This window comes from Melopsittacus undulatus, chromosome 7, assembly GCF_012275295.1.
Source record: "Melopsittacus undulatus isolate bMelUnd1 chromosome 7, bMelUnd1.mat.Z, whole genome shotgun sequence".
NCBI lineage: Eukaryota > Metazoa > Chordata > Aves > Psittaciformes > Psittaculidae > Melopsittacus > Melopsittacus undulatus.
Window position 1 is genome coordinate 49,876,477 of NC_047533.1, and position 72,089 is coordinate 49,948,565.

General features: G+C 41.3%; 2 protein-coding genes across 2 annotated transcripts in view; one reads left to right on the forward strand and one right to left on the reverse strand.

The window, feature by feature from the left end:
- The first annotated feature begins 8,323 nt into the window (after positions 1 to 8,323).
- On the forward strand, positions 8,324 to 37,974 carry BMPR1B (bone morphogenetic protein receptor type 1B). The gene is made up of 10 exons (XM_005148661.4): positions 8,324 to 8,478; positions 17,726 to 17,828; positions 19,076 to 19,178; positions 25,172 to 25,268; positions 26,064 to 26,202; positions 31,291 to 31,483; positions 31,906 to 32,203; positions 34,456 to 34,631; positions 35,998 to 36,128; positions 37,637 to 37,974. The coding sequence occupies exons 1-10, from the start codon at positions 8,336 to 8,338 to the stop codon at positions 37,760 to 37,762; spliced, it is 1,509 nt and encodes a 502-aa protein (XP_005148718.2). The 5' UTR covers positions 8,324 to 8,335; the 3' UTR covers positions 37,763 to 37,974.
- Positions 37,975 to 49,509: 11,535 nt separating this feature from the next.
- Positions 49,510 to 72,089, reverse strand: part of UNC5C (unc-5 netrin receptor C) — a 247,391-nt gene continuing 224,811 nt past the window's right edge. The window contains exons 11-17 of the mRNA XM_031048503.2: positions 70,117 to 70,204; positions 60,987 to 61,155; positions 59,089 to 59,322; positions 54,088 to 54,237; positions 53,688 to 53,852; positions 50,664 to 50,842; positions 49,510 to 50,311 (exon numbers count right to left, since the gene is read on the reverse strand). Coding sequence (XP_030904363.2) covers positions 50,146 to 50,311; positions 50,664 to 50,842; positions 53,688 to 53,852; positions 54,088 to 54,237; positions 59,089 to 59,322; positions 60,987 to 61,155; positions 70,117 to 70,204 — 1,151 coding nt within the window. The 3' untranslated portion in view covers positions 49,510 to 50,145. The remainder of the gene's footprint in view (positions 50,312 to 50,663; positions 50,843 to 53,687; positions 53,853 to 54,087; positions 54,238 to 59,088; positions 59,323 to 60,986; positions 61,156 to 70,116; positions 70,205 to 72,089) is intronic.

Consider the following 72,089-nt stretch of genomic DNA (forward strand, 5'->3'; position numbering starts at 1 on the left):
AGACAAATTTTGTTGCCAGGTCTGCATTTTGAGAATGAATTATGGGGCTAGGACTGCTTTTAGTCTTTCTCTCAAACTTTAAAGGTACTTTGGCAATATATAGTGCATGTATATGCCAGTAATGCTTATTAAAATGTTGCATCTGTTCTATACCTTTTAAATACTAGTTAATTGGAAAAATAGCTGAATAATAAAATCAAATATAGTTTGTCTCCTAAAACTTTTCAGCACAGTTCATATATGGCTGGGTTCTGAAAAAAAAAAAAAAAACAATAAAACCCAACAGTTTTCCATTTGACCAGAGTTGTTCCTTGTTTCATATTCTGTAGAGAAGGTCTAAGGAGACAAAGGTTGTCACCAGCTCTTGAAAACTTCTGGCCCAGAAAAGCATGTGTGATTGATAGAAGTTTTAAGGGTGGTTGCCGTTCACTTTTCTTTCTCAGACTTTGAGGTGCTTTATGGAGTTTAGTGATGATGATGTGTCCATGACACTGGAAAAAAATGAAGCAAGCAAACCCAGTGGGGCTGATGGACAGTTCCTCCTCTTTCAGAGACCCAGCTGGGTGGATGAGCAAGGCAGCCTGCCAGCAAGGACTGGTTGATGGTTTGGCAGCACTGTCATTGGGTGTGGGTGGTACTCACCTCCTTGCCTCCAGACACGAGCTCAGCAGATGTTCTGAAGCATTCAGACAGGGAAATGCTTTTAGGCTACTTGAACACTCCAGGAAAACCATAGCGCTTATGTCTGCGGTCAGAATTGATTATTGTTGTTCCACGCATGCAATTAATTTTGGTTTGCAATAGAGATGCTTTCCTCCCCCTTTAAATGGATTTATTTGTTTTCTGTCAAAGTGAGTCAGTCAATGACACTTTCTGTTGCATTTAGCCATGTTTGCAGAAGATAAGATTTGTGCCTCAGCCCTCCTTTGCGAACAAAGATCTTCTTCATTGCTTATGATTTCCACACATGTGGTTCAAATCCCTACTCAGCCTGTGTGGTGAAGCCAACAGTAGCAGCAGTCAGTTCAATTCAGTCCCTGCCTTGGCAGCTGAACAGGCAAGAATTTATACTATCACTTGCTCAATTACTTAAAACACTGCTTGGCCTGGTGACCTGGCAAGGTAGCATTTACTTCCAGGAAGAAAAATTCTTACAGATCCTTGAGCGCTTCATTCAGCAACAGTTGGTTGCTGAGTGTGTCATAAACAGGTGGGATTTAGGGATGCTGATGGCATCCACCCATGAAGAATTATCCACACATACTACCGATTTTTTTCCAGACACTAAATAATCTGTCCTTCTGAGAGATAGATGGACACTTGAAGAAGAGTGCGGAGGGGAGATGGTAGAAAACATCACCATCCCCATCACTTGGGAAGCATTTGTGATAAACTAATCAATAATCCAAGTATGAAGTTATATATGTATGGCCATAAAATTCTTTGAAAGTCATTGAAAGCATAGCATGCTTACACCATAAGATAGCGGTATGACAGTTTTGGTTTTGTGAATGTCTACATTTTTTGTGTATTACATTGTGTGATTTATTCTCTTAAGAATTGTGAGGGAATGACTCCAACATAATAGAATTGAGAAAGGAGTTAGTGATTTATGAAGTAGGTTGCTCTTTAGGCTGAGCTGGGTATATGTCACATCTACAGGCAGAATCAGTTAGAAGGACACTGGCACCTCTGAATAATGTTGGCACTGTCTTCTGCAAGCATGGCATGCGCACATGCTAATTATATTTTAATATGCAGGTGCAGTCTTTGATGTTGGGGTGAGAATGGCTAGCTGATATTTTTATCTTTCAGGCACTATTTTTGTCTTGACTACTGGCATGGTGCCCCTGAGTTTCTTTTCTCTGGAAAAGGGTACGGGAGTGACACTGATTTATTAAACGTATCTGAGAGCCACAGGGTCAAAGCAGTTTATCACTGTTTCTTTTAAATGCTGTTGTCTGAGTGCCTCAATCAGAATATCATCTGAAATGATAATAATTAAAAACCTACAACTTGCCTGTTGCAATCTTTGATGCTTTCATAAAGATCAGATAGCAAAGTATAGCTTAGTAGTAATGGTATCACATTGCACTGCTTCTGTGCTTTTCTTTTTTGTACGCTACCTCTAGTCTTCATGAGAGTTTTCAAGATCACTTGTAGTGATGTTTGCATCATCTCCTGATGGTGGAATTCAGTGTAATTCAGTGTTTGCTGCTTGGAATTACAAGTGTATGTGGGGATTTGCAGCTTAAAAGCAGACATAACTAGCTTTGGATGTTAACAGCAATGTTTCTATCTTTTCTTTACATAAACATTTTCTAAATGAAGAGTGTGGCACAGAGTCTGCTGCTTCTAGCTTAATAACCAGACTTTTTGTTTCACATCTTTGTACCTGAGCTATCATCCCCCATTTTGATCAGGTGATGCTAAAAGCTGGAAGATGGGGGTTTGTGGCTGGCATAGTTTTGTGAATTTTGATTACATTTAGTTAGACATTTTCCCAAGATGGTGTTGAAGAAGAGATGAAAAAGCTCAGATACATAAAAGTGATGAGAGGGAAAAAACAACCTTTTTCAAAGAAACTGCTTCAGCAATTTTACTGAAATAGCTGATGCAGTTTTCTGTGGTAAGGAATATTGTAAGTCTGATGAAGTCATGAGACTATCCTTTAATATGCCTTTGGACACTGTACCTATTCAGTAGCTTATTTTCTCTCTGGAGCTGCCCTGTAAAGTAAATGTAGGTATTCAGTATGAACTGAATTGATAAATGAAGGGAGATACAAAGTAATGCCACCAGGGAAAACTTCGATTTCTGCATGTTGTCTTTCAAAGCTTGGCTGGTGTGCCTTTGAAATAGATACCTTTCTAGTTATTTTTTGGTACTTTAAATACTAATATCTTGTGGAGATCAGAAGAGGTCTAATCTAGCTGTACCTGCATTTCGTCTACTCTGATGACCTAAAATCCTTCTGGGGATGAAGTCAAAAGAGGCAGTCATTGTCAGATCAGGCCTTGGATCTCACCTTAGTATTCCCTAAATACTTGCATCTTGCTGTTCCAGTTTTATTACCTGTTACCCTCATGCATGCATCAAACAGTAGTACTTTTGCACAAGTATATGCAAAATGTTTGTTCATTTTGAATTGTACAAGAACACACAATTCAGAAAAGAGTAGTAGTAGCTCCAGCACATTTTACCTTTGCTGAGTAAAATGGGGCTCTTGAGAAGTTATTAGAAATATGGAAAATACATGGATATCTTAATGAGAATTATGTGAAATACCTTTTTATTAATCTTTACAAATATTAAAAAAAATTATTTTAAAAGCTTTTCTTTGTCATGGAACATTTATAGATGGAACAAAACAACTGTAGAAGATAGAAATAAATAAGAGATTCAGCAGAGTTGGGAAATTCTTTATTAATGGGGAATTAATTACAGTGGGTAGGGATAGACTTTACTGAGTCCAACCTGGCAGGCTAAACCGCTTTGCATGTAGTTTCCTCTGGAAATTTTAAAGAAGTCTTGTGCCTTTTTTCCTGTTCTGTTGGTACACTCGCTCATGCTGTGAAAAATGCACCATTTCTCATTGTCTGCCAAATTAAAAATAAGTCAACGATTAACTGTGGATAGCAGAAATGAGAGGAAACCAGGAGAAAGTAACACTCAAACTGTGATGTAATGGTGGACAGCAAGTTACATGTGCGTTTTTCATGGGCCATGACATCGAAGAAGCCTTTGCTGTTTTAAGTTGCAAGTAGTATGGTATGAGTATTAATTTGAAGGGTCTTGTCTCAGTGGCTTTGTCATAGCTTGTTACATTCCACGCTGAACTTGACTAATTTAGCTAATAATATCATATTTTTAAGATGGTTTAAACAGACTTTTTGGAGAAGGGTGCTTATCATTTTCAAACCAAATGCAAAAGAAATTTCTAGAAATTAAATACATTATTTAAAGTAGTGCCGTGTATGTCTATCTATACTGGCACTCTGTGGCAATTCTATGAATATAGACAGAAACAGTTTTTAAGAAGACCACTTGGATAGATTGTCTAAGATTGCATCAGACTGTAAACCTCATTCCTTTGGATCATGAATAGAAGCAAAACCACCCCAGATTTTTAAGTATACAGATAAGAAGGAGCAATGAGTAGCTTCTACTTATATGGTATACAAGAAATCTAGCACAGGTGGGAAATGAACCAAATCATACATGATAAACCTAACAATGCTACTTTGATGGGTTTTTTTTTACTACGCTGATTTATTACAGTGGATGTGCATCAGAATACAGCTCTTTTCAAACACCATTTCCTATCAACCTCAGTTAGGGCTCACTAGAGCAATGTAGTCACACACTGAAAAGGAAAGCACGTTGTTTTCTGGGGTTTTGTGGTGTTTTTATGTGAGATTTTGTTTACTGTGGTTTTAGATCAGAAATGTGCGTGTCTCAGCATCTGACCTTTCCTTGAGTTTTATGGTAGCCTTGAATATCCAGCAAAGAGAAACTGTCATGGTGTATTTTTCCTTCCCTGTTACATGATTGTCAGCAATAAAAAGTGTTTTACTGTTACCTCTTGACTATTTTACACAGTAGATCAGGCTGAGTTAAGAGGTGTAATTTATTTCAACTTACTTAACTGTGCTGTATTTTCATTGCTGACTATTTGCCAGAAAATATCCCATGGGAATTCTTCTATCTGATGACGTGGTGAGTTAGCAGTTAGTTATTTCCCTTTCTCTTAAAACAATCATGTTGATGGCCTAACCCTGTCCTGATGAGAAGTCATCAGGCTGTAGTTCGTAATATAGCATAGGAAACTCCAGCAAGCTGTTGCATGATACAGTTTCATATTTTAATAACAATCTGATTTAGGGAGAAGCACAGTAACTGTATAGGCTAGTGGAGGGTATAGGTAAAGTAACCTTCTGGTTTAAAATTTCCATCCATCAGTTTTATCAAGTAGACTGATTGTCTTTTAAGGTTTAGGTGGATTGTAGTTTTTGGTTTGCTTTTAATTACTGTTCAAACTCTGTCATATGAATGTGACTAGTTTCAGGTCCAAAGCAGCAGCTGAAACAGATGTTCCATGAAGTGGAAAAGTTTTTGTGTTTGGGGTTTTTCTGTTTGGTTTTTAGCAGACTTGTTTGTGGCCCTTAGACTTGCTTCTTCCCAAAACAGATGCTGACTTTTATTCCTACAAACCCATGGAAGGTCATGGGAGATCAGCTTTCTCACTGTATAGGCAACACATAAATCACACAGCAGTGGCACAGAAATAAATCTGTTAAGATAACTACTGCTAATTACTCATCCTCTGGAAACAGGATGGTTCAAGATTTGGACTACAGAATACAGAGCTTTTCACCGCCTACATTACCAGACTTGTTGAATCAGACCAGTGCCCAAAAGTCATTACCATCTGATGGCTGTGGGCCAGTGTGAAATGAGTTACTGGGCTTTATCCAGAATCTAATGGAGAAATCCTGTCCAAATCGTATAACTATGGCTACAGTTGGCAGGGACCGGAATACTTATTGGCAGCCATGGCAGAAAGCTTGAGGACTGAATGTACACTAAAAGATATGGGATCTTTAGATCATTTTTTTTTTTTCATCTATATCAGGAGTCAATGCAAAGCTTAAATAGGTGATTTTACTTTTGGGTGTGAGGTACGACTGTCCATAGATCTGTCAAACCACCTTTAAACAGCATCAGTTAAAGCCAAGATGCAATTAATCCCGATAGTTACTTCATTGTGATTGTGGGGTGAGGATCTGTGATCACTTCTCTATCATTTAAAAAAATGTTAGCCAGACAAACCAGAAAACAATGAAGGGCTTGCCACATGAGAAAGTATTTCAAAGCAAAAGCTTAGTGCTCATGAATTATCATGAAGTCTAGGATGATGTGAAGCAAAATGGAAGAATTTATCTAAGAAGGATTATTTGTTGGCATGTTAGTAGGGGTTTACAGTAGACATTAGTCATTCTCATGGTCATCCAGGATAATGCTGACCTTTTACAGCACTTCATTTTCCCCGTTTTCCTTCTCCTGGCTTCATGATCTCTGTAGGTGTGCCTTTCTGTAGAGAAGCTCACACAAAGCATGGAGAGAGACACTCACTAACCCATTTGAAAAAAAAACAACAGTAGCATGCTGCTTCTAAGCACACATTTCCCATTCTCAGGTAAAGACTTGTAATGGAGGCTATCACATGACAATTGTGAGTGGTCCCAGTCCTACAGAGCAGAATATCTCTCAGGATCAGTACTCCAAAGAGACATGAAAACTGCGGTGGCCGCCTGCCTGCTCTTGTGGTGGAAGGTGCTTTGTACATGCTGGTATATTTTAGTGGAAACAAGAGAGAAGCTGAGAAAAATCAACTAAATTTGATGAAGGTATACCAGTCTGGTGGTGACCTTCAGATATTCAACTTTGATTAATTCCCTGATGCAGCCAGGAAGTTTCTCAGCAGACTATAATAACCTTATTTCTGATACTACTGTTTTTCTTCAGTTGTCCCAAGCTGTGCTGAGCTCATCAGAGACAGGAAGCTAGCCATAAGCAGACTGACAGCATAGGCTAGTGTGGAGAAGCAGCCAGATCTAAATAGCCTGAAATACCTTGCTTTCATGGCACTTGGACATAGCTCCTTAGAAGACCTTTCAGAATGAAGAGGGCTTCTAATCCCTAGATAGAGCCAGGGCTGCATGAGCAACATGAGCTTGTTACAGCACAGTGTCAAATGCAAAAGGAGTTGGCTGTTCACCATCCCATACTGTGCATTTCACACCTGAAATCAGAAGGCACTTGTTGCCAAATTGGCAAGCTCTTACGGGTTTCTACCTACATGTTACATTCTGGGGAAGGGACTGCAGAAAAAATCTTTCTGCTCTGAAGTCAAGCAACCTTGTTGAAACTCAACTCTGAGTGGGAGAAGTGTTCTTGCATGTTCCATGGTCATCTGCTGGGTGAGAAATCAAAATTTCAGAGGCAGAAGATCTGCCCATCTTTTTAGCTAGCAGCCAGGAATTTAAGTCATGAAGGGATCCGGAGAATGGAATGAAAAGAGGTTTTCTTTTTAGAAGGTGGGAAAGGATCTGATTGAAAATGTTATTCCTATGTCTTTTAATTTTATTTGATTGTTTTCAGTGCTAAATTGCAATGATTTTACACTAGTTTTCGCCCTGGGCATTAGCTGAAAGCAAAATCATATGCTACATGACTGCTTCAAACTCTTGAAAAGTGTAAATTTGAATGCCAACCTATTTGTGTCCTAAGTTTTCTGCCAGCTCCACAATATATTAGTCCTGATGATGGAGCTTTGAGGAAGATTTTAATTAAGGTCAAAGCAGCAGTTCAGGAGCCAATCAAAATAATAATGCCAACTGTTTCTAAAGACCTAACAGTAAATCAAGAATTTCAAGCCTGCTCTTCAACTCCTCTGTTGGAGACAGCTGTTTGTAAATGACCCTTTAGTAAGATTTCTTACAGAGAAGCAAAAGGAAAGTGAGAAACTGCCAGTTGAGGCTTTTCATGCTGATCACATTTTTGTCTTTGAGGCTTAAAATATTCACAAGCACTGAAAGCTGATATTTATGAGTAGAGCTGGGGGGAGGGGACTTAACTCCCAGCTCATCACCAACATGTCTAGCTGTAATCCACCAGCTCCATGGAGATTCAGTGCTCTGATATTTTTAGAAGTAATCACCTCCATATATTTCAGCATTGTTCACGCTAGACCACATTCTTGCCTTTTACTATTAAAAAGAAATAAATCTATGAATAACTAACTGGTTTTCCTCATTGTCCAAGTAGTGTTTATGCAATTCAGTGAGAGAAAGTGCTGTTGAACTTGTAAGAGCATAACTTTCTTTTAAATCTTCATTGAATTGTATGTCCATGTTCTGCTCTGCCTGGAGTACCGTAAATCTCACTGATTTTTATGGGGTTCAGTGACTGTAGATATGTGCCAAGTAGAGAGACAAAGAAAATGTAAAGGTGTAACCAAGGATTTGACCTGCGTAATACAAAAGGCAAAAAGCTGCATTTTGCAATCTGGAAAACACAGTATATCTCTTTGGCAGAAGCAGAACTTGAACATCAATTTGCTCTAATGCCACTGAGGCCCAATAAGCCTCAAATCCACTGACCATTTCAGAGGCTTCCGGAGAAAACCACTGCAGTTAACATCAAGCTCAAATAACTTTCTCAGATTTTGATGGGTAGAAATACTTTAATGCCTTCATTCAAGTCTTGCAACCCAGCCTATAACTATGCCTTTTTTGTTCTTCCACCCCATATAGCAAATTTTCTAGATAACATGCCCCTACGAAGTTCTGGCAAGTTGAGCATGGAGACCAGAAAAGAAGATGGTGAGAGCACGGCACCTGCCCCTCTGCCAAAGAAGCTGTCTTGCCAGTGCCACCACCACTGTCCTGAGGACTCAGTCAACAGCACCTGCAGGTTTGTGGCATATATATTTGGTGGTGAAACATGAGTAAAACCTATTTGTGGTAGCTCAGCAGTCCTAGGTTGGGTGTTGGAGTTTTTGTTTAAGCAGTAATTAGATTGTTTATACATTGTGCCTAAAAAATCATAAGTAATTTTTACCTGGAGGTCAGCTACATACTTAGATTTTTATGTTAGGGTGTTTGTATCTTTACAGTTTTGGATAATGCTTGTGTTAGTTCACTGTATATGAAATATTCTGAAGGTAGAAGTTTGTTTTTAAAGGTGCATGCAGTTAGTGAGAGGAGACTTAATGGAAATGTATACTGAAATGTCAGTAAATGCTTGTAAATTTATAATTACTGTCTATGGAACACCATTTATAAGAATCCTGCTATCAGTCTGTGTCTTTGCAATAGCTGAGCTATCTTTTGTAGGTCCTTAAGGCTTGTTTTTCTTGTTTCTACACTAAAAGGATAGTGATCTTTTTCTTGAGGTGAAGTGTTGAGCATTTTCCTACGCTAGTTACAGTCTTCTGTTTGATTTTGTGTTTAGAGTACTACAGACCTCTCGTTTGGGTTGGATTCTGCTTCTTCACATCCTTCTGTTAACTCAGGGAGGGGCATGTCCAGCTCTGCACAGTCCTCTTGAAGGCACAGCTGTGGTCTGTGTTGACCTGACACTGCCTGAAGCAGCAGGGGTGACTGAGGGTACCAGTTTGCCCACCCATAAGCAGCTCTTGCTGGACACATACTATGGCTGTTGAATGAGGGTAGTGGTTAAACATTGCTGTTGTAGCTTGAGGTGCATGTTCAGTTTGCTTCAGCAGCAGCGAAGCATGTCTGAGCCCCTCATATTTCACATGAGAAAATTAAACTTTTCTGCATACTTAGAGCAGGTAAGATAACTGGAGATATTCACCATCAGCTATAGCCTAGTGGATTTGGGGGAATGTGAGAAACAAAGCAGGGAACAGATGTGAACCCAACCAGACATGCCAGGTGGGTATGCAGTACTGTTTGAGGTGAGACTCTACCATTGTGCCGGCTTTTCAAGGCAGCACATTAAAAAGATAAATGTGAAAAGCCTAAGGTTGCTGAAGATATTGTTGTGCTGGATTTGAGTGTTGTTTTGTAGCCAGAGTTAATTCTGTTCAGCCTCCAGTTTCACACTGAAGTTTATCAAAGCTTTGATGACAGCTGTAAGTACCATTTCCCATTTCTATCCTCTTGCTACAAACTCATCCTCTAGCAATGAGTTAAGTCTAACTGTTCTCACATGGCAGTCAATTTAAAAAGCTGTAAAACCCCACTCTGATATCAATTTGCAGATCCCCTGCAGTGTGAATCAGCTGTTTCCTGTTCCTGCCCAGCAAGAGTCACTGCTTTCACATGTGCTGTCTCACACACACAGTAACAGGGAAGTTGCAGATGACACTCAAATCCATGAACTAGGAAGCACAAAGGGACCCATGTTAAGGAACCCACTGAACAAGGTTTATACCCCAGCTGGGTAGCCCTGCTGTTGCACTTTGGTTTGTAGGCATTATTGACATTAACCATTTTTCATGTTACCAGGAGGTATGAGTAAATGTCCCATTAAAATGGATTTATGGATTTTCACCTCTCTGCCATACTTAAACTTTCTTCATAAATCCCCTTACAGTGTCAAATACCAAAGTTACTTTTAGGTGTTAATACACAAAGATAGGTAGTTAAGTGGTAGTGAACTACGAAATTATAACTCCTTTTGTCTTAATAATCTTTGCACATTTCAGGCTTGAATGTTCTACTTGAGTGACAAAATGTTTTTTTTTCCAATTTAGACATCAAAATAATAATTGAAACTGAAATTTACCCATCAAATATTAATCACTTTTCTGTCCAGGAAAATGGAAATAGACTTGTATTAGAGCTACTCCTCTTTCTTATCCTGTGCTGTTACCTGAGCAGTACCCACCTTGCCACTTGCCCAGTGAGCAAAACAAGTGAAAAGTTGCTCAAGAGTCTGGAATAACACAAAGCAACAAAAAATAAGTTGGCTTGAATCAAATACCCTTCCTTCATGGCTTGTCAGCATTGATCATTTTCAGGATGATCACTGTTATGGCTCTAGCCCTATCTTGGTGTGAGGTACAAAGGATACAACACTCCTTGTTCCTTTTCCCTATATCCACTGCACTGTTAGTCTGTAATAATTTCCTTCTTGAATTCCTTACCACACAGCTGGAATTCTGGACAAAAGATGAAATGGGCAATAACACAGATGAGATTCCTAAGCCTTCTATTAGGAAAGAGTAGTTATTAGGTCTCCAGTTAGCTGGCTGGGTTGACACCAGGTTTCAAAAGATTTGGCCAAGATCAACCATGTTAGCAGAGATTATTCGATTTCTCTCTATTTTGGGATCTTCCTACTAGTCGGGCAGTAACTTCATACTTAATCTAGCCCAAACAAGTGCTGGCACAGTTTGAAAGCACTCAGGAATTCTCATTGAACTTTGCTGTAAAGGCAATCTCCCCATATTGAAATTTAAGCAGTATTGATCACACTGTGTTTGTCTGAATAATAAATGAACTGCTTTAGATTAAAAGTTACTGCATTAATTATTGCTTCCCTCATATGTAGCCACTAAAAGCCTTTTACATTTTATGTTTAAAAGAACATCAAACCTCTAGTTAGCTCTATCAGCCTGTTAAGCTTTGGGCTCTGCTTGGACTTGTAGTTTATATCTGCCAGCCCTGCAGGAGAAGCCAGCATATGCTGGGCTACCCAAAGGCCTGGTAAACCCAGACACCTGGGAAATCACTGATAACATATATAGCTAGGGTGGGCTCTAGAGAGCATCAGGCACTATCCCCCCCTTCCTCTCACCCAAGCAGGGAAGGCTTTTGCGTGCCTAGGAGCGAGGGCTCTGAAAGTTCAATGGTAAAACACTTCCAGCTGTGTTTAAATTAAAACTCTCAGAATAAAATAGCTAGTCCTATTGCAATCATTAAAAATTCTCATAAGAAGTAATCTGCCATCCCACCTGAAGATTCTGGTCTGCTACCATAGTTACTTATCTATTGAAGTATATATATGCATATGTATGCCTGTAGTACCAGTAGTCTGAATGTTTCTATAAAAATGAGGACATCTGGTGGCCATTTCCAGTCCTTGTCCATGATTGTATTTTTAGAAGTTCAAAAGTCAACGTTCTTTAACCACATCTATATCAAATCCTTTTAACAGCCTGCTGTGTTCCTATACAGAGTTTCCCTTTCTTTCTACTTCCACAGCTTAAGTCCAATAATACTTTAGAGAGCTAAGGATAACACTCTAGCTTAGAATGCAGATTGGTTTTTATATCAACAGAAAAAACATAGCTCTAGGTAATGTGCTTTAAAAAAATGGGGTAATCTACATGCACAAGTTTTGGAAAACCCATTACAGGCTCATCTCATCAAGTGAGGGTTAGTGTTAGAGAGCATGAAGCAGCCTGGCCAGAAGCTGAAGGGCCAGCCATATCCTCACCTACCAGGACCCAATTTCCACAGGGTACCTGGACACAACAGGCAGACAGCTCCCCTGAAGTCCTTTCACATGACTAGTAGTGATTTGGATCCAGGCAGGAAACAAGGCTGGAGACAAGCACTCCCGCACTATCACTCATAGAGGTATTTGAGCCTCAGACCTGAGCTTAAGTAGAAGCCCTGGCTAGGGGATGTGAGTGGGTGGGTGGATAGGGATGTCCCAGGTGCCATGCTGGGCAATTGAAGCTCATTAGTGTGCTCTTAATGAAGCTCTGGTGTGCTCACCAGGTACCCTGACAACAAAGATCTTTGCAGAAGGTTTGCAATTGTCTGCTTGTAAAGGGTGTGTTAACCTGCAGGGTGTTGAAACTATTCTTTCCTAACATCTGTGTGATTCATAAAAGGCTTTCAGTGAAGAAGCGTAAAGCTGCTTTGAACACAACCAGGACCTTGTTTTATCCTTCCATTTCAAGTTTTGTGTGTACAAAGTGAATGTGCAGACAGTTTGTGTCTAATCATAATTAATTGCATATTTTAAAGAATAGTGTTAGATTTAATTGGTTTTGACTGCAGTGGGATTACAGTAAAGGCAGAGACTGATTAGGTGCCTTGTTGTACTCTAATTCCCATTCACAGATAAATGCTGATGCTTTTTAAGATCAAGCTGTTAGAGTTTAATTTCTTGTGTATTGCCTACTGGTCTTGATTGTGTTTCTGGCCAACTGTGTCTTGAGGTAGCTTTGGTTATCTAAAGCAATAAAACAATTCGGTTGCTTTTCCAGTGTTACCAGAGGTGATAATTACTTGAGCTATGTTATTTCCATTCTCCAGATGATAGGATCGAATTTTCGTTGTGATTTGGTATGTAGAAGGAAGATTTCCACAGTGGGCCAAGGCGCTGAGTTCAGACAACTTTTCTTTTAAGCACCTTTAATTTTTAGGGTAAAGTTGAACATCTTCTGATAAAGGAGTTGTGGTGAGGTCTTACAAGTTAACTCTTTCAGTTTTTTTTATTGTTTATTTTCATTTTTTTATGGAATCCTTTATACTGTATCAGAGGCAGTTGAGTCCCCTTTGATGATTAAGACAAAAAAACAAAGGTCAACAGAGACAGATTCTTGCAAGCACCAGTCTTTCCTTGCCCCCTCCGTATGTTTCAAGTGTGGCTACACAAATGACTTCGCCACAAGAGTTTAAACAGAAACACAAAACCCCCCTCCCACACTTTTCAACTGTGTCCCAGAAATTCCTTGTTCTTAGTTTTGCTTAGGTCTTGCCCATTAGGTATTTAGTATAAACCTTAAGCTAAATAGTAATGCAATCCCTCTATTGAGACCTGTTGCATTAATTACTCTCAGTGTGAGAGTACTTTGGTGTTACAGTGCAGAAAGTGATGAAATACCTAACACTTCTCTTGCATATTAAATTTACTTACATTAAAAAAAGTGTAACAGCAAATCTCCATATTAAGTCTGTCCTAGCATTAAAGAAGGAGCTACATCATACAAATTCAACTGCAGTGTAATCTTAAGATCAAGTAAAAGAAAACATATAATCTGTGTTTAAATTTTGGAGACAAAAGAAAGGAATAAAAAAAGTTGAAAAGAGGAAGATGAGTAGCTTTATTTTGACTGCTTCTTCATAGTTCTCACATGTACTGAAATGGATTTTGCACAGAAGTGAAAGGTGCTAGAGAGCCCTTGTGAAAATGCAGAGGTACCCTGCCAAATCTCACGCTCAATGTGAAGCCTGCAGTTTCTAGGGCCGTCCCTCATAGATTGGCATAGTGGCATGTTTTCTGCATTGTGACTCCATGTGTCAGGGAGAACTGTTTGATTTGATTTGTGATCTAGTAGAACAATGCAAGGCATATCTGGTGGGCTGGGTCATGCCTCAGTCCTGGGAGAATACTTAAGACAGGTAGAATAGAGAAAATATTGATTGATAGACTCATATATCATCTATGAAAAGATGCTCTGCTAGTATGCATTGGGTATCCTCCTTTCTGTGTGGAGGATCATCACTGAGCACCCAGAGAGCCAAAAGATGCCATGCACAGGACGGCATGTGTGGTAGGACCAACATCACCATCCTGGGGACTCGTGGCAAGAAACTGTAGCCCCATGTAAGCCAGCTTCTTTGCTTTGTTACACCTGTATATCTTTCCTTGCCTTCAGAGTAGCTGTGCAAACATCTGAAGGTGCATCTGGCTCAGCAACTGTGTAATGCTCTTCTCGCTTGGTTTCATGTTACTTCCCTGATGCACAGCTGCTAACTATATTATTTTTCTTAAAATATGTTGAGCACATTTACCATGACTGTTTGTTTAAAGATGGTGCCCAAAGTCAGCGTTTCCTAAATATGGCCTTCATCATCTTCCTCAAATGAAGGATGCAACAAAATGTGTGAATTAGATGCAAACTGGAAGTCAGCCAATTTTTTAATTAGATTATTTCAGCCAGTCTTTACAGGAGAATATGAACTTCCTACTTTCTGTATATAATATAATTTAACATTTTTACATTTTTGATAATTTTTAAGAAGTGTAGAAACTTGTCATGTTGCCTTGGATGGAAATGAAAAGAGCTTTAGCTCTTTCTGATGTCGAAACCAGGAGTATAAAGAGGAGGAGTGGACAAAAATTGTAACACTCATATGGACTCAATTGCAAATAAGACTAAAGATAAGAAATCTTTTCATCAGGGTATTTAACCAATCTGTTTGTGATAGGCGCTGAACAAAGGGAAGATGTTGCTTTTCCAAGTTATATATTGCCATCCCTGGCTGCATCACACATGCAGAGAGCAGGACAGGAAATCTTCAGCAGTCAAGTTTTGGTAGCTGAAGTATGGCATCTTCTGTGAGAAATGGCTGTTGGCCAGTGAGGATGTCTGTGTGAACAGCTGCAAAGCTGTTGGCCTCTGTTCCTCTCTTCTGACATTTAGTAAAGGTCTCCATTAAGATCGCCTTTTTCTTTTGGGTAACCTGTAATTATAGCATCACCTTCTACATCAGTGTCTGTCAGTGTTTCCTCTCTTAACTCAACTCCCTCTATTTTGCTCGCATTTGACTTGGCAAATACATGGCATACCAAATATGTTCTTACTAGTGATCACATCCAATATGTATTTAATTGCTCTCCTCCACCATACTCGAATAAAATGTTGCTTTAGTGTATTTGAGGCTAGTGGATGTGTACCTGGATGTATTCAGTAACATCAGGTTGAGTTACTTTTTTATGCACCATTTGTAGAAACAAATTACACAGTATTCAGATTACACAGTTTTAAGAAATAATTCTATACTATTAATCTTTGCTAGGAAGTGGAGAATAGATTTTTCATCTTGCTTTGCATATATCAGCAATGTACATATGTTTTTATTTATACAGCCAACAAAATAAGCATAGAATTGGAGACAATGCAGACTAATCTGAGTTGGTTTTGAGTTGTTATAATAGTAAGAACAGTTTCATTTCTACCATAGACAGGTATGAGGTAATCAATAAAACAGCAGGGGTATGCCCTGCTCTTTACTTGCAGCATGTGGTCCATCTGACATCCTGTGAACCAGGAGAACAGGTCAGGGGCAGAAGGGAGGAAGTAGATACTTCTTTCTTTTAAGAAGAGTCACTTCTTGCCCAAACACCTGAGATATTTTCAGTATTATAGTGAGTTCTTACATTGCATTAAAGCTTTCTGGTTTATTTTTTTCTTAAGAGGTGCAAACAAGTGGTGTACCAGTGTTTATTCTGCTCAGCATTGCTATTTTTGTCTTATACTTTTCCTTCATGACTCTTCCATTGTCTGTGAAGAACATGATTTATTCTTATTGTTGAAGCTTTGCAACTTTTCCGTTTTGCTCTATCCAGTCTAATTTTGTTTGTCTTTTTAAAATTGGGGTAAAATTGTCAGAGGGACTGAAATGCTTGAGGAGCCTGAATTTAACTTTCAGAAATGAGCTAAGAATCAGTATTCTATGGAAGACAGAAAAAAAAAAGAAGAAATAAAGCTGCATACTTTCCTGCTTCTTCTCCCCCCTGCCCACCCCCCCTTTTGCAAACAATCTGTCTTTTCCTTCCCTTGCTTTCCCCTGGTGAACTGTTTTGGTTTTGCTGGGGACAGTTAGCTGTGGAGTTCATTTTTGTGTTTCACTTGATTGCAATTTATTGTTTTGTTACTGTGTCCCCTGGGTTAAACTTACTCATTACTTTGAATCAAAGGCACCATGCAAACAAATAAAATGTAATCTAATATAATATTCTGCTCTAATGGATTCCTTACAGTCTCTTTTCTTGGCAATCCTATTGTTCCTATCTTTTAAGCTTAAGCAATGAAATCAAGGTGGTTTTTTTCCAGAAGGGTTGCTGTCTCCTTTGCATTACTCATATGCACAATGTCAAAGAAGGGTAGAAGTCATCTCTTGCTTCTCTGAAAAAGTCATTTGCAATGTGCAGCTGGTTGCTTTTCAAATCCCGAAGTCAATAACTCGTGATAGATTATTATTTGAAGTAATAAGCTTACTATGGCTAGACCCTGCACCACTAATATAAAAATATGCCACTGCAAATATTTGACATGATCCTATCCAGCATCAGCCTGTCATGTAGTTAATACTTACAAATTGTGTTTATCTCTTACATGTGTAACTGTGCCTCTCGTTTCCTAATCTTCATTGCCTTTGCTGTTATAGCTCTGTTAGATTCTCCTTTCATTCAAGTAAGGAACAAATAATCTGAAATTTTGCTGTCTTTCAGTTTTCTAATCCTTTTTTCTTTTTATTTCCTTGTTTTAACCAAGTTTATTTCTTCTCTTCTGAAAGATACTCATTGCACATAATAACAGTGTTATTTTCCTGGGGAAATAACAGAATATTTTATTTTTATATTACTTAAATGTCTTATATTAAATTTTTTTCTTTATTTTTGGTCCCTCTTCCTGCAAATCAGTCAAGTTGTGTTTCTTGCATATGGTGTGTATCTCCCTCAGAGTGCAGAGAAATCAATGTACAGCAGTCTCAGTAAAATGCAGACACCCTTTTTGTGCCTTTCTCCCTCTCTTTCCATAGCATTCAGGCATTTGACCTTCATTGAGGAAGGACATTTATCACTAGCACCATCTAGCCATCTGTTAGTATACTTGTCCTCCTGGTGCACGTTCTTGTAAACAGAAGCGTTATGGATCACTTCAGCCTTATAACCCAAGTAAACAGTTATGAAGGGTGTTGATAATAACTCAAGGACTCATACACAAGAGTGTTGCAGTTTGTAATATGGTTAAAACAAGAATCACAAATCACTCTTAATAATATTTTGTGTTTAGTACCTCAAAAATATTTCCTTCTTCGGGTCTTCACCATGGTACAAATATACATGCCTTGTTCCCCACACACAAGGTACCTGCAGTAGCATTGATGCCCACATTTATATAGGTCTCCCAAGTCATAACACACTAATGACCATAGGCAGAGAATTGAGATATTAGTGGTATTTATAGGTGTTAAATGTTGGAAAGGTAAGTGTGAATTCCTAAGGCAGAGCTTCCTGTGTGTGTGCAAGAGCTGGTCCACAGGGCTGTAGGACTACACTGAAAGAGGTAGGTTGCCTTGGGTTCCTGAATCGTCCAGCCTGCCTTAGTACCTCAATTTGTTAATGGCAGATTTGCCTTGCAAGGAGCAAAGTTTAAGACTATATTCAGCAGCATATATTTCACTTCAAAGCCTTTTCCTGATTCATTCTTTCCAATCCTCAGTACTGATGGCTACTGCTTTACCATAATAGAAGAAGATGAGTCCGGTGGACATTTAGTCACTAAGGGATGTCTTGGATTAGAGGGCTCTGACTTCCAGTGTCGGGTAAGAAAGCATTTGCTGCCAGTGTCGCTTGGCTTTTTGACAGCTTTCAAATGAAGTGCAATCAACAGATATTTCTATGTCCATATTTTTCACTTCCGTTTATTTGGTAGATAGGTAGTAATAGGACAAGCGATAATGGCTATAAAGTGAAAGAGGAGAAATTTAGAGTAGATGTAGGGAAGTTGTTCTTTACTGTGAGGGTGATGAAACATTGGAACAGGTTGCCCAGAGAATTTGTGGATGCCTCATCCCTGTCAGTGTTCAAGGCCAGGTTGAATGGGGCTTTGAACAACCTGGTCTGGTGGAAGGTGTCCCTACCCATGGCAGGTGGGGATGGAACTACATGAACTTTAAGTTCCTTTCCAAACCAAACCACTATATGGTTACATAATAGTTGCTCTACACTGATAGCTGAGAAGAGTGAATTTAAATCCCTGAATGGTGATATTATAGCTGCTTGTAACAATAACGTAAGTTTTGAGGTTTGGCACTACCATTACTAGTGACAGTCCAGCTCAGAGGAAGTTCGAATTTAGAGAAATGCAGTCTAATTCCTGAAGTGTCCATGGTAGCTAAAGTTAGTTAGGATGTTATTTGATGTATCACAGCAATCTTCATGTCTTACATGAAGTTGCGCTTTAGTTTTTGGATTTCTGGTGCCAGAAATTCCCTTCAGGTGCAGTGACCACCTGATGACTACTGCAGCAGTGGAATGGCTATGGGCAGTGGAGCAAGGTTGCTGTAAAGTGTTTGTCTTTTCTAGCATTAACCTTAAATGAGCCTACATGAGTACAGGAACAGCCTAACCATCAAGGTCCATGAAAGGTATTTTACCCTATTTCCCATGAGAGTAGAAGTGACAGCTAAATTAGTCCACAGAAATTTCAATATTATTCTGGCTAAACTGTTTTGAATACTCATGTTAACTTATTTTTTAATTACAAATCTAACTGATGGATTCATGTCACTTTCACAGTTCTAATAATTGCACCATTAGAAACAGTCGGTCCCTTTTGCAGCACTAAGGCACTAACAGAAATCTGTTAGGGATGAATGGATCTGTTAATCATCTGGATGAAATGTTGCTGGATAGGTTCAGTGGCAAATATCCTTACTCTGCACATCCTAGAAATCTGTAAGAGACTGCAGTCCAGCTAACAAGTGCATCTTTCTCCAAGTGCCAGAATGATGATGTATATGTACAACATAGATAATTACTTTACTTTCTATCAAATTGTTTGTTGCAGGACACTCCTATTCCACACCAAAGAAGATCTATTGAATGTTGCACAGGCCAAGATTTCTGTAACAAACACCTTCACCCTACGCTGCCACCACTGAAAACTCGAGGTAAGGGGAGGTAAATCCAGCCCCAAACTGACCTTTTCCTTCTGTTTCTCTTTATGAGGAAGAAATGAAACCCAAACCCAAAGTACCCTCCTCCAGCTGCACATGATTAGAAAGATAAATTACATTGAACAGTGTTGCCGAATTCCTGTAGGTGATGCAGGGAGCAGTGCCTTGACCCATGGTTGCTGATACTTGGTATTATTTCTATTGCATGTATGCAGTGAGCACCAGATACATCAGTTGCACGGTTCTGTCCTGGCACAAGCCTGCTGGCTATCACTGATACCCCAAAGACTTTTGTTTGTCATGGCAGAGGATGCCTCTTGCTATATACGTTGTTAACATGATAATAAAATTGAATCTTATTTCTAGTCCCTGCAACATGCATTACTGTTCACAACTACACACACATCTAGGTCCAGATCTTCAGTCCAGGTTGACTGAAGACCATTAAGCTTTTCTTACATAAAAGGCCTGATAATCTAGCACTAGGACACTAATTAGTCACTGAAATGGATTTTCTGCATGAAAAATGCAGCTGAAAATAGAATATAGAGGAAGAGCCGGTGCAAATGTATGTGTACTAACTTAGTAGATTCTCGAGCAAGATTATAGCTTTTTCATTTGCTTGTTTAAACAGCACTCCCTGAAAGTTGGTAAAACTAGTTTGGCTGGATGTTGCAGATGAATTTTATAGAAATGTGTTCCTAAGTAACTGTAAGCTCATCCATGATAAACTCTTGGCATTAGCAGCAATGGCCAAGATTTGCAGTGGTCAGCATGGAGTTTAGTCTGCAAGAGTCACTTCAGGTTGCAGGACAGTTTGTAGTCACGATGTTCTGAATTAAAAATCTGCAAACAGCAGATACACAAATGCATGCTCAGAGAAAGCTTTCACTCTGTAAGCTGTTCCCTTCATGCCTATGAAATTCTGCGCAGATGGGCTGCAAAATCAGGCCTATGGAGAGTAGTATGTAAATATTTCACTGTTTACTAGCAAGCCATTAAGTCAGCGAAACCTCATAAAGTTCTTGACTTCCAACATCAGAGTTATGTACTACTTTGTTGGTTTTTTCATTTCAAAAAGTTCTTTGCACTGAGAGAGAAGCTCTAAAAAGAAGTCAATATTTGTTCATACTTAGTATATCAATAAATATAATTTTAGTTAGGAAAACACTGCCGTGATTTCTTCCTGCTGCTGAATTTATTCTACATTGAAACTACTTAAAAATACTGAACCAATGCCTAACACTAGACATCTGCCTTATTAAGATTTTAGTTATTTGGCAATACTCTCTGCTACTTATACAGAAAGCAATAAAACAAGCTTTTGGTAGTGGCAGAAGTTGTTTGGATCAATGTTGATTTTGCTGTGTGTGTTTAGGCACCATGGTGGCAGACCCATAAAACAGCAGAGAGAATATTTGTTGAAAGAAAAATTTCATAGATTTGGAACAGCATTCTACTGGCTCTGTGTTGCAGTTGTCTATTTGGCAGGACAAACAAAAGGTGTTGTATTTACTCAACATATTCTGAAGACTTCTATTTGAAATATGCTTTCCACTGCTGGTATCCTCCTAGTATATCATGAAAATACATTTCAGGAACTGCTTCATTAATGTGGCTGGACAGGGCTAAAGTCAGCACCTCTATTAAGGCCTTAAGCAAATGCATTGTTCTTGGTGCCAGGCCTGTTTTAATTTGTCATTGCTGTGCCCTAATCTGAAAGCTCAGAGAAAATCCATAGTTTTCACTGCAACCAGGTACAAATATAGTTTTCAAATACATGCTACTGCCAGTACCAAGTGCTATGGCTGTGAGCATTGTTTCTATTGGAAACATTTAGATCAGGCTGTGATTGAGTACTGTTAGAATTGTCTATCAAATTTAACGTAAACTGTAAGTACAAAGACAGAGCAGATGAACTAAAAAACAAGCTTCTAGGAGCAACCTTCTGACCTCCAGGATTCCATGAAAAATATGTATGCTCCTCAGCATTTAAAAGCAAACAGAAATTTGGCTTCTGATGAACTTGTGTCCAGGGTCATATCACATGGGAAACAGTCTAGGGAGAGCATGCAGCTGCAGGTCAGAGGTTGCTGAACTGCAAATTAACCTGTGCACTAAGGTAACATCACAAAGGCAAGTCACGTATGTTCCCAAAGTTCTTTTGCAGACCTGGCATGTACTGGAAAGTGGGTTTTACCCTCATCCCCCTACTCACTCCGCCACCATGAGAAGAAAGCAGGACCACATACATGAGTCTGGGACCTATAAAAATTAATGCTGGTCAAAGCAAGGCTTGTTAAGCAGGATGGAAGAAACAACAGCTAAGCTTTAATTTTGAGTTCATCTTGGTACAGAACTAACAGGATAAAATACCCCCAGAAAAACCATTAAGTCCTCATCCCAGCTGTACATCTGTCTTAATAAGGAAATGAAAGTCTTAATTGGGTCTGATACAACACCTTTGCTTTAAACAATAAAAGATATTCCTAGAAATCCCAGTGAAAGTGCAGGCTGAGACCAGTCAAAAGGAGAAATATGTCTTTACTGATTTAAAACCTATATATGCAGAAGTAGTGGTGCCACTGTGTCTGGCTCCCTGCCTGTAGAGCTTGTGATGAATGGTCAAGGGAATGATTGGAGGAATGATGGGGTTTGATGTGTGCACACAGTCTCCACGCCTCGGATTTCATTGCAGTTTTTACTTGGATAACTGTAACATTGTGAAATGGGGAGGGAAGAGAACCTCCTCTCCCTTTGATATGCTGACTTCTCCCTTGAACCTTCTGGGTGGCATTTTCAGTGCAGTCCTCAGCATGGTCTTGTGTATGGGAGAGTGAGGGGATCAAGTGATGGAGGAGGGGGAAATCACAGGAAAATAACTGAGAGACAGCTTGGTATAACCAAAGACTTCCCTTTTGTGGCCCTCTCTCCCTTTCTGTGCTGCTCACCATTGACACCAGCACACACCACCATTTCTGTACAACATAAAACTGCTAATGTGCCATTTGCTGGGTTTTGCTGTTATTGGCCAGCTGAGGTATGTGAAGAAGCTTCCCAAAGCTACTGCATGTTTGTTTTGCACACCCCCCACTGCAATTGCTCACTGCTGCCTCCGTGGAAGCTACTGCTTATTCTCATAACCCTGCTGCTTGGCACATTGCAGTTGCCAAGTAACATAATACTAGAAAGCAAAGTGCTGCTGTTCTTAAAGGACAGAGTCTATCACACAAACTGACACTGACTGGTACACACTACTACCTTTGCCACAGAGCCCGTAAGCCAGTGATTAAGTGGACTCAAAGCTGAGCTTCCCCGTCCCTCTACATGGTCAAGGAGGTGCCAGGAAAGGGAGGTTTGTCCTATGCTCTGTGGAGAACAGCTTGGGCTGTAGGAGGAGAAAGGAGCTGGTCTCCTGCAGCACCAGCCTGGCTCAGTTCAGCAGAACAAACAGATGTTGCTGGTGTAAGAATGGGGGCATGCTTTTAATGTTGTGTTGTCCATGTGCCAACGGGTTTATGAAGTCCTCAGGTGAGCAAGCAAATGACATTCTGCCAAATGCTTTGAAAAGGCAGTAAGTATTTAAAAGGTGAGACAATAGCTCACTTATCATCCCTATTGCCTCTCATCATACATAGCCAAATAAATATAAAGACATATGGAAGTTATTCTCCTCTCCTGTGAGAGCCAGTTGCATACCCATTCTGTGCACAGTGAACCACTAGTAGTGGTCCTTTGTTAGCTATAGGGGACATCACCTGCTTCAAGAATGTAAGCATCGCTGCTACTGGAATCTGCATTAGCTGCTTGCAGCACGGAGATCAAACCATGTTCCTTTATGTCTTGCATGCTTCCTTGTACTTGCTTCATTATAATTGCATTCAGATATCAAAAAATCTGGCAGTGCTGGAGTCTGAAGCTGGAGAGCTACAGAGCACTCTGGGAAAAACAGACTGCTTTTGTTGACTTTCCTGAATAGGAGAAGCCCATTAGAAACATTGAGCACAGAGTGTGGATCATTTAAACCCTAAATATGGCTGGAATTTGATTCAAGATTTCAGCATCATTATAATCCCTCTCCTGAGTGTACATACTCAGGCACACACAGGCAACATGAACTGCTTTACAAGTTCTGGTAGTGCAACACTTCATGTCTGTGTAAATGCACAGACTTCTGTGGCTAAAATGTCTAGCATACACAAGTATGAGCAAGATCTGAATTGCTCCCTCTGCGTCTGACATCAGCTTTCATTACTGCTAAGCACAAAAGCCCATCTTCCATCATGGCTTATTCTGTGAAATGGTAAAAGCCTTGCTGTGGACATATATCCAGGTTCTTCTCAAGTACAAAGTCCCAGTGTATGGTGTATGTGCTCTGTTTATCCTCTCCTCAGCTGATGGGCTGCGACATCTTAAACTGTTACAAACCACACATTTTAGAAGGAAATGGCTGGCCAGCCCATGCTGCTTACAAAGCATGAACTAGAGCCCTTAGCCCTGCTGTGCAGCTTTTGTGGGAGAGGTCTGGATTCCCCAGTGGGCTCTCAGTTTCAGCTCACAGCCCACTTGAAGTGGCAGGCCAGGTAGAAAACTGCTGTGGCAGGGAGAATGATGGGCTCCAGTGTTTTCCTGATAGACATCGTGTCAGTGTCCCCTTTCAAAGGCATCAGCTGTGTCTTTAATGTTTACATTTTTAATGCTCTGGGAGCAGGGAATGGCAGGTTACAACATGACCATTGTGATCAAAAGGTGCGTTGGTAGGTAATCTCTGTTTGTAGTGGAAAGGGGAAGGAAAGAAATAGTTTGGGTGCAAAAACAGAAGTAGAAACTGGATCTTTAAAATAAAAGAGCCTGACAGTGAACCAGGAGTCCCCTAGGAATCTCTTCTCATTACCCTTGTAAATCTGAAATGTAATAGTGCTGTTCCAGGATGAGTTCGTAAGGAGAGATTTCTTGCATATTACAGTGTGTTGTGCATTAGTGTGAAAGATGCAAGACAGCAAGGCTGGAAGAGCTTCAGAAAACATCATCCTTATTTGCATTATATCAGATAACAACTCTGTGAGGGTGTTGTGTGTACCTACATGCAAAAATACCATAGTTCTGAGAGTTTGGGTGGTAGGAGAGGTTAAAGAGAAATAGTGCTAGGTTTCTTTGGTTCTCAGCAGAAGAGGATGCATGAAGGTCAGACTCGCCTGAGTTAGGAATACAAATTTGGAGAGTAATGATGTACTTTAAAGGAGAATATGAGTCTCCCATGCAAAGATTGACCAAAATGTTGTAATAGTTTTTGCATAATGGCATTTTCTAAAAGTTATTTGACACATTTAATTTTCAAAGTGTTTTACAGAATAGCTGCTGGAAGGATAGTTTTGCCCATGAGCATAGGAAGAACTTGCTGGCACACAGTGCTGCTGTAGAGTGAATGGAGGAGAAAAATTCCTGCTCAGGTATTTAAAACAGGATCCAAGAGACAGATTATTCTGCAGTGATGGAGAGATACTTTCAAGGCCTCTTGTGGTCTCCTTTCTTAGGGGTTGGATGGTCCTCTGTGTCTTCTCTCCTAGGATAAATGCAATTATTAAATTTTTTTACATTAGCTGCTTGATAGGATGCTACTTAGTAAGAGTGATCTAAGACAGAGGCAGTAATTTTACTATGTCCTGGCTGATCACTTAGGTTAAGATACAGAGCTACAGGCCTTAATTGATTTTTCATTCAGAGTCAAACAGGGAGTTACAGATCAAGGCGATGTTTTGCCTTACTGAGATAGGCTTTTGGATGTGCTGGTTCTGCCCTGATCAGTGAGGGTCAAAGAGGAAGCATACAAAATACCTGAGGAAGCCACGGGTATGTTGCACAGGACTTTGGTAGAAAAGAGAGAAAATCATGTTTGCTGCACTTTTGAAGGTGTGTGTGTTTCTTCTTAATACTGACTTTGTACAACCTTGCTTTCCAAATTTTCCACCTTCCTTTTTTAATCCCAGACTTTGCTGAAGGAAACATTCACCACAAGGCCCTGCTGATCTCTGTGACTGTTTGCAGTATTCTTCTGGTGCTTATCATCATATTCTGCTACTTCAGGTAAATAAAGAATATTTTACCAGCTTGTAAATGTGCCTCCCAACATTTATCTTGTTATAGACTTAGGAATTTGAAAAAATTGAAGTTGACCTTAAGGAAAAGAAATGTAAAACTGTAATTTTATGATGAGGAAAAATGTATGTTTTATTCACCCTAGTCACAGGTATAGCTGTGAGATGTATTTCATATAGCATCTTTTGCCAAACATCCTTAAAATCCATTCAAGTAGAAGCAGAGATTATTCTTTACTGAGTATAAGAAAGCCACAGGAAAAATTTTAGATAGGTTAAATAAACCTAAGGCTTCTAAATGTGTTTACATGGTGAAGAACTGATCCTAAAAAAGAGAGGGATACAGGAATGTAAATAAATATGTCTGGAATGTCATCAAAATCTACGTGCATTATGTTTAAACAATTTGTTCCATTTTTTTAGGTAGTCCAAATCCCATGACCTTACCTCCTGTAGCTCTTGAAAGATCCCCTACAGTCAGTAAAACGAAACTGGGTATTTCTTGGTCTGTGTTATAAATGTATTTACATTTCTGAAAGAAAAACATTTTGTTGCTTTGCAGACTTACACCAGATTGCGCAGTCTTTGGGTTTTATACTGAAAGCATCAAACAGTGCTAAAAATAAAATAGAAAGTTTGAGGCAGTAAGTCCAGCACATTCCCCGGGGAAACAGACGAAGCTGGGAGTCTATAAATGAAGCAGACGTGGAAGTCCGTGTGCATTATTCATTGCACATGTGTTCATTGTATTCAAAGCTAATTTCACTTTCATGTAAAATGGCAGATACAAGCGCCAAGAGACGAGGCCCCACTACAGCATCGGGCTGGAGCAGGATGAAACCTACATTCCCCCTGGAGAGTCCCTGAAGGATTTGATTGAGCAGTCCCAGAGCTCAGGGAGCGGCTCTGGACTCCCTCTCCTGGTAAGGAAGCAATATTATCTTAGGACAAGTTTAAAAGGCAGGAGAAAATGAGGCAGAAGAAAATACATTTGTGTGCCTTCATTTGCTATTTTAGATTGTTGTGGTTTTTTTTTCCTTTCCCAGAAATGAAAAGGATTTCAGCTGAGAATAGCTGCTTTAGAAAGCTGGAGACTGTTTTTTCATGCAGACTACACCAGAAGAGCTTAAGAGTTTGTTTTTTTTTTACCTCAGCTCATTTCTTATTTTAGATACCATAGAGTAAGTACAGGCTAATAGAGCTCACACAAATTCATCAGGATTTACCCCAGTGTACAAAACAGCATCTAGAGCACTGATCTTATTTTCTTGCTTTTTATGCGCAACACACAATAGCATTTCAAACATTGACACACCGTCTTTATGTAAAGGGAACTGTGATTCATCAAACTTGGAACGTTTTTATGTGTAGACTTCACTGTGCATTCAGAATTCAAGAGTGAATTATTTTCCCTTGTCATCCCAAAGGTTAAAGGCACAGGGATGGAGTTTGTGATTATTTCTGAACTGACTCCAGAATGACTGAACTCCTTGAGCTCACCTGCTGAAAAGGCAGAAGTTTTACCTTCTGTGGCAAAACCAGTTCTGTTCAGCAGGGTTTTTGTTTCTAGGGGTCATCGTTGCTTTTAGTACTGAAACAAAGCAAAACAAAACAGAAAAAGCCAGGTTACTTATTTAAAAATACTCTTCTGACAAAATGAATTAGATTTCATTTATTTTTTCATAGATGATGTGTCTCTCCTATCTCCAGAAACTATTAGCTTACTTATCCTATTATTGTAGATGTTGCCCAGTTTTCAAGTACAGTGTACTATCTCTCTGGTTTTCGCCCACACAGTTGTTTTCTACACCCTAAAGAAGTAATAAAGTTGGAGGTTTTATAAATCCTTAAAATTAGGGAACAAGACGACTGAACACAATTTGTTCTGGCAGGAGAAAATGCTTAGAGCCCTGTTTAAATAAAGTGCAAACTTTTTAAAAGATCCAATTTTCTGACAGTTAACAAGCTATTGAGGAAAAAACCAGGCTGCCAAGTGGGTGCTGTGACTGGTGATGAGCATAAAAACCCATGGTCATTTTTCTCCATCATTTAGGTCTAGGCTTTAAGAAAGCTCTGTAATATCCCATACCAATGTCCCTCTAGCATTCCTAGTGAGTGCTTACAATTTATCTTGTTGTGAGGGGCTCTTGCTCTTTTTTTGCTTTGTTGTTTTGGGTAACGCCTGCCTCATCAAGGTCCTGGTCTGCACTTAGCGCTTCTACCTGTTATAGTAACAGAAATACTATAATAATTTAGAGCAAACACTAGAACTTCTTCTCTGGAGGATGTGTTTCCAGCAGTCCATGTGGGTAGTAGGCGCCCTGAGGCATCTCATATCAGTGCATGGCTTGATACTTCATCCTAGGATGCCCATGAGACAAAAACGATTGAGGAAGGCTGGATGTGACTTCTTGTTCTTTATGCCTTCCTCTGTCCCTGTGAGCTGGTTAAGATGGGATGTATGGTATTACTGGTGTCCCCAGGTCTACTCTTGCAGTTTGCAGGAAAACTAACCTGCTAATCAACTGCTATAGGGGCCAAGGTGGCGTCCCAGCTGTGTTGTTGCTCAGTACTTATCAAGAGCTGTTGCTGGTGCTCCATAAAGCAGAAACCATTCTGTCTTCTGCCAGTCCTCTCTCAAGCCTGGAGACTTTGCAGCCTCTGGACCAAGTATTCTTCCTGCAGCCTCTGGACCAAGTATTCTTCCTGAAGGCTATGAAAATGCGTACATTTTTTTTCCCCAGACTTTCCTTTTAAGTAGTGATTTCTGTGGCAGCAAAGAAAAAGGAGAGCTATAATGAATTTTGCACTTGGTAATAGATGTTTGCTTCATTTCCCAGAGAGCTGTAACTGCTACAGGCTCACTAGAAATGCTCAGATTAATACTTCTGAGCTGATGTCTGAAACAAATATATAGAAAATGCCTGGCAATAATTCTCTAGACTTTATTGTGGAAGTTTGTTTTCAACCGTATTATTTCTTACCAGAGCAGAACATCCAGAGTTTTTATTCCAGGAAAGTAAGCCACAAATTTATTACAAAATGTCACTTTATGCTAAACAGTAATGTTTGCCTTCTGTGCAAAACATTTATTCTAATGGGTATGAATATTATACCAAACCCAAGCATTAACCAAGGTTTTATTGATACTTTGACATTCAGTAAACGTTCTTTCTCCTGACCTGTTTGTACCTCTGACAGAGAAGTTTGCTGCAGGTTAAATGCTGCCAATCAAATTTTAAACCAAGACAAAAATAAATTTAGTTCTAAATAAAGACTTTGAACCAGCAAGCCAGGGTGCACAATCAGGTCTGTGCAAGCAAGCAGAATCCCATTGGCCTTGACAGAGCAAGAAGTGTAGAGTGAAACTGTTGGCCCCATGAATCCACGTGCAAAACTGGAGAAGGAGATTAGACACTGGAGATATTTATTGCAGTCTGTATGAAGAGTTTCCTGAATTACAGTTTCTTCTTTACCTTTTCCTGTACTTTTTTTCCTAATTCCTCTCCCAGTGAATTTCCCTTTTCAAGGGACTGCAACCCAGCCACAGGTATGAAGTTCTGTGGTCAAAATATTGATGTTACAAAAGGTTGCTTTGAATTTTCATCTGAGATAGTTGAACATATTTAGCTGAACATCACAAAAATTGTGTTCAGAAAATAGAGACAATATGTATTTGGATTCATTCCAGCTAGGGAGGAGAAACAAAGGGTCATGTAACCTTATCTGGCTGTTCCTAGAGCTCAAGCAGCAAAATGCACAGAAAGAAATAACTCCCCCCCCAGTCTACTCAGTGCAAATAATTCACATGAATATATCATTCAGAATGCTCATGAAATCAGTTCACCCAACAATTTTGATTAACGAATATGTTTTAGAAATTGTAATCAGTGTTTGATTCAAGAAAGGTCTGAATTCCTTAAAATAAAATAAATTGTTCATAGGAAATCATTTGACCAGTTCTAGCAAGAGAAAACCAGGTTAAGGACCTTCACACAGCATTCTGCCGCCTGAAAACCCATAACAGAAATGCGTTTTCATTTTCTTAATGTAATTTAATAAGGAACTTTTCATCATTAAGTATTGTAATTCCATGTACTTTATGATGCCATTGCATATATTTACACAAATTAAGTTATTTGATGTAACTGCATTATTGTTCAGGATGCACTTTTAAAATGGGCAAAATAGAAAGCAACAATGCTAAAATGACATTACAAAATGTTACAGTAAAATTCCAATGTAATATAACTGTTGTTCAGTCATTATCTGAGAGTATAAAAGAAAATAAATCAATTTAAAAAAATATGGCTAATCTCTGTTGCTGGCTTTCCCTGATATTATTCAGAAATAATGACACTGAAGCCACCATCTTGGAAGTCTAATAATACATTATGGGGCTGGAAAAATGAGATTCTGTTTAAATGACAGAAGAAAAAAGCTGGGACCTTTGAAATAGCTTTGTATAAATGCCACTGTATGTTTTTCTTCTTTAAATTGCCTAATATGAAAACGAGTAATTATTTACAAAATAAATTATAATAGACCTTTCCTAATAGGTTTTGATTTCATCTTTGGACATACATTCATGCTGCAGTGGGCTTGTGTCAGTCCTGCTCTGCAGTACCCAACTGGTAGTTTCCTCTGGACCTCCCAGGGATAACAAAGCCAGTGATTTTAAAATCAAGTTTTGATCATTTCTGTCAGCCAGTATTGCAAAAATGTTTGGGATTACATGGGGCTTTCATAGGGATTTAGATAGTGCACACTTGCTGCAATAAACTGCTTGAAATTTGCATACAAATCATGATAAAAGCAAGAGAACTCGAATTTGCATATGTCCAGATGTTGCCAAGTGCTTGGACCAGATGAAAAACCAAAAGTCATTAGCTGTGGATTGAAGTGGCAATACTGAAGAACAAGAGGGTGACATTTTAATGCCTTGTTATACCAGGGTTAGGCTGAGTCAGGTGTGAAAACCAGTGGTTTGTGTTGCAGCATCTACTTGAGGGTTTTTTTTGGACTTTTAGAAATAAGTGATCTGCGGGCATTCTCCAGTCCTGTGAGAATGTATTAGGCTTCATTTATCCAAGATATTTTGTAGTCATAAAGGCTTGTTAAATGTAGAATCTGTCCATCTGATATTGGGGTCTGCCATCCTTATGAGCAGTATCTCTGCAATGCTGCTGAGTACACTGACCTGATGCTACAACTGCCTGTAGCTTATGCTGCGTCTGACATTCACATCAATTCACAGTTTGGCCACTGACAAAGCTGGTATGGATACTAGAGAGGGTAGATTTAAAGCTGTTCTTCCATATCTTCAGAAAAAAATATCTGATTTTTTATTACTGTGTAATGATGGTTATTAAAACTAATGTAGGCACATGGGTTCTGACTGTGTAAGTAGTGGTTGAGGTTCCCAACACCAAATTTATATATGTTGAAATTATCAGGCATGGGATTTTCAAGCAAAGTGTTAGGGAGTAATTTTGCTAGTTTTGGAGCACTGATATGCTTTTGGCTCTTGTGAGCCCTAGCCTTGAGCCTTAGTTGTGTTGAGCATGTAACAAACATCCCTGTTTTAATTAAAAATGTGTTAGCTACCCCTTTGGAATTTGGTGTGGATTGTTGTGGCCAGGAGTGTTTTCAGTCAAAGCTTTTCCAGAAATAACAAAAAAATTCCACCAAAAGTGGCAACCTCCCACAGGAAAATAAAAATTTCAGGGATTGTAGGCCAATGTTTCCTTCACACAAACTGATTTACTTTCTTGAGAGGCCATGGTGTGTTTTGGGATTGCATGGAAAGGCTTCTTCACAGTGGCAGGAATGGCTTCACTCATTCTGTGTCTGGGGAAAACAGGGATGCCTTGCTGCAGTGCTTTACTGAAATCCACATTGCAATGGCTGTGCATCCCCCTTTCCAACAGGCTTGCAGCACAGGAAGGAGGTGCAGAAGGAGGGAGGTGAATGCTGAGCAGGTTGTAACTGTCCATCTTGGTATTTCACAGGTTCAAAGGACAATTGCAAAACAGATTCAGATGGTAAAGCAGATTGGAAAAGGTCGCTATGGAGAAGTCTGGATGGGAAAGTGGCGTGGCGAAAAGGTAGCCGTGAAAGTGTTTTTTACCACTGAGGAGGCCAGCTGGTTCAGAGAAACAGAAATCTACCAGACTGTCCTGATGAGGCATGAAAATATTCTTGGTGAGTGAAATTAAAGAGAATTATTTGATAGCATACAGGTTTCTTGAGTTTTAATAGTTTTGTATTTCCTGTTGTCTGATGCCCTTTCCTATGTGCTTTGTTGCCTGCTGTGCTCTGCAATTATCCACCCAGCACTTTCCAAAACAAAGATGTTTCAAGGATTACTGATGCATAAATAAAAGTTATAAAAGAGTGGGCTTGGGGGACTGATACTCCAACAGCACACGTCTGTTTCTGCCACCTGTAGTTCCAGATCTGGGCGTTCTGAAAATATGTTGAAGGCTAGAGGTGCATGGAATCAAGATGAAAGAATTTAAATAAGTTATTAAAATAAAACCATTAAAGTGTTTTGTCAGTTGAGAGTTCTGAGCAACCAAAAAAAGCCCTGAGAAGTATTATACATTAAAATCTTTTTTCTGCAGGATTCATTGCCGCAGACATTAAAGGTACAGGATCTTGGACCCAGCTGTATCTCATCACTGACTACCATGAGAATGGCTCGCTTTATGATTATCTAAAATCTACTACCTTGGACACAAAAGCTATGCTAAAACTGGCTTACTCCTCGGTTAGTGGCTTGTGCCACCTTCACACTGAGATCTTCAGTACTCAAGGCAAACCTGCTATTGCTCACCGTGACCTAAAAAGTAAGAATATCCTGGTGAAAAAGAATGGCACCTGCTGTATAGCAGATTTGGGCTTGGCTGTTAAATTTATCAGGTGAGTAGAAGTGACAAGGGCAAGGAAAAGCTGGTAAATCAGAGGCAAACTCTGGTTTTGTTCATGACTGAGGAAGTGTGTACATGTGAATAAAGCACCTTCAGTGTGTGTGCTCATGTCTGTGTGTCAGGAAGACTACCTGTGTAGGTGAGAATGTGACATAACCACATAATGTGGGTATATAGATAGTTGCTTTTTAACTGTCAAGCACATTAGTTGCATTTGCATAAAGGTTCCATTTTCATCACTTTGCTCTCAATAGCAACCTGAGCATTGCTGCCACATGCTAAAAGGGCATAGCACTGACAGGTTGAAGTCATGTCAGTAAGCTTGTCACTGAAGCTTTCAGCTTGTCTCATCCCAAGATACTACATTCACAACTTATATAGCATAATACTAATCATTTACACAAGTTACTAACTGGGGTTTATTGAAAAGCACCCCATTTGGACTGTCTTTTGTTTCATTTCCTACAAATCAAATTGCTGAAGCACAGATTTGATTTTTGAAATGGCTTTAAAATCTGATTTAAAAAAAAATAAAATATTAGTTGTGTGTTTAAACAGCTTAGAGCAGACAAGTAGGACAAGTTATGCCTGGGATTCATAAAGGAGCCGTTGCTGTCTGACAGCTCCATTGAAAAGGAGCTTGAGCTCTCAGCAGTGGTAGAGATGTGTTCAAAGTGTCTGAATTTGCTGTGTATGCTGAAGGTTGCAATTTCAGAGGTCAGCTTGAAACCATGTGCTCCCTGAAGTATCAAAAAAATAAATGTAAGAATTCTGTCCAAATCTTGAACTGAAATTATTCAGAGGGTAAGGAAAGGCAGTTTTTATGTTCGTTTCTCACTATTCACTTACCAACCTGACTTCTTGGTGCGGCTTTTCCCTTATGAACCTAACCTTTCTTTGGGGGATGAGAAAGGAATGTTTTTATGTTAAGGAGTGGGGTCCTAGAAAAGAACAACTTGGAAATGCACTATTTGCTGTAAAAGCTTCAGGAAAGAAATTCACCCTTTGCAGGTATGCCTTGCCTGACGACTACAGAGGCAGCATACTGCTTAGGTATGAACCGAACTAGGAACTACCAAGTGTTGCTATAAAACAGGGTGAAATATGTATTTGTCATAGTCCAGATGGGATTTACATTACATACTTGTTTTCATGCTGAATCTTTCCCTAGCCAGCATTTCTCAGGCAATGATGAGGACAGAAAAAAGTAGTTGAAAGGGGTGTGCTCTGCTGAAGCTAATGAGTTGAGTAAAGTTCTCTGCATTTCTCATTTCATTTGAGATGTTTCAAGGCACTGCAGGTCACTAGATTTATGTTACATTCTTGGAGGTATGCAGAAATACCACCAGCATAGGTATGATTTAATGACTGTGTAGGTGACCTCAGGCTCAGCTTCTTTTGTCATTTTCATAATGTTGAAAAAAAATTGCTCTAGGTAAAAAAAATTACGGAAGAAGTTGTGTAATTATCCTGCAAGATTTTATTGTATCCATCACATTTAAAATACATACGTTTTGAATGTGGAGAAAAGAAAAGAAACCTTTTTAAGCTAACCACAATATATGCCATATTAAACTTTTAAAAACATTACAACTGATACAGCTGAATCTGAGTTAGTAAGAAAAAAAAAGTAGTAAATCCAGTCACGTAATTAATGGGATTTTTTTTCCCGTTAGGTATACATTGTATTTTCTGGTAAATGTGCGGGGTATAACACATTTGGTTAGATTTTTTTGCATGTTTATGTCTCTCTATTTACACACCTTGATGTGTGAAGGTTGGGAGAGATCAAACATAATGCATGCACAAAAAATGGTTATACTCCTCTTCCCTGCAGATCTGATTCACTATAGCTAAGTGATCCTGCCCCAGCTATTAAGTGTCCTCCATTAATTGCTAAGACTAAAGCATTAGGTGGTGGAGTATGTTAAGAAAATAGCATTTGATGAAGGTGTGATTGTTATCACCAGCATTAGAGCTCAGGCTAATACTAATGAAATCTCACAAAGTGGTTCTGCGTTTGAATGCTTAACATAGCCTCAGGTGGGTCAGCCTTTTAAGGAGGGTTGCTGTTACACTAAGAGGCTTTCCTTGTAAGAATGGTTCCATTAAGATTATGCATTACTTTTGACCTTCTTTGAGAGTGGGTATGGTGTGAATTTACTACTTCTCCCATCTAAATTGCTTTCTTTTCAAGCCACTTTATCACATATTTAATGCCCTTTCCCCTACTTTTTCTTTTAGTGATACAAATGAGGTGGACATACCTCCAAACACCCGTGTAGGAACAAAACGCTATATGCCTCCTGAGGTGCTGGATGAAAGCTTGAATAGAAACCATTTTCAGTCGTACATCATGGCTGACATGTACAGTTTTGGACTCATCCTTTGGGAAATAGCAAGGAGATGTGTTTCAGGAGGTAAAGAGCTGAAAGATCACTTTTAATTGTATCAGTGAACCCCATTTATAGCCGAAATCTTTTTCACTGGATAGTTGTTTTTACTGTAATGAACAAAAGTGGATAAACCATACAGGTAACTCTTAGTATCTGTTCTCTTGTTGAAACTTATTTTAAAGCACCAGTCAGTGCTACTTTGACAGCAGAGATTTAGACTGTGTTTTAACGGCTCATTTGAAGGCAGCTGATGCCTGCACTGAAGAAGGAATACAGAACTCATTTGGGGGCCTTTCCAATGGTAACACATTTGCTGGACTGAGGGTATTAGCTATTTTAGAAGAAAGAAAATAGTGATTTCTTTGTTTTGTTGGAGTTAATTAGAAGGCGGAGGACAAACAATTTGGGGCGATGCTGTGCCATTATTTAAAATAAATAATCTGTTTATAAGACAAAGAGAAATTAAAAAGAAAAAGATGGGCAAGTGGCACTCATTACATTGTTGTCATATCAGTGATTTCCTTCTGATATCAGGCATTCAAGTGTGAGGACAGCAAAGATAAGAAAGCAATGCAGCCAGCTGCAGACTTAGGGCTGTAGATCCATCCTTCTACACATAGGCTATGTGTGCTTTCTGCACATAGAGTTCAGTGTAGTGCAGAAATGATGGGTGTTATTACCTCTATTTTGCCACCAAGGAAAGCTAAATGCAGAGAAATGACTTGGCAGCAGTTATGTCCACATTGGTGGCAAGTAACAGGAGAGCATGTCTCTCCTGGGTCTACACTACCCTCACTAGACTTTATGGGTCTTTAAAGCCCACAGTTTTGTGCTGAATGCTCACTCCATCGTTATCCTAGCGAAGCTGAATTTCACTGATGAGCAATGAGATCCCTGTTTACAAACTGGTAAAGTGTATTGCAATTATGTAACATAAAATATGTAATATTGTTGTCTTTGTTGTTGTGTACAACATGTTCTTGCCAAGTTCTGAAAGGGCACAGAAATGCCCCTTAACATACACCAGTTCCCCTGGTAAAAAGAAGACCTAATTCAAGATTATTTCACAGCCAGATTGCTCTGATAGAGGCCCTATACTAATAGTACTTTCTGTGATAACTTACTGAAGATTGCTGGATGGGACAGGAGTGGTAGAAACTGTCTCACCTGGTAAGTAATTGCACTTTCAGATTAGGATACCTGTCCAGACTTTATATAGCAGTGATCACACTGGAATTTGACTGTGGAATAAACTTCTAGGGCAGGGAAGTCCTTTTAAGAAGTACATTTGATTGGTAACCTGTATGAGCAATCTGTTATAAAATGAGAGGGGAAGAGCGTAGTGGAAGGTATCTTTTGCAAATGACGGGCAACTGATTACTTCTTTCAGGAATAGTTGAGGAATACCAACTTCCATACCATGACCTTGTGCCCACCGACCCCTCATATGAGGACATGCGGGAGATTGTGTGTATCAAGAGACTGCGCCCTTCATTTCCCAACAGATGGAGCAGTGATGAGGTACTGTTGCTTTTAAACTGCAGACTCTGTTTTCAAGCAGAGCGAGTGAGTGAGGTTGACCCAATTCTGCATCATTTTGACTGAGGATGAGCTTTACCACTGGTGCCAGCACCAGTCACAGTGTAACATGGCTTGGGAAGGAGCATGACCTGCTCAGATATCCCCATGGAAGGTTTCTGAGCCCCAGAGGCCATAACCTACAATATTTGAAAGTGTGTTCCTCATGTGCTGTTTACCAGATCCCACAGCAATAGCAGGCTGTGCTCAGACCTTCTTGGACTCTCTGTGTTCCTCTTGCACTCATTTTGCTTTCTGCTTCCTGCATTAATAGCATTAAATCAGTGCCTAGCCAAAAAAACTTGAAAGAGAAGCTGTTTTGTATTATATAGTACAATTGCAGCATACTTGGTGTATTGGCAGCCACTTCAGCGTATGCTAATATGTGGGCTTTGATTCCAACCTTTTTCCTGTTATAAGAAGGAAATATCTCCTCTCTCTTTGACATGAAATAAGCATGCAGCTTTCTGTGATCACTGTGTGCAGTCTTGGAAACACAATTTTACTATGGTTTTATGCTAACATGATTGCAAGATACTAGCAATAGTACAACCACAGTAGCTGAGCTGCACTGATCATTCACTCCTTTACATCTTACAGAAAACAATGCTCTTGATATTTTAGCAGAGGGCTACAGATGTGGCTTTTCAGAGGAGACGTAGGATCCAGAAAATACTATACAGAATAAAACAAGGAGGTGAGATGGCTGGGGAAGAAATCTGAGCTCTCCTGCTGAGCATCTGTAATGCAGCAAAGTTGTGCTCATGGAATCGGAGACGAACAGTTGAGTTACCACAGGCAAATCTGCTCTTGAGATACTATGGAGGAGGGGTCATTAATCATGTTAATTGGTACAGTTTAATGATGTAAAGTTTTCTACAGTCACAGAAGACTAGCTGCCATTTGGGAATAGCAGTGTGTAGATGAATATTCTGCAGGTAGATGAAAGATTTAGGTGGCATGAGATATAGGCAATTTGGGAATGGGGGGGGGAGAAACCAAAACAACCTCCCTGGGAGGCTTGAGGACTTGTGCAACTGGGCAGGAGCCATGGGTGCATGTTCACACTGGGCTGTACCCCAGGGACTGGTCGCTGGCTGAGGAAAATGAATTCCACTGTGTTTGTACAGTGAAGGGCTCACTGTACAAAGCCATGCTTGTGAACGTCAGGCTGCACAGGTTTGGGGAAGAAAAAATGCTCTTCTGGAGCATATATCCAAGTCTAGACTATAATTTGTCATAAATTATAATATGAATTGGCATGTTTGGAGAACTCTTCTTAATATACAGACAGCAAAAGCTCTTGAAAAGCAATACCAGCCAGAATGTTGTCTGGTTTTTTGGCTGCCCTTGGAAAAGACCTTTTCCCTTCAGTTTTTTGCATTGCTGCCAACTGCAGTCTGCTTTTCTACTGACCCAGGTGGGACTTTCTCTCCCATTTCTCTCCTCAGTGCCTACGGCAGATGGGGAAGCTGATGATGGAGTGCTGGGCTCACAATCCTGCCTCCCGGCTGACAGCCCTGCGAGTCAAGAAGACACTTGCCAAAATGTCAGAGTCGCAGGACATTAAACTCTGACTGCCAGCGGCTGCTCTCATGAAGGCCCATGGAAAAGGACTTTTTCGTGCAGGCAGAAGAGCAATCGAAAGTCCTCGGTAATAAGTACCGTCATACTGCTTAAGAGCAGCTGTAGGTTTGTTTAACAGCTTTTAGAGAGACTATCCTTTGCAAAAAAAGTCAGCTGAATTTTGACATAGAAGATCAGAAGAGGCTTGTCTGCCCTTGTTTACATGGGGAAACACAGTTTTAGTAACTGGTTTAAGATTATGCATGTTGCTTTCCGTGAAAGCCACTTATTATTTTATTATTATTATTGTTATTATTTTGATTGTTTAAAAAAGATACTGCTTTAAATTTTATGAAAATAAAACTTTTGGTTAGAAGTAAAAAAAAAGATGTATATTATTACATTACAAAAAAAAAGGAAGAAACTGCTGAAAATTAAAGCAAAGCGACTTTTTCATTTCTAATGATACTATTGCACTCCAGCTTTTAACAAAACAGGCAGGTGCACCTGTGCAGCTCAGAGGAGCTGTAATGGAAATCGTCTTAAAAGTCACCTATATGCAGAGATGACTTTCCATAGCCCTTCTTGTGTGAGTGGTTCTCACGGTATAGACATGAAGCCCAATTGCATTTGTGCCATGATTAGAGCACAGGCAGCCGGGTTCTTATGGGTGGCTTGTCCCAGGGGAGATCATATGTCATTTGAGATAATCTGGAGCTGTATGAATATGTTTTGGTGTGACTTGTTTGAAGAAGCTCTTCATGTTTCCAGGCAATCTGATGGGTATGGTACTAGGATGATAAGCAAGTGCCCCTTTTCTTGTCTTTCCTTTTTCTATCTCGCCTTCCACTGCAAAATAAAGTGCTTTGTGTGTGAGTGGAAGTGAAGTACACATTTGGATCTGCTGGTGAGTTTGAAACTGCTGTCATGGACATACACAACCACTGGGTGAGAGGAAGTTCCTTGTGAGAAAAAATTACTAACTTGCTCTTTTGTCTGTGTGAAAGTAAGGTATCCATCTATAACCACAGCTGGAAAGAAACATATGTGTTTCCTTTTTTAAGGGAAAGTGAAAACCCCCAAAATTCCCAATTTTGGGGTGGCAATCATTTTTCTCTAAGCAAGGATACCTGGTGCTTCCCGACTGCAGTAGGAAGTCCACAAGGAAGAAGTGGGTGGTGAAGGCTGGGCACTGTAGCTGACAGGAGGCAAAAACCTCCAGTGCTTCTCCTGCTGCAGGGAGAGGCACCACAAAATGAACCATTTTCTCAGGCTTCATTTGCCTTACTTTTTCATGTGGCATCCTAGAAGCCTCCATATCTCTGGGAGGTGACGCTGGGCCTGAATACCATCGTGGTTCCCAGCAAGATGAGCTTTTAGAGGAGAAGAGCAAAGGGAAATGTGTTGATGGTCTTTCCCTCCTTTCTGGGACTGCAGCAATTGCTGCAATGTTCATACCACAGAAGGGAAAATTAGAGGTGGAATATTCCCTGTGAATTACTTTCTTCGGAAGGGCCTCTGTTCTTCATCAGATTCTGAAGGCTGAGATGTAACAGGAGTTACCAGTTTACCCTTCTTTACCCTTGGTTTGTTTTCTAAAGTTTTTGTCTGTCTATGTCCTCTTTCGCTAGATAATGTTAAGTTTAATCTTGAAGTGAGTCATTACAAATGCTGCTTTGATTATGCTAAGCCTGTTTCTGAACTGAAATAATTGCCATGCTGGATTTAGCCTCAGCATTTCTGTAATGCTTCTTTTTTCCCCATTTTGGACAAAACTGATTTATTTGTGGTAGGTAGGTGTATAATTGGGGTTTAACTTCACAACTCCCTGAAGGTATTTCTAGCTGGAAAAATTTCCATTTCATAGTTTCAAGCTAACAGAAAAATGCACAGGTTCAAGAGGCTCAGCAAGACCTCCATGATTATAGCTATTAAAAATTTTAATCGGGATTTTTGTTAATTAGAGTGTTTTTTCCGCAGTGCAATTTTGCTGCCTGTACCCAAAAATACTGAGGAATACAAAAGACAATCTCTGAGAGCTAATAGCACCCCAAACCGTGGCCCCAAGGGGGCAATGCTGGTTTCCTGTCCTTAAAAAGCAGTGTGCTTACTGAGAGCAGAGTTTGCACCTTTCCTTGCCTGCCTTGGCTTGAGGATTTGTGGCCCAAAATGAGAAGAACCTAGCATTTCTTCACCTTTTTGTGAACCCAAGGAACTGGGGTTTTTCAGCTCTGACAAAGCAGATGGGACTTTGCTTGAAGGCAGGTGCAGTTGATCTCACCCCTGTGCCTGGTCCCTGCAGGTCCTGGGTAAATGGTTGTGCAGCAGAGATGCCTCTTCCCTGCTGTGTTTAGGTGTATTTCACGTCTGCTTTCCTCAAATACATTTTTATTATTATTGTTATGGCTTTCCCAAAAACTATTTTGGAGGGTGCTTTGCTGGCTGGTGGACACAGAGCACCTGCCATCAGTGTGTGTTGCAAGAGAAAGGGACAGTTGCTGGTTTTCTGAACAAGTCTTACCTTTCTTGGTCCAAAAGAAAGGGATCTAAGATACTGGTTGATAGGTTACATAAAGTATGTATGTTAAATGTTCAAGTTTATGTGGTTTATATATATATATATACATACACAAATATATATATATTCAGTTGGGAGTCTGGAATAACTCCAGTGTGTGGATTAAGAGTAAACTATTACAGATGATAAAGCACTAAATAAAACATAGTATTTATTTATGAAAATGCATAAATGACAAATCGCTGCAACGGTGCTGTATAGGAAAATAAAGAGAGTGATATATATGTGAGGAGACACACTCTGAGAAAGCAAAAGGTCTGTGGTTGTTTAACTAGTGCCTACCCATTTTCTCCCAGGACTTGAAAGGCCAGATTTTACCCTCAAGTCTACCCACTTGTAATCAGTGCTACTGTAAAGGGATATTCCTATGGCCAGAAAACAGCCTAAACAAACATAGAAGTCATTCTAGCACTGTGACATTCAAGTTACCAGCTGCATGGTTGACTTTCTGCAACACTTACTGAATACGTTGTGGTCTTAGCAAGTACAGTGACTACAGGTTAGTACATTTATTTTGCTATGTGTGGCCTTTTAATGTCACTTCCAGATTTTGGTAGTTTCACAGTTCACATTGATGAAGGCTTGGCAGTCAGGGGTGAAGATGATTCAGTGCCCACAAGTCTGGAAATCCTGCTTTGAAATGTAAATCACTGAAGGAAGTTTAGTTTAGTGACTTATTGATACAGATAAGGTGGCAGAGGTAAGTGGGAGAAGAGGAAAAACAGACTCACCCCAAAAACAGAAGAGAGCTGCCATCTAACAACTGCTCTCGTTTCTCTAGCACAAAGTTATTTCTGTTAAAGAAAACGTTGACAATGTTAAGACTAAAAAACTAATTTGTGTTCTTTTTTGAGAACCAGTGCCTTATTAAAGCTGTAAATACTGTAATTAGAAAACCTGGGGAACAAACTGTGTTACGTTGTATTTGTTCAAACTATATGTATATGGTTGTTTTAACATTCCCCCCAAATAAAATTGTTTCCATGTCGCAGTGAAAGAGGTTGGTTTTACTTTTGTTTACTTCTCATGTACTTGAAAAGCACCACCTTTGGGTTTAATTTCCCTGGCTAGATTGTTTTGACCATGCCTCATTTTATGTATTTATTTTAAATAAGATTTTTCCTCTGAGCAAATAAGTAAACCAGCAAGATGTTGCATATGTTTTCACTGGCATATAAAAGCATCACCCGTTTTCACAACTCAGTGAAGAGAGAAATAGTAATTAAAATAGTGTTATCACTAATGGAGCAGTCACTCACATTTTGTGGATGATTATGTAAATCTATAGAAATTTAGCATTCGCATAATATTTTTGTGAGGCCTTCTCTTCCTTTCTTTCCCCCACGTATTTATGAATCGTGACTTATTTTTAGCAGCACAAAGAGGTTATCTGTGCACCAAGCTGTATTTTCTAGCCATGTGCTTCAGGGGAAAAAAAGTTGCAGCCTACATACATTGTGTCAGCTGAAACGTGGTGCTGCTTAATACTGAGAGCTGTTGGAGCATATGCATCTTGACATATAGGGAGATATTTGTGTGTATTTGGATGTACAGCCTGAGCTCTCGTTCTGCACTGCTGTGTTGCAGCATGCAGCATTCAGCCCAGCGTTTCCTAACATGTAATCACCTTGCCAGTTACATCCAGAGTAAGTGTGTAAGTGGCATTCTTCCCTTGAACATCATCCCAGTGCTAACACAGACCCTACAGCCCTCCTGCTTTGCCCCAGGCCACTTGTCATCAGCAGCAGAGATTTACGGTTGTTCTTCTGCAGCATTTCCACAGTCCCTTGGCCAGGCCATGTCTAGGTGGGAGTGTCCCATGCTTGCTGCACGTTGTCCCTGGCATGTCCCTGTATCCTGTAGTTTTGGTCTGCTTCTGCCCATTGGCTGCACAGTACCAAAGGTGATGTGGTGCTCACTGTATGGGCTGCCCTTTCTCTAGCATGCTGCTGAGATAGATGTTTCTGTAGCTGTCCTCTGTTTCTCCTGTTCTGCTAGCTTTTCCTGCTAACTTTCTAGATAGGGCTTTCTGGGGCAGTCCTAGGCTCTCTTCTCATTTTCTTTCCTCTCCACCTTCCTAGGTGCAAGACTAATATTTAGCCTTGGGCTCAGCTACCTGTATCTTCTGCAGTTGCAGGTGACATTAGGATTGTTTTGCTTCCCTTTAAGTTTGGCAGAGTCATGCTACTGTCCCGTGCCAAAGCCAGAACTCTGCTTCCCTGTGAAGCATGCCAAACAGTACCTTTCCCTGCTTAGGAAGGAGAGCTGCAGTCCCACCTTCAGAGCAGACAGTTCCAGGAGTCTCAGAACAGCTAGAGGTGAGGGCCGTGAAGGAAAAGTCTTTGAAGATAGCAAGTCCAGATGAGGACCATGAAAATGATCAGAGGGCTGGAGCACCATTCTGTGAGGACAGGCTGAGAGCTGTGCTTGTTCAGCCTGGAGAAGAGATGGCTCTAGAGAGACCTTACAGCAGCTTCCAGTGCCTAAAGGGGGCCTGTAAGAAAGCTGAAGAGGGGTTTTTCACAAGGGCATGCAGTGACAGGGCAATGGCTTCAAACTGAAAGAAAGAGGGTAGATTTAAGTTAGATATAGGGAAGAAGCTACTGTGGTGAGGTACTGACACACATTGCCCAGAGAAGCGACGGATGCCTCATCCCTGGAAATGTTCAAGGCCATGATGGGGGTTTGAGCAACCTGGTCTAGTGAGTGGAAGACAGGAACTAGATGATTTTTAAGGTTCCTTCCAACCCAAACCATTCTATGACAGGAGGGAACTGCTTGGCCAGTACAAGGCTGCAGGCTATAGCTGACCTAACCCACGGGGCTGTCAGAAACCAAAGGAAAACTTTAAGTTTGGCAATACATGTAGACAGGGTGAAAATAGTGTGATGGACACTGCAAGTATGCAAAGAGAAAGGCAGCCAGACACCAGGAAATCTAAAAGCAATGACTTGTGTCCAAAGTGATCATCTTAATTTTGCAGAAACTAGCCTTGCCTGCAGCTCAGCTCTCTTTAACAGTGGCATCATATGGTGGCCAAAGTTACCATTGAAGAAGTTATGATGCTGTGTGTCCCTTGGGATACAGCTCTTCTCTTCATGTCATAGCTCCAAGTCCTCTTCATATATAACCTACCTCTTCTTATTATAGAGAAGATGATAACAGTGAAATCTGAAAAAAAATGAATAGTTCTCCCTCCACGTTGCCAAAAGTGCAGTGGCTTTTGCATAGAGTAAACCTGCCACTGGCGCTTGGCCATAGCTCTGTGCCATACTCTGTACTTGATCAAGCCCATTGTTCCATCTGGTCTCAGAGCATCAGGTCTTGTTGGCTCAGTTAGCTGCCAGTCCTGCCAGACCCAGTTCCATTCCCATAGCTGCAAGGGGACAGCCACATGAGCTGGTACTGCAGGGCCACCCATGCCAGCCCTCTTGCAAAGAATCTTTTGAGCAGAGTTTTAAAGAACCTAAATAAAAGGCTTCTCTTTCCTTCACAGCTTCCAGTAACTAAACAATTGAACACAAGGTAGTGGTGTATTTTTTTTTCAGTTGCTTATAAATATAATTTATTACCTGTTTAAAAATTCTTTCTTACACTTTGTACATGTCAGGCTGACAGAATAAATGCAGGCATTTACAAACAGAGGGAAAGAGAAAAAGGAGGGGGGGTAAGAGGCACACTCAGAACTAGTAAACCACACCTCCACTATACAGCAATACAAATAATGAAATGGCTAGCACTTCTCTGGTAGTAAGTCAATCTTTAGAAAAGGAATTGCATAGAAGATACAGCAATAGGGAAATAAAAATCAAAACAGTTCTCCAGATCTGAATAGCAAAGAAAACAAATCCCATGAACCCTGGTATAGCTGAGACATGGGAAGCAGAGGGAGAAATGCAATACACCCTCTTTCTTGGCCCAGGCTGCACAGACATTTCATCTCCTATAGGCCCTCCTTTGCTTTAGAAAGGTACCAAAGGCACCATCTTACATTTTTATTATTATTATTATTATTCAACATTTACAGACAAAAAATGTGTTAGCAAAAAGTCTACCACACAGATGTACCAAAACGGTAATGCCATAACTTCTCTGTCTTGGCTGTGTCACGCATCCTGTTTCAAGGTAGGTTATTGGCTCATGGCTCAGGGATGTATTTGCAAGGTGCCTTACAAGATCTATGGGAGATGAGTGCTTTGCTGCTTATTCTGCCTAGTTTTGTTTACTTTCCAGACTGATTTTGCTTTCTATTCATGTTGTTTGAGCTCCCAAATTTACTTGCAATCCATAGCAAGAGCCAGCTGGCAACAGCTAAAGAGGATCTTTGGGCCACACGAGCTTTTCTCATCTAGGGCTATTGTCCCACCAGCTGCAACTGGCAGCTGGAGGCCAGAGCGCCAGTACTTGGAGACCCACCTCACCACTGAGGGATGGCCCTGCCTGATTACATCCCACTTCTTCACAGGCATCCAGAAGTTACTCACATGCCATAGCACGGGATGCTTTGGGAGAAAAGGCCAGGCCCAGGGTACAGCAAACAGCAATTAATCGATTTGTAAGCAGTCAAGGAGACTGAACCACTATTAAACACATTTAACCGACATCACAGAAAATGTGAAATACCTATTTGGTGATAGAGGCCTGTGGGAACTCTGGATTATCGCTGCTTTTTTCTACAGGCAGAGCTTATCAAAGAACTTTCAGATAAAGGGATTTTCAGATTTCAGGGAGCAGACATCAAGCTTAAAGGACAAGTAAGTAAATAAACTAAATGCTGCTATTTCAATTGAGGAGCTTGACCTACCAAACTTGAGCATTTATTTCTGTGGCTTTGGCTCAAGTCTAATTCTAGTGCCTTGCCAGGTTTTATTCTGTTGGCTCTCACGGTGAGTGAGACCTTGCAGTGATGATACAGCGCTGAATTTTGACCTTCACCTTCACACACAGAAGTTGGTCATAAGAGGATGCCCACAACTAACATCAGAGTTAAAAGCATCCAGCGGTAGGTGCCCTTTGTTTTCATCTCTGTATGCATGTATATACACACACACACTTCACATTTCTGTTAAATTCCCACTTCAAAGGATGTTTGAGATGATACATGCTTCAGCATTTAAAATTCTGCAGTGCAGCTCATTTTATGAACTTAGCTACTCATACACAAGCTAGGAATGGACTGTGGTGGTGACCCCGAAGTCAAACCTCATTGGAGTCCCTGTGGGAGAAGGGCCAAAAGTTTGGTTGCCATTCACAAACTACTCACATCTTTGCACTGCTTGCCATTAAGTAAGCCAGCCTGCAAACAGTTACTTCGTGGACAGAGTAATACCTGAAAAGACTTTGAACACTCATTAAGATAGTTTACAAAGTGCCCTGGATATGAGATTAAAAGAGAAACAAACAAAACCACCTCAACAGTATAATCTTGTTTAGAAGTAACCTCAGAGCTGTGGTAACTAACTACTTGGCTAGAGCATTCAATGGCCTAAGGACATCCCCTCCACCCCACCCTTTCCCCATACCCCCACACCCCGAAACAAGAGGAAAAAGAGAACCAAGAAGAAACTACTGTAGGTAGCAAAAGAAGACAATAGGACACTGTCCACAATGAAGGGCTTACAGCATGTAAATACATTTACTCCAATATGTAAGCAACAGAAAGAGTGAGAAGCCCAAGGAACAGAGATGTTTTGCTCCATGGGCATCCCAGACTCCAGTATGTCTCATGAGTGTCTGCATTTCTGCCAGCAGTACAGAGAAAAAAAAAGTCTTGGTCTCCTATGGAGCAAATCCTGACTGAAGAGACCCTCACTGCCTCAAACCTTCTGAGATTCAGTAAAGCAGCACTTAGGTCTTGCACTGTTTCGTGAGATACAGTGGATCAGCTGTGACTGGAAAACTCTGAAAAATCCCAACCAAACCCTAAACTTACCCTATACACAGACAGCCACCTTTACAAGAACACAACACAAGAGGAACTGAAGAAAAAGTCAGGTGGAAAGGACTGCTTCCAACACTGTTTCTTACTTGGAAAGAAAAGGTTTTCCTTGAAGTCAGTAGATATGTTATATATATTTATATAATATATATATTATTTATAACGCTAGCAACCAACATGTAATGAAGAGATGGTGTGAAGAGCAGCAACACTGCTACAGTACATAGCTGAAGGTGGACAACTAAGAAGATAAGCATTTAAAAAAAGTAGCAATAACTGGAGGTAAGAAGCCTGCAGCCATTTCTTCTTTTAAAGCAGATGTGCTTCCCTGACATAAAATGTTACAATAACCTATAATAACCAATAATAACCTATAATAACCAATAAGAATTGGTTCTGTCTGCCAAACGTATTTGCCCTTTTAAAGAGCCACCACATGGGAGAAAAACCTTTCCCCAGGCGATGTTGCTTACTGTGGCATGCTGGAGCTGGAGCACAGCCCCACGAGATGGCACTGTGTCCACGCAATGGTTTTTCTCCCACCAAAAGTAATACTCGGAAAGATCTGATCTGGCTGCCCTTGCTCTTTGCTTCCCACCCTCCCTCCTTGGGGCAGCAGGATAGGGATGCTGAGGGATGCGTACCACCGGCCTATGCCAGAGCCATCTCCCCAGCCATATGCCCTGCCAGGTTAACAAAAAAAAGGAAGAAAGAAACCCTGAGCAAAATAAATGCAGAGGGAGCATCAGGTGAGGGGGAGCTGCTGTTAGCAGCAGTGGCAAAGCAAGAGTGTGGTGCTGCTGGGACAAAGTGTGGTGACTCTGTGGTGGAAACTAGCCCACCCCTGGCAGCCTCTGCTCCCTGTCAGGGCTGAGGCAGCTGGTACAGTGCTGTGCTGGGACCCTACAAAGGCTGATGGAGCAAAGGCTGGAGAAACTGTTCAACACCTAAGTGAGGAAGGGAAGGTTTCTGAACAGTTGGGATGGAAGAAGAGCAGCTCCACTTCCCAGCAACAGTGATACTGCTGCCAGCAGTGATGTTCTTGATCTCCATCCACTTCCATGAATGCTCCTCATACTCAGAACTTGTCTTTTCCTCTCAATAAATCCCTTTTACAGTGACATTGCAAAAGGAAAATTCCCCAGAATACTTCAGGGCTGTTGCTCGCTTGTTTTTTCCTGAATGAGGCATGGGGAATAGGTCAGAGAGTTGCCAAAAAAATCATCAACTGATAGTGGTAACTATGATACACTTTCCAGCAAGACCCCAGTGAGAAGGCTGCACACACTGCCCACCAAGCAAAAACAGAGCTGGGAGTACCAGTGAGCTCAAGCATCAGACTGAGCCGAAGAGAAGGGACAGAAGGACAGTTCGGCTCATGCACCTACCTTGGAAGAGGAGCCACACAGGAAAGATAAAGAAGTACAAACTAAATACAACCATGGTTACACCTGAAGATGGCAGAGGAGGGAGAAAAGCTGAGACCTATCTTTTAAGGGTTGTTTTAGAGCTCCAAGGTAAGTCAGAAATGTAAGAAAAGGGCAGAGCTGGAAGCCCTAGTCAAAGCTTCCTGAAGCTGAAAGCAGGACTTTCATTAGCATTGCAACGGGCTGCATCAGATGCCTAAGGTGAAAAAGATGATTGTTGTTGAAAGGATGCCTATGGCATCTCCACATTAAAAGAATGTGGGGCTTACACAGGCAAAATGCAGACATATGTTGAAAGTTAAAATGTATGTCCTCCAGGCTCCAGTTGTGACTGAGATGCTGGTTTGCAATCTGCCAGGTTACCTTTTACAGGGAAGGGAGAGCTTTATGATTGCTGCCCAATGGTCAATCAAAACCCTGCTGGTGTCAGGGAGCTGAGAAATTAAAAGGTCCTAAGCCTGCAAAATGTCAAATGGGAGAAAGGGCAGATGGAATTTTCCTTTCTTTTGACCGATGACATTTTCAAAGTTACCTTTAAAGGCGCAATCTGGAAAGCCTCGGGGAAAAACAAAACCAAAACCATGAAAGAAAACAAGCCATCTCCAGTCTTGGGAAGCACACGGAGTGGGACTACATGCATGTGTGCACAACAGGGCCTGGCTGGAAATCTGGAAATGGACAGGCTGGGAAAGAAAGCCTTTTCTGCACCAGGAAAGGACAGACAAGCCTGGCAGTAAAACTACTGCAGCCCTACACACTGTCACATACCAAAGAGCCAGTCTTTTCACTGAGCAGAAAACAAAATACATGTGCAGTGACAAACAGGCAAAAGCTGGCTCCCTTTGCCAAGTTCCCACTTCACCTGCTTGTGGTGGACAAGAGGTACATGGCTGCATCTCACCCAGAAAAGATCCAGCAGAGGACTCCCAGTTAGCCTGGACCACCATAAACATTATGGGATTCGGTGGGTTTCTGTACAGTGAATACCTGCAGCTCTGTGGGAGCTGCTGGCTTTCAGATCACTTCAAAGCAAAGCAAGACATACGGAGACCCACACGGGATGCACAAATCAGCATCAGTGCCTCCATGTGCTTGCACCTGTGTCCCTGATCCAGTGGTCTATGTGTATTTGGACTGAGAGGCTGTCTCTGGTTCACAGCCACCTTGGGACAGGATTGCTTCTTAGAGCAGCTTGGAGGCACCAAAGTGGTGCAAAACATCCCAGGGAGGGGCGCTGGGTTGGATCCTCTATGGGTGCAGATCAGTGACTATAGCAGAGGGTTACCAGCTTATACCACCTTTGCATCAGGCATGAATCAGCAATGCTAACATGATGTGAGCAACCAGTGTAGGCTAGTAGAGGACTTTAGAGGAAGAAAATGATGGCTGGAGAAGGGAGAGACAAATGTCTTGAAAGACGTTCAGGAAGAGGACAACAGGTGCTATAAAAACTGGAATGATTCATTCTGCTGCTGACAAAATTAGAAATAAAAGTAATAATGGTAACAATAATAATATTAATAATAATAATAATTATAATCCTTGTACTAGATACTAATTAGTAAATAATTATCATAGCAACTTCTCTTTTTCTTTTTTTCTGGGTTTCTCTCCCCCCCCCCAACCACTCTGCATTGCATACCAAACCCCCTCATATTGCACAGGGGTGCAAAAAGGTGTTGTTATGTTGCGAAATGAAAACTGACTCCAAACCTTATGTTCCCTGCTGTCCTATAGCTATTCTCCACTCAGCCTCAGTGAGACTGCCTTAGGGAAGGAAGAGGACTTTACGCGTGTTCCTGCTTAGCACCCAGAGTACCTGCTTTCCAGATGCACACCTTTTAACTCTGGTTTTCTTGTTTGCTATTTTTTTACAAGTAGGTCTAGGAAACAGAACAATGACAGGAGGATCATTGTGAGACAATCAATGTGCAGAATTGTAGCCAAAATCTGAATTCACCAGAAACCAATAAGCTGAAATAGCCACAACCAACTGTCCATAGCCTTGTCTAGAATGGCTTTAAACAAAAAATATAAAGAGCCATGGACAGTCTCCTTACCCCTGTCCAGAATTTGATGTAAACAACATCCATAGAAACTGGGATTGTTAAGAAAGTTTATCCATATATCTGGATAGCAATAAAAAGCGTTTCCTAGGAAACTGTAAAATCCTGTACCAAGCAGCGTACAGCCAAGCCGAGAGGAACATTAGTTGATTTATATTTTCAAGGTACAACTTCGCATGATTTCTTTTAGATCCTGTGATAATGTACAAGGATAGCATGTGTGAAGGTCAGGGCTGTTTTTTTCTGTTTGTTTGTTTGCTTGCTTTCTTCTCTGCAGTGTTTCTTGTGTAACTCATTGGTCTGGGTTTTCATTTCAATTCTCGTTTGTAATAACAGGGCATTACCGCTCCCTGCGTCTGTCCTTCCTGTCCACACCAAGGCTGCATCAGTAATTTCCTTCTGCTGCCAAAGAAACAACAGTTTCGTGTCTTCCCATTTCTTCAAGAACTGCTGCCAGCATGCTCAGGTTGCCATCAGGGAAATTCTGGGCTTCCCAGAGATCCAGGATCACCCCAGTGGGACTCGATTTTGTAGCAAAATAATTTAGGTACCTGCAACAAGCCAAAAGGAAATACGTTTTTCCAGATGCGTGAAGGATATCTGAATTCATATGGCAGTGCTCAAGGCCAGGCTGGGCAGAGCTTTGGGCAACATGGTCTAGTGTGAGACATCCCTGCCCATGGCAGAGGAGTTGGAATTAGATGATCTTAAGGTCCTTTCCAACCCTAACTACTCAATGATTTCAATGCATCCCTGTTGCCAGTGCTGTAAAGGTCCTCACCTCATGTGCTGTCATCCTATACTCCTGCTTTCACTCATCTCAGCAGGATTTTCACCACGACCTGACTGCACATCCCTCCCTGGGGGCTTCACCACCCGATCCACATAGACAGCCCCACTCACCTGTCCAGTTTCAGCTTGTGGGCCAGCATCCGCCAGTCATGGCCCCTGGTCTGGGGTGCATCCAGGCTGCTGCACAGCTTCTGCCTTATTGGGAGGGGGATGCTGAAAGCACTGGGCCCTACTATGGTGGTGATGGTGCTTGCTGAGTCCATGGGAGGATAATCGATGCCAGTAGGTTCCTGATATTGGAAAGAAAGAAACAGAAAAAAATCAACAACAGTTTTGTTACTGAGTGAAGAGACCACTGTAGATTATACCCTCAGAGCCTCAGTTCTTTCACTTGCATTAGCATTTATGTTAGTCAGCTGAAAAGGAGAAATATTTATAACCAACTTTGAGCAGACAGTAGATATTTTTCTTTCTCCTTTTGTTTTGAGGGTGAAGATTATTATGGCTGGGCAAAATTAAGTCCATCTTAACTAATCACTTACTGGAAATAATGAAAGATCAGTACTTTGACACACTTCAGAGCAAATTGCTACTACTGGGCAGGGCTGGGCCTTCCTGGCTTGGCTGGCAAAGGCCCCTTCCTGGCAGTCCCCAAGCCCTCCACTCCACGCTGAGCCAGTAGTGGGCTCACACCACTGACATCTGTCTGGGAGCACCCAGTCTCTTGGAAGCCTCTGATGCTGGACAGGACAGAGACAGTCAGTTAATACTGCCCCAGGCAGAAACTGATCCCTCATTTTTACATGGCTCTAACTCTATGCTGGAGGCAGATAACTGGAATGTGTATGCTAATACTCTTTTATATACACCAATTAATCCTCTTCCCCTTTTTAAGTACACCTTTTTTCCTTTTTTTTTTTCCCAAGAAATGGTGTTTATGAAAGGTAATGTCCTCAGTTAACAATGCCCAAAGCAGTGCTGAATACTATATTCCTACTTGGGTGCCAAGGGCCTGCATTGCAGATCGGCCACCCCAAACCCACTACTTCAGCCAATTAGCTACTGTTCTCTAACTGCCTGGCAAAGGGGGCGGCCCAGAAGCTGGCAAAATGACTTGAATGCCACTGCTGGTGCCTGTGGGCTCACCCATGCTGCTAGGTCAGAAGCGGCTGTAGGGTGATGACTGGTAGCATCACAGACAACCTTCCCTTCTTATTTTAGGCCAAGGGATGCAAGTGACACATTGAGGCAGCACTGCCCTGGTTCTCGAGATGATCTGCTGCCCCAGGTGCATCAGGATTGCTGCAGAAAGAGCCCTGGGGCTCTTTTGGGTGAATATTGACAGCATGAGATAAAAAGGGGATTTCAAAAACAAGTGGTGGGAGAGATTTAATGCAGTCTTCCTCTTGCCTTGCAAATATGCATGTTTTGGCACTCACTGCATTTGTAATTTTGAAGTCCCAGTGGAAGACACTGTATAAAGCCAGAATAAGACAGTTGAATCTGCAGAAGTTTTACATCCTTTCAAGGGGACAAAAGAGAAAGCCCATAAAGAGAGGATGCAGGAAACTAGTAACTGTGTTACTGTATTTTTACCATAGGGTGACAGAGGCAAAGAGGTAGATTCAGCAATGAAGAAAGCTGCCAGTATGGTCCTGCAATTCCTAACCCCTAGCTGGATACCACTGGCCTACCCACAGAAGAAAATGTAAGGAAACACAGCTAAGCTTTCCTGGTGTCTGATCTGGTGTCTTTTTCACACTTCTACAGGCATACACATCAGTTTCCAGATTGCTGTTATTACACTTTGTAGTGAATTTGTCATCAAATTGTCTGAATTTTAGAGTTTTTTTTCTAGTTTACACAACCCTATATGCCAGCCCTTAGCAGCCCAAGGTTCTCCTGCCCCTTGCTGGGGCTCAGGAACATCACAAGGTGTCAACCACAAGGAGCAATTTTGCAGGAGGCAGCCTTGATAACAGCGGTATTATTCACTCCCTCTATTCAATTCTGATGGATGGGATCACAGCACAAGACAAGAATATTATCCTGTTCCCTCTGAATCTATTACCAGGCCCTATTACACACAACCAGCTGAAGATGATTATAGTGTACACTTGCATTTCATTAAAGTTACTCTCAGTTCTTTTCTCTGTGAGGTTAAATTAGAGATTACTTCAATGCAGCACTTATTACAATAATTGTTTATGATACTTTGTTTTACCATCTGTCTTTAATGCTGTGTAGTCCCCAGCTGAATCTGCAACCTTATACCCACTAACCAAACAGATGTTGTGGGTAATGGTGCACACTGTCGGGGCCCTGCAGCACAAGTAACTTTCATCAGTGGCCTCCCAGCCCTTCCCCAAGTCAGCCAGCAGCAATTGCTGCCCAAGAGCCTGCTTTCATAGCTGCCAAGGGTACCAGGCATAAAACCCACCAGCACATTAACTGAAGTCAGTGCCACATCACACCTGAACATGTTGCTTGGTCTCAGCCTTAAGCTTGACTGCCCCAAGAAATGAAGGTTCTCTAGATGCTACATAGCATTGGCAAAAACGTTCCCAAACTTACATTTTTCTACTAGAAAATGTCAGGCATCAAAAGAAAAAGTGTCAAAGATAACTGTCAGGATTTGTAGCAGTAGCAAAATATGAGTAGAAAAGTCTATTGCAACTAAACCATCTGATACTCCCTATTGCACAGCTGTTACTATGTGGGATGAGAGGGGAGTGGCTCACACAAACATACGGCAATGACATTTTTCTATTCTTTCTCCCCCTTCAAGGAAATGTCAGGCATGATGGTCTTGTAGCCTGCCAGGAAACAGGGCCATGTGGTGCTTTGCAAGATGCATCAGGGAATGGTAGGCAAAGAGCTCCTTCTCATAAACACAGAAAGGTGGCAGTAGCAGGGAGACCACAGATGCTCTCCTCCCTCCCTTGAAGGGAGGATGCTTCCTTCCAGATGAGAAAAACTACGGGAAGATGCAACAGAAGATAAAAAGCAACAACGTATCCCAGCAGTCAGGAGAAAAAAGGGAAGCACTAAATAGGTAGCAGTGAGAAAGGATATACTTCCTTAGTCCTCCCATATTCCTGCAATCAGATAGAGAAATGTATCAATGTAATTTACCTCTGAGACAGAGCAGTTGAGCTGGAAGATCTGCCCTTCTCCTTCAACCTGCCGGACACAGAGTTTGCACACCAGCTCCAGGGTATTCAGGCTAAACCTTTCCAGCGTGAAGGTGCAGTGCAGGTTCCTCTGGCATCCACTCCAGATGTGGTAAAAGGGAATTTCCTGAAGGACGAAAGCAAAAAAAAGTATAGTCAGGAGGTGGTGTGGGACCAGAGTGGGGATGCAATATGACTAGAGACTGTGGGCTCCATGATACTGTCACTGCAAACAGTCCAGATTAAGGAATGTCCACAGGACTGTAGCCTGTCATCTGGTGTTTTTTAAACACCCCTTTGTGCCACGCTATTTCTTTAAGCCCCACTGCTAGTATCCAGTGTGAATGGTTTGTGATACTTACCTGGTATTTAGCTGGCAGTTTGCTCTTCCAGAGAGAGTGGGGAATGTCATGAATGGACAGGCGAAGGTTGTGGGTACTTCCCTTAAAATACAAAGTTTTGGGCTCCTCCAAAAGCTGGCCGCCCACCTGCCGCTCGAGCTGCAGGACCTCCTGCAGTATTGTGATAAAAGGAAGAAGGTGGTCAGATTTCATCCAGACAGAACACTTCTGATTTTGAATCTTCTGATCCCTTGAGATCAGCTGCTATAGATGTTGTAACTTGTGTAATACAGAAACAAGTCATGCATAGGCATTGCACAGGATTCTGTTTCCCCATGAACCAGAACTGCATTAGTGGATCTGAGTATAATTTCAATACAGAAATATATTAGTCTTCATTGCTCACCAAATTGGACATCTTATGGTAACATTACTGCTTTGGTTTTGGAAGCTTTTATTTGTGCAGGTCTTGTTGATACAGGGCCTACTCATACTGTTGGTCCTTCAGCTTGTGGCCTCCTGGCAAATTGCTCTATGACAGAGTGATACAGGAGGTAACATGCTTATGCTGAGACTCAACTGTCAAGCAGGATGGTATCAAAACTATGCAAGACACTGTGATGGAGCATTTTGTACATAGTAGTACACAGGTTCACAGCTATGAAATACTGATCTTTTAATTAAAAGACAGTAAGCCAAGAGCCTGTTTTTTTTTTTCTGCAGCTAAAAATAAATACATGCCTGTAACTAATGAGACCACAGTGGACTGTTACCTACAGCCTAATTGTAATCCACGTGGAAGAAGCAAGTGCAAAGGCACCTACGTGAGTCCCATTAGAAACTAACACAGCCAGTCTCAGTCATATTTAATTGTAAGAGCAAACCAACCAGTCTCATGTGGCCAAAGCCAATCATGCACAGAATAAGCATACTCAAGAAATATGTGGGCACACAAAACCAGGATGCTACACCACCCTCCGTTTTAGCCCAATATAAAATAGACTACTCTTGATCACATCCAGGATCTAGTTAGCACACAAGAAATGGTCCAACCCAGCACCTGGCAGATCCTGAAGCTAAAATGATGTTTGTTTATCAGCCATTAGAGGAAAAGAAACAAGATCAGGAAACCTTTTAGATTAAGCTTATGCCAATGAATCAGTACCAGCTTCTTTCCAGTGCTCCCTAAGTACCTTGTCAAGATGTCTAAAGAGCAATCGATAGTAATTATCTGATTACTATAGATCTTCATTATGTCCAAATTACCTCCCTGGAAGGGTCAGAAGACTCACAGCACTGCGTGAGCTAACTGCAGATGTCACCTCTCAGGCACACAGGGCACAGGGGCCGTACAACTGCTTCTGCCCATGCAGTGCCAGCTCTGGGTGCTGCTCTGCTGTGAGCAAAAACATTGCAGAGTGATGTTGCATCATCCCATCCACCAGATTTGGGGGCCTAGTTTCAATATTCTACTTTCAGTAACCACTCTTGGTCATTCTACGTGCTCCAACTGGAGAAGGCTGAGCAGCCAGTACTTGTCCCATGCCATTCAGCTAATTAATTCAGAATTAATTTGGAGCCATGATTTCCACAACCCTTCAAACCTGCAGGCTGGCTCTAGCCATATGGCATTTTATTTAGAACAGTGCTTATCTGTCTGGCCGGTGCCTCTATACCCTCCTGAGCCAAAACCAGAGCTGTATGTTGCTTGCCCAGTGCTGTGGTGGCTCTGGCCACTCTTCCCATTGTCTTTCACCACTCCTGTGAGCTGGGACTTAGGCTCTGAACACTCTTCCTAGGAGAAAGAGCTGTGTAACGCACTGCTCCAACATCAGCATCACTAGGGCAGACACTACCTGTATTTGGAAAGGGCTTCTTCATTTATGTGGCACAAGCAAGCAATGGTGTTCTGTCTAAGCTGTTGTCTTTCTTCATTAGAGGGAAAAATACTCATTAAATAACCACGAGAAGACCACATGCCTCTTGTGCCTTTTTTGGTGTGTTTGCTGAGGACACTTACTGAGGACACATGAGACAGGTTGGGGCACTCAACCCTGCTATAGCCCGAAATAATTCATTCCTGGTGTCAGAGGCACCATTTCCATGCGCCCAGGCACTCAGCACTCACCACACTGCCACACATGGGTGGCATACCTCAGTCTCGAAGCCATACGCGAATAAACAGAATAAAGCAGCTAGACTTCTTAACAGTTATCATGTTATTAGGGGGTTTTAGGTGTCTTTTATTTTCTCAGCAGACTAGCTTGGACATCCCCCTTGAAATGCAAAACTCAGTCTTAAAAGAAAGAGGCCAGTGCTCAAAGTCACAGCTACCCTCAACCTTCCCCAAAAAGCATTCTTGTGAGCATGCCATCCAGGTGGCTCAGGACCCTGTAGGGCAGAGGATGATGCACACATGATCAGCACTGAATTCACTCTGCTTCACAGCCCCAGGAACCTTGCCAAGCCACTCCCACAATAACCAAGCCCTTATTGATGTCAAAGTCATTACACTTCCCTACTGTATGTACTGTGGGTACTGGCAGTTCGGCAGCAAGCACGCTGCATGATGAGAGGGAAAAACCTGCTGGATAAATACAGCACTGTGCCTTATACAGCAAATGCTTGTCTTCCTTTGGTAGCTGTTAGGATACATTCAGCATATGGCACACTCATTCCAAGTTGTAAATAATAACAGAATGCATTTGGTTGCCTATTAAAATAAACACATAATCCCCTACAAAGGCTCTTTCAAACCTCAGACATCCCACCATGGTAACATTTCACACTGCTCTTCCCTCTTCTTGCCATGCCTTGCCTGGAGCAGCCAGCCCCAAGACACCGAGATACTACACCTGGTGCCTCACTTGCTGTCTACAACTTTCCCTCCCTGTCCAAATTACTTTTAACCTCAGGACTTGCTAGTCTAATACCATCTTCATGCCTTGTTCTGCACAGCTAGCAGTAGTTGCCTGGTGAATGCCTTCCCCATGGCAACATAGCAGTGCCAAGGACCTCATCCCAGCATGGCTGGGGCTGCTGCAGTGCCAGGTGTTGTGAGAGGATGTGACAAACACCCCGACTTTCTCTCTAAATAGTCATAGTTTGAGTCTACACAACACTGCTGCACGTGACTGGTTTGTATGCACTGGTTTTTACACACCAATTCACACTCACTGGTTGATGTTCAACTCTTTCATTTACACCTAGCTTACTAGGGTCATTTTTCTTAAACCTTCTCCTTCCCAAGACCTATCATTTTCAGAGAATTGCAATTGAAACACTCATAGGAATTTGAGGCCAGCAAGTAGGTATGCTTGTCCTCCTGTAAACCACCAGCTAGCTGAGTCTTAAATCTCATGGATGGCCTTCAAGTCTTAAGGAAGATGTGCCAAAAAAACCCAAGAAGATTAAAATGGGCATACTTTGCTGTAAAAAGGTATTAGGTATGGGTGGGAGGATAGCTGCCTCACTTTGCTCACCTTTCCTTACCAAATTACAAGCTCACTTTGGGGTCTACCTGCAGAAGAAACCCAAAGAATGGCCTCCCCTCCCAAATGCTGGCTGCAGCTTCTCAGGTGAAAGATGGTCCCTCTGTGTTCCCCTGCATCTCTCCTTATCCCTTCTGCTATTGCACTGAATTGGATTAACTTTACCTCGCAACTCCCTCCACAGTCAATTAGAAACAAACCAACAGCTCCTGAGTAGCACCTAATTGGATTCCCCCAGCTCTGACTGCATTAGCTGTCTGAGCAAGGCCCCTCTGACTTGCTTATTATTACCTCAGGCCTTGATGAACCTGTGGAAAATTGTATTACACAGCACAGGCATAAAACCATTAGGATTCTGGAAGCTTGATTGCTATGAAAGATCCTTTTCACTTCTAAAGAGGAAAAACAAAAGGGAAAGTAGACAAGGGAAAATAATTGTTTCTAAAAAACTGATAACACCAGCGCATTGACAGAGGCCAAGTTCTAAGGCCCTGTAGAGACAAAACTACACTAAAGTCATAATATGACTTCTTCTACCCTTATACATATAGCAGAAGAGTATCCCCCCAACAGCCTAGAGAGTCAGGCCTTTATATCAGATAGTACTGGGGAGGAAAACAGAGCATGCCATTTACAGTAATGGAAGTCACTGCTCTAAAACCCACAAACATTTCCCAGCCAGTGGATTTAAATCCCAGTAATTGCTATATACAGCTGAGGAAACAAAAACTTACAGCACCAGGATGACTCTGCTTTGAGTCAGGCTTTGAACTCGTTTTCCTGTGAAGAGGCACTTGGGAAGTTGCACTGGCTATGACTAAATTAAAAACCCCACCTTTTAATACCTTCTGCTCTTACATGTGCAGTTGGAGCTACACATTTCATGAGTGCATCTATTATAGATATCATCTATAAATACAGGTATTTATAAAGAGAAATAGCAAGTATGGTTATCTATCTGCTCATCTGTATGTAGTGTGTGTGTGCATGCCAGAATTATTCAGTGAGAGTAAGGTTAGATAGTTAGCAACAGCTTTGGTTTATTTCAGTTGTGAATTCCGAACACAAAAAGCTGCATGCGAAGAGGTGTAATAAAGCAGCATAAAAGCAGGCAGTGATTAACAGCCAGAAGCTTCTTTTATCGTTATCAACTATTTACAAAGAAGCATTTAAATGTTTCCCCATCTCTGGGGAGCTGGCACTTAGCATTAAAAATACATGAATAACGAATGAAGCCCTGTGTACCTTATGGCCTTTTAATAATGCAAAAATCTTTGGATTCAGGATATGATACAGGTAAACAAAGGAAAAAAGACTGGTACGCAGAAAATAGTGTGAGATCCCTATGTAAAGGTGACTCTATAGTACGTGAGGGTTAAACTGTGTAACAGCAGATTGTTGTCAAGCTCTTTTTCCAATCAGAAAACCAACCCAACAGGCAGGAATACAGGGAGCAGAGGGTCTAGTCACCACTGTGACTGCAGTCATGCTGGAGAGGGAGAGGGAAGGCAAGTGAGAGAGCAACAACAACCTTAAGGGCATCCTGCATGTCATCAAGGCAGTAGACCCGGATGCTGTACTCCAGCGAAGAGCAGGACAGTGGTCCAAAGATGGCCAGTTTGAGACGTTTAGCTGCTGCTTTGGTGATTGACTGTCCCACCAAGGCATACGTGCTGAGGGTTTCTGTCAGGATATGGCAGGCCTCTGGGTCCAGCTGAATATAGCATGGAGTCGTAAAGTTTTCCTCCCCGACCACCACCACATCCTAAGGGAGAAAGAGACCAAATTAGAGCTCCTGACTCTTCAGGGCTATTCTCCTTTTAGTCAGCAATACCCCTTTCAAGCCTGGATGATGCATAAAGTCCTTGCCATTTGCACCGTAAGTTAATAAAGATTTACAGTTCCTGGTTCTCAGCTCAGCGCAACTCATCTGTTCCATCCCTGCTGCCTGCAGGTCTGCAGCACAAGGTGCACATCTGGCTGTTGAGCAGAATGGGCTCAACAGAAGCTTGCTGTTAAGCTCGGGCACCCTGGTCTCAGGGAAAGCAAATGTGCCATGTTTGTCGGGGTGGCACAATCCTTCTGGAGTGCAAGGTGCTGCACTGTTGCAATGCTGCAAGGGGTGTGCATGCATATGCATGTGTGTATGCACATGTGTGCGTACATGTGGGGCTCAGCTTGGAGAAGCTGCTCCAGAACAGAGCAGAGGAAAAAGATCACCATGTGGTGTCCAGAGACTCTGTAGACGCTGTGGAGGTTGTGCTGGCACCAGAGTGTGTGTGTGGCTGGCAGAGCAACCACTCTGTCAAGGGCAGGAGGAGGATGGAGAGAAAATGAAGAGGTGCCAGTAGCACACAGACACGAATAAGGAACATATGTGTGGTGCCAAGAGTCAGGCTGGTGGGGTGCAGATTAGCTGGCAAGACAGACCCGTGTTCACTGCACGCTCCTTCCCAGTGTGAAGAAGAGCTGGTGCCACAGGCAGAGGGAACAATGAAAAAGCTGGTTTAAGGCAACGCTGGACACAGTGCTCTTGCTGCTGTCAGCCCAACTGCCCTCAAAAGCCTCCCTGACCTTATTAAATCTACCAGTAGGAGAAAGTGCCCTTGCCAAATTAATTATGTGAGAGCAAACTGGTGGCAGCAGGTACCCAGGAGCACAGGACTGGAGAGGAGGACTTTGCCAGGACAGCACAGCCTTGCTGAAAGCACCACTTTATGCTTCAGTTATAGTGTAAGGTCCTTCTGCCACCATGCCCCAGGACATCTTCCTGCTTGCAGTACTGGCAAGGAAGCACCCCAGGCTCCCACCAAGACTGCACTGCCCAGCAACACTTGTGCAACTTCCCTGAAGTCACATGGTGCAGAGTTGGATTCTGATTGCATCAACTGAATGTAAGTGATACTCCACCAATATCTTAGGAGGGAAAAAGAAAAGTAAGATAAGGTCTATGAGTTTTATTAAGCTGGATGATGTCTTGGTGCTGAAGCAGGAGATCATTTGCAGCATTACATTCACTTTCTTGAAAACAGACTATGAACCAGGAGAATGAAAACTGTTCTGTAAAAGACATTTTCTTATTTCTAGGGTTAAGTAAGAAATTCTTTCAGCCACTGTTTTTTATTTTGCCTTTTCCTTGTGTCCCCATGACTTGGGCACTACATCCTGCCACGACCAAAAGCCCAAGTGCCAAAACCCTAGGGTGAAGGCTATTTGATGGAAAATAGCTAGAAATAGGAGGCACCAAACTGCCCAAGACAGCAGCTCTGCATGGGCAGTGGGCAGCTTTGACACCTGGTGTTGAAGGGTACTGCTGCCTGCTTGTAGCAGCTGTGCATCTCACACAGAAAACTCAAAACACAGCAGCTGAAGGACTAGCAGAGAGCCCTTTGTGCAGTCAGTACACAAGCTGGAGCTCCTGAGCCTTACCTCCCATGGCCCCTGGGCAGCCTGGTGCTTCAGCTGGATCTGCCAGTCCTCCGTGTTCGGTTCTGCACAGTGGTGCATGGTTAAAATGACGGGCCGGGTTAGCAGGGCTCCTGGTGGGCCACAGCTCACCACTGGTGTCAACAGGGTCTGGTTGTCTTCTATAGGTGGCCTGATGAAGGAATGGAAAAATGGATACATTAAATGAGCTGAAAAAGGCAAACTGGTACATTCAGCATGGCAAAAGTAAAAAGATTGTGCAAACAAAGAATGGGTGGGTTTGGTTTGGGTTTTGTTGCTTGGTTTTTTTCCAAATCACAAGATGTGTTTTGTTTTTCCAAATACCACTCATTTGTCAAAATGCAAGCTCAGGCAGTGAATTACAGACAACATTTGCTGAGCACCCTCCACTCTGAAGGATCCTTGCAGACCGTAAGCAGAAGCTCCATTTCAGCCACTGCCAAAATGTGGTCACTGCTGCATTTGGCAGTTATGTTTGTATGTTTAGCCACACACAAAACTGAACAGTAGCTCTTGTAAGCACCATGTGTGAGCATTATTCACTATCTGGACAGACAAAATTGAAGAACAGAGACAGAGATGAACTAATAAGCAGGTCTGAAACCTTGTAAGCGGTATACAGCACATCTGAGATGTGCAGTATGAGTTCAGAGTCATCACCAAACTCACTGATACTCCATTTTACTTAAAAAGCATTCAGATCTACTAGAACAGATATCACAAATATGCCTGCAGGGAGCAGATGTCACCAGCGGTAGTGGAGAAAAGGCAAATGGATGCTAAGGAATAGTGCAGAGAGCAAAACACACTTGCAAAGCCCAAGTTTTCTAGTGATAACCTAGAGCTGCTCAGTTAAAACCATGGCTATTGTCCAGTGCACTTGCTGCTAGTCACTAGGAATGGATGTTACAGGATATCATGTAAATATTTATGATACACAGCATACACAGTAGTTTGAAAATGATTGTGAGTGTGTATGTGCACCCATGTGCACTTGTAAACTATCCCAGACCAACTGCTGAGGAGCTTAAAAACAGAGGAAGCATGAGTGACTTTAACTATCCCGACATCTGGTGTATGACAAATACAGCTGACTGCGCCTCATCAGCTGCCTCCCTAAATAATACAGAGGACAAATTCATGATCCAGAAACCAGCAAGCAGGAGATTAAAAGTGTTCAATGTGATCTGCACGTAAACTCCAGATCTGCCCACAGGACCTCCTATCCTCTGCTCCAGCTAAGATTCAATCCCTTGTTGATTTACAAATGCTTCTATCTATTTACAGCTGTATTGGTCTTAGTGGAATTAGTTGAAAGAGCATTAACTGCTGTTTATTTCTGCAACTCTCAACCTTCACTAAAAGAAAGCAAAATAGATAGCTGTAATCTTAGATAATGTTTCCAGGGAGGTCAAATCACTACAAAAGCTGTTTTGAGACACAATTTATTGCACCTATTCTGGTTATTACAAAGATATGTCCATAGGCATATCCTAATTTTGTCCACCTTAATTCTTCCTGAATATTCTATTAACCTCACAGAACACGAAAGACAAAGTTTTACAAAATCCTTTTTCAAAGTGGGATGAAGGCACTTTTGAAAAGTATCTCTTGTTGCTACAAATGTTGTGGGAGGTTTTTGTAACATTTGAGGAAAAAAAAACCAAACAAAACCAGAAAAGGTCCAGCATGGAAAAATTCAAATCTATGCAAATCAGTAAATCCAGATGATATGCATCCATGGAAATTAACTGATGAGTTTACTAAATGACTTAACAATTGTTTCTGAAAAGCCATGGACTGGAAAGAAACAGCTGTGATATAGCTGCCTTTCAAAAAAGATGTAAAGTATAACAATCTGGACAGCTATCACATATTATGCTGGTTATTTTAGCCTAACAAATAGGACACAAAAGAAATGAAACACTGGCAGCTAGAGTAGCTAGTCCAGCTCGCTGCAGGGATCTCTGGATTCAAGGATTTAGATCAGTGGTCATTCTCTTGCAAGACTGAACTGAATAAATTATTGGGCAGTTTTTGACTAAAATGTTACTTCTTCCCTTCTTCCTCAGACTCATTTACCTGTTTTTCTTCATTTTAGTTTGTAAGAAGCAACAAGAAACTTCAAAACACTCCCACTGTGCCAGTGGTGGCTTTACATGGCCATTACCTTGTGCATTAATGAGCATTTGGACAGTCTCCTGCAGTCTAAAATTCAAGAAATTTCAAAAATCACAATGTTTTATGAAAAAGATCTTTCAAAATTACAGTATTTGTGTGGTAAGCTACAGATATAACAAGCTACAGAGTTAATCATCTTGTTAATCTAACTTCATCTAAAAGATTACTGACCCATGAAGAAGAAAGAAAAAAACCCCAACAAGTTATCATAGTTTTTTGACTGAATTACAAAACCAGCAGTCAAAAATAGTTTAGGAGGGAATATATCATGATTGCCATAAATAAAAATATCATGCAGTGCATTTTATGTGAAAAATGAGTTAGAATCGACAAGAATCTGATCACTGATGCATGTGGTTAAAAAAGCCAAAAGGTCATTAAAATAATATGGTACTGATAAATCATATAGCCTGAAGTTGTCTCAAAGTAAAATTAAGTTTAGTCACTGCTCCGTGACAAAATTTTGTTAGCTGTTAAATTTTAGGACTCTGATGGAAAGCATAATTCTGCGCTGCAACATTTTACATCTGATTAGCAGAAGTATAAAAAACGATGCAGAACACGAAGCCAGGCTGCACAGTCAGCAAGTGAGATGGGAAGCGGATACAAAAGTACAAAGGACATGCAAAACCAGCAAGACTTATTATTTTCTCCCCAGGCTGGTAAACAGCATCTTTGCCACCAGAGATTCACAGCCGAATGGATGAAATATGCATGCTCCTGACTTGGGTGTTTATGGTACAGGACACTCTGATGAGTGGGGAACAAAAAAATGGGTGAGTTGCAGGGATGTGTGACTTTGCAGCCCCTAATTGTTACCAGATATACATCTGAGTTCAGCACCCCAAAGTTACTCAATGCTGCCATTCCTAGTGACTGTCCACTATTTACCTCATGCAGATAAACCTTTAAAAACTGAGATGTAATGGGTTGCAGAGTTCTTGCGTGGTATAAAACAGCGGTCAGTGTCACTGAGTAGGTGAAATCACAGCTCTACTGAAGTCCGTGCTAAACCTCTGACTCCTGTGAGGCCAGGATTTCTACTCACAATGTGGAGAATAATGTAAATAGCAACATTAAACTTACAGATAGCAATCAGTAAGAAATATTGCAAGTAACAATGAGAGCCAGAAAACAATGCAACAGATTCAGAGAGGGTGAAAAGATGGGTGGGAAGTAAAATCCTATTAACTGTACAGCAACTCATGCTGCCAGAGCAAAACAAGTTCCAAACATACTTATTTAGTAGTAAAGAAAGCAATAAAAGTGAAAAAGATCTCAGGTGAACTTACTGCAACACAGCAGTCATCAACTTGTAATGTGACACAGTGACAAAAAGCAAATCTGATTTCTGCAGCTATATGGGACAAGACCTGTCAGAACACTCTGCGGTGCTTTCCTATCCAGTTGTAACGTGACTGCAGGTAGCAAGGTGTTTAGGGACCACAGCAAGATCTCAGAAACAAACACCTGAAACCCAGAAGAATGAGGCTAAACCACAAAATGGCACATAGAGCAGAGAAGTACCCTGTGACAACTGACAGGAAAAAGGACCAAATATCCCTTGACAGATATTTTCTCATTTCTTACTGTTTCTAATTTCCATTTTAAAACAAAAGGATTATGCTTTACTATAGCTAATGAGAATGGAAACAGATGCAGTACACAAGATATATTATACAAGAGATATTAATCTTTCTGCTTCAAGGCATAAACCTGACACTAATTGGTGGAATTAGTAAACAACAAATCCCCCTGAAGACAAGTTATTTTGTAGTCATTCATTATGAGCAATTTTCTTCCTTCTCCTGGAGCAGGTGATGCAGCACCAGCAAAGCCAGGATGAGCTAGACCTAAGATGAGTACCTGTCGTGATTGAGTATTGTGATTTCTGTATTGTGGATCACAGAAGATCCAGCACACAGACACAGGGAAACATACAGAGCAAGGGAGTTATCTCCTTTAAAGCAGAAAGATCTGTGAGCAGAAATCTTAAAAATTGTGAGCCAGAACATACTTCTAGGCTGTTACCAAGAAAAGAACCTGAGCCCCCCAAAAACCTCATGCACATGTGCTTTACTTTAGGCTTGCAGCAGTCTTGGGACAATTTATCAGATGAGATGGGCATTGGTCTGTATGACTCCGAAGTCTCTTCACTGGAGGCAAAGAAGATGCTTTTGTTTTACAAAGATTTGACAGAGACTAAAAATCAATCCCCTGTTTAGCATTGCTATTGAAAGGCACTGACAGTAACTGAAAGGTCTTCAGATATTTTTAGATGTTGTCCTATCCCACACTGCTTATCAAGAACATTCAACTTTCATTTAAAAGCAAACAAACTTTTATGCACTATATCTGGTCACTTCACAATCAAATTTGTGTTTTTAATGTGATTACTCATTTGAAACTGTCTCCTTGTAATACACCAGACCATATTCATTAAGGTATGAATCAGACAGCAGATGTGAGCACAACTAGAGAAATCTCTGCTTCTCAGTTGGCCTACATTGTGCTTCCTGGCACCATGAGTAGATCTTACATGCAATCGCAGCAGCTCAGGAAGCACAGGATGGAGCAGCAAGAGAAGAATGGCTACAGCAACAGATTGCAACCCTTCTACACAGCTTAGCCAAAACTCACAGGGAAGACATTTTACTTGTCCTTTCATTCTTAGGGCTTTATTTTTAATATGCATTCCTTTTTAAGTTACAAATTTAATTTGAATTCTGGACTGATCCTGATTCTTCTGTCAGTCTGCCTATAGAAGGAAGATGATCTGAAATGTTGTCCTCTCTGCTGACAGTGTGTTTTTTTATGTTGAATTTTTCAATTACAGTGACTGGCACTTCATGAAATTGTCTTCTGGAGTTGCAAAGTAATTTTGTTTATGCAACTGAGATACAGATGGAAGGTGGAGAAATGAGATGCAGAAGACTTCAATTTCTTTTACTTCCCATCACAGATTAGAGTTTACTGGTGAAAAAAACAACATTGCTCCTTGGATCAAACTCATTGATTAGCTTTGTGACTTTAATATAAAGTCTATACATACACTGTGAAGAGACTGATCCAAATCCTGACAAGGCTCACCTGACCGTTCTCTCTTTTAGGGCAGATAATTCAGAAGTTGCACAATTTATGTGGGTCATCCACCAAGATGTTCAGGAGTGCTTCTTGGTGCATTTGTCAGGGTTGTCACATTTTGTGGGCATGGAGAGAGCCACTCTCATTTCCATCATCTCCTGTGTGATACAGGAGACGATACAGGAGTGTCCTTCACTGTGCCATATTTAGCGCAGTTCTTGCCTCTGATTAGAGTATGCAAGAGTAGCTCCACCTAAAGCTGTGCAAGCTCGGCAGGGGTTCACACAGGAACACAGGAACTGCCAAACAAGATCAAACCAGTGGTCCATCAAGACCCAGACACCATCTAGCACTGACCAGTGCCAGATGTTTCTGAAGGAGGCACACAGCTCCACTAAATAGCTCACAGCTAAATTTGTTTTTTAACCTGAGGCAGTCAAGAAAATTCTTAGGGTTGGAGGTTTATACTCATGCTATTTAATGCTTAGTTGTGTAAGACCTAGGCTCTCACAGATGCTCATGGGTACACAGATGCTCTTGTCAGGTTACTGGTCACAGCAATATGTTTATTTTATAAATGAAACCACAACTCAAGAAGAAATCTCATCTTTTAAATCTCCAAGTTGGTGATACTTCCCCAGACTAAAGGAGAGAGCATCTGATCACCACTGAAAAAGTCAACAAGCTTCAAGACAGAAACCTGTCTGATGTCTATGGAATATTCTTGTAGGCTTGTAATTTTTTCCTACATACACACACATATCTATACACATATGTATACATACACATACATACATAGATACCATTTTTCCCACCACAGCCACTTCATAAAGCACATGGACCTTTCTATGAAGTCAGCATCCCAGCCAGGGATCAGAGCCTGGTAGCTGCTTGCCATTCATATTGTCCTGAATGACAGCAGAATGAAGATGAGCTTGCAGTGCAGAAACAGGAAAATAAGCCTGCTGGAGTACTAGTCTAGGGAAAGAGAAAACCCACTGTGCCAAACGCATGCTGATATACTTAGAGAAAACAACTGCCTCCAGGTGGCATTTATTGCAAACCACCAGAACCCTAGTTCTCTGCAGAAGGATAATGCTTTTAGTGCGAGCCTCCTGCTCTCACATGTTTCGATGGATATGAAATGGAATAAGTAGAGTGTCTCAAAAAGCTCTCCTAACCAATCTGCAAGGCAACATAAAGAGTGTTATTGCTGGATTGTGAAGTCTCTGAAATTTCTGTGCTACAGGATTAGGAGACGAACTGCGGAAATGTATTTGGAAAACAAAAGAATGAAAAAGGGAATTTGCAGGACTCTGAGGTACAACAGATTTCCTGTTTCAGCTTGACTGTCCCAAAGTTGTTTCCTATTTCTACAAACTAAGGGTGAGCTAAACTTTATGTTGCTGTAGATACGTGAGCTATGATGGTGAGAGACTGTTGCTGCACTGATTCTATTTAAGGTAGCACTACAGGGACCATATTCTTGCCTCAGTGGTGGTTGTATATCAAGAAAAAGAGACTGCCTTCATTTCTGTTTATAACACCCATTTTATAGTTTTCTGTATGTCCTCTTCCAAACTACATCAACACACAACAAGGCTTTTCAGCCCATGCACATTTACACAGTGCTCACGAAAATAAATACAGGATCTCACAGGGTTTATGGAACACACTCCAGTTACCATTTGGCTGCAAAAATGAATGCCTGCATCGAGTCCTTACTGTGGACTATCACTCTCTGCTGGAGTGCTGTAAGAGTGCAGCAGCAGATCTGAAAAATAATTATGCCACACGCTAACTTGTGGTACTCATATGACTCCAATTATATGAAGCAGCATCTGTGGCCCACGCAGTCAGAAAAAGGAGGTTTTGACTGAGCTGCAGCTCTGCTACAGCAATTGAAGTGTCTGCACAGCCCTGCAGCAGGAGACCATTACAGCTGGTTGCTGGGTGCCATCCACCCCATTCTGCACTGGGGAAAGGGATCAGGTAACAGGGGGAGGATGTTACAGTCCTGCAGAGTTTAAGCCCTTTTCAGTGAAAATTCACTTGCCAGTGACCTAGACAACACCTGAAGAGCTCTATTTTAAATGTCCCAGAGGTAGTTGATCTCTGTGAGCATTAAGAGCCTGGCATGCTGGAGGTGGCCTGAAAAACTTCCATAAGCAGGTAGGTCCTATGCACTCATAAAGCAATTACCACCACAACAGAATGAACCCTGCTGTCCCAGGGGAAAGAAATCACTTCTCAAAGTATTGATTGCAAGTGAGGACTTGCACCCTTTCATTCACTTCTGCAGGCATACTTCAGCATACTTGCTCAGTTTGGCAGACAACCCAGCTCTAACCATGGCTTTCCCAATACAGGTTAACCTAGCCTTCTATCTCCTGGGTGTTCTGCTCAGTAACAGCTATCACAAAGCACACAGAGGAGGCTTTACGACCCCTGAAGAAAATAAATCAGACTAGCCTGTGACATTGCTGTCCACAGCTGCATGAATGGGAAGCAGGGATTCCCTCCATAACTGTCAGGAAAGAAAATAACTGTACATATAACTCCTCCTAGGAATGACTTTATTTTTTTTTATAATTAGGTATTTTTAAAAGGGAGATTTAAAGCCAAATTGAATAACAGTGGATGCCCTCTGTTTTTAGGGTTTTTTTCCTTTTGCAGGAATGGGTCCTTTTCAATGCTGTTTGTAAATGTCTTTAAAACAGCCAAAACAAACAGGAATACAATCAATACTAGGTATGAACAGAGACACTTTTTCTGTAGCTGCAATTAGCTATTTTCAAAGAACAGGCTATGAATAATGCATGCAAAAGGGTGGGTGTGGGAGTTACTTAATTTTTCTTTAAACAGATTATTTTAGCATGGGTGAAAAGACTTCCAGTCTAAAGAACAGTGTTCAGTATCATGCAGTGTATAAACAGCTGTGGCTTAGCACATAATAAAAGCCATTAAACGGCTGAGCCAAAAAACCTATCTAGCTATGAGGAGGGAATAGAGGCAAAGTACCATGTAATGATTGCTTAGATTCACATTTGCCATTCAGCCTTTGCGCACAAGTCCATTCTGCAGACTAAGACCTCACCTTCTATTCATGAGGTTTTTCTAAACTGCTTCAAATGGTATTGTGACCTTTTTGGAAACTCTTTTCTTATGCCAGGGCTGCTAGATCACTCAGTAGAACTTAAGGTCTAGAATATGAACTGGCCGCACATGCAGGTAAGAGGTGAGAACAACAGGGGTTATCCCAATATTGGCTCTGGGTGGCCCTTGGCCTGCTGTGCCTGGGGCTGAGCAGAACAACCTGCTTGCTCCGACCTCAGAGCAAGGAGGGGTGGAGGACACCAAAAGCTTTGGCCCCATCCTCTTCACTTCATGGACTAGCCAAGGCCATGAAGGGTAAAATAACAATTCACCTTCATTATCATAGGAGAGGAGATTTTACAAGCCAGATGCTCAGCCACACCTGTCCTCTGCAGAGCAGACTTGTCACCTTGCTCCTTCTCTCCCTTCTCATTCACAGCGTAGGTCTTTATCAAGAGGTTACTTCACACCTTCTCTGCCTCACCAAACTCACGCTGGCACGTTTTCCTCACTTCTGGCTATGATTCAGTATTTCTCCAGCCTGAGGGCTTGCTGCAGAGTGCAACTCTTGATTAGAAATGCAGAAGTCTGAGCTTGTTTTGTGGCAAAGTTTATCCTTGCTCACATTTTACCTCCAAGTCAGCAAACAGCTTCAGTGCTGTAGGCTTTGCATAAGCATATTACCACAGGTCTTCAGGTACTGCATTTTTCCCCTCCGTTAATACACGAGCAAATTAAGGCAATCTTTTACCTCATGTTCTCCTTCCTGTGAACTGTCACATACATTTCATAGATTCTCCCTTGTGGAACGGCACCCGCTGGGATCAGCAAGCTTACTCCTGCAGAACAGAGGAGACACAAAAGATGATAAATTGGAGAAAAAAGAAACCCAGGCAAACGGGCCTGTGGAGTGACAGAAGAGGCAGAAGATGAAGCCTGCAATGCTAAGTTTCCACCCAGTCTCACCAGTAGACTCTACATGACTTCAGCAACTTGGGAGAAAAAGTATTCACCGTGCCCCATGTCTCTCTGGCAGTGAGATGGCTTGCTGTTACTCCTCTTGTGCATCAGCACTGAAATACAGGAGTGGAGAAGAGGGTTTTCTTCCCTTCCCTTATATTTTATTTAAAGAGCAGGCAGATGCTTACACTGCTGCTTACCTTGTAAAATGATGGGAAAATGAACAACTCTGACTAAAATTTCCAGCAGCTGTAACAGGACATCTCTCTCTAGTCAATTCTTACTTAATTAAAATTAGGAAATAAAGGCAATGGAGGGCTGTCCCAGGAAGCAATAGGAACTAGTTGTTTCCTGAAAGATGTCTTCTGTGACTGGCATCCTGTCTTCTAATGCACTCAGCTTTTAATTAGACTACTAGAGAGACAAAATTTGGCTTCTTGGTATTTTGAATGTGTAGAGTGGTTCAAAACTTCGGTATCCAACCTTGAAAAAAATGTGGGCAAATATGCTCGGTGTCCTTTTCAGGGGTGATTAGCTGCACACTTGGTTACAAAACCCAGCCATTACTGCCATTTCAGAAATGTCCTGTTGTTACATGACAAACACAGCACATGAACCAGCTATTTCACTCTGCTGGACACGTCTCAGCCAGCTGTCTTTGCAGATGTAGATTAGCTGGGAATCAGTTGCAATGATTTTAATACACTTATTACTACATAGCTGAAAATAAACCTACAGTCAGACTATTTACATATATACATATGCAAAAGAGAGGCTTTATAGAAAGCTTGCACAGCCCTGTCTTTTCTTTAGCACATGTGGTTTGGTTATGCTGGAGACCTTCCATGTGCTGGTGTACAGGGGCTCAGTCCCATACCTGGCTAGGGAATAGCTAGGAAAGCATTTTGCATGAGCACCTTCTGACACTTGTTTTCTTGCAAGGCATGCTACAACCTAATCTGTGGATGTCCTCAGCTGTAACAGGGCAAGCATAGTGTAAATGAAGGGCTTTGATCATATCACTAGGAGGATATACATACATCTAGAAGCAGCATGGAGGCATACATGGTAGTAGTAGATAGATTGATATATTTTACAAAACATAACAATTTTTAAGGGTTTACAGCAATAAATAACCATTTTTTTCTTCATAAATTGATATTAATATATGTGAATTAAATGTGACTAATAGACTGATGACAATGTGCACCACCATGGCATAATAAACCTGAGTATTAATATCTACTTCAGCTGTTAATTAAAGAAATGTGAAATCCAGGATTGTATAGCATGAATATTCAACACTTCTCAGCACTCAGCACCAGATTTCTTTAAGTAGTTAAGCTTTCACTTAAATTTAATAGCTATTTTTGCCCACTATTCCATAGTAGCTCAGAGAGAGTGGCTACAAGGGTATGTGCCACCTCTTTTTGGTCAGGGCACTGTGCTGTAAAATGGCCAAGAGCTGACCACAAGGTGCAAAGGAGAAATCCCCCACATCCAGTGTTTGATGCATTTGATTCAATCCCACATCAGATGTTAATGTTGCTTCCCATTAGTATGCCAAACCACATCTAGGAACATCTAGGTGCTGAACTTTCTCAACACTTCATTTAGGAACCAAACAGCAGTATGCCTCTCCCAAAAAATCCAGCTGCAAGAGCTGAGCTCTCCCAAGGCTGCCCAGGAACTACTTGGATGCTCTGAACCTGCCTCCTGATGCCCTTGTGGCATGAAGGGGGCCTAGCAGTCTGGCCTCATACT

Bases quoted from the DNA above. Each gene is read 5' to 3' on its own strand.
- BMPR1B (XM_005148661.4), top strand. From the start codon at position 8,336: ATGCCCCTACGAAGTTCTGGCAAGTTGAGCATGGAGACCAGAAAAGAA. The intron at 25,269-26,063 runs GTAAATAAAGAA...GTAAAATGGCAG, and splicing joins ATCATATTCTGCTACTTCAG to ATACAAGCGCCAAGAGACGA. The intron at 31,484-31,905 runs GTGAGTGAAATT...TTTTTTCTGCAG, and splicing joins GAGGCATGAAAATATTCTTG to GATTCATTGCCGCAGACATT.